Raw genomic sequence first — 53,780 nt, 5'->3', positions numbered from 1 at the left:
AACATGACGTTAGAAGACGAGGGCAAATATCAAGAGCCGTGAGATACACGGGAATCTTCGACATGAGTTGGTTGAACATTTGTGGGCGAGGCGACCCGATGATCTTGTATTAGATTAGTGTTATTATTAAGTATTATTGTTTGTTTAATTTTTAGTATGTTTTTTTTGTAATTTGAATTTTAGATATTAATGTGTTTTTTTTATTAATGTGTGTTTTTTAATAATTTATGAGTTTTTTTAATAATACGTTGTTTGAATATATTTATAAAAAAAAAAAAAAAATTTCGCTGGAGCCCCTCCACACCAGGGTCCAGGGCTCCAACGGGGGCTCCAACAACCCCCTTATCCAGTTTCTCTCTCTGCCACACGTCATAATATTATTGGTTGGAGCCCCCACTAAAGCCCCCATTAAAGCCCCCCACACCCCTCAGCCTAATAGTGTTGAATAAAGCAAATTGTACAACTGTAAGGGCATGCAACTTTATTAAAAGTTGGAGTGATTTACAAAATTCATTAGGATAAGGGTAGTGGGGCTTGATCAAAGCCCAAGTTATCCAATATATTTATGACACGTAGGCGGTGACGTGGCACAGGATCAAACCCCAGAGGGTGTAGTGGTCCAGGTGATCCGGGGCTTGATTGAATTTTTTTTATTTTTTTTAAATAATTTAAAATATTACATTAATAATAATATAAAACATTACATTAATAATAATTTAAAATATTAATAGTCTAATACAAGATTATCGGGTCTTCTATCCCATAAATGCTCAACCAACTCATGCTGAAGGTTGTCGTGTATCTCACGGCTCTTGATGATATTTAAGTTGTCAAGTCGTTGTTCATTGGTGATCGTCGATTCTTGTCTTGAAATATCACCTTGGTAGTTTTGACAAATAGCGTGACCCTCGTTTTCTAGTATCATGTTATGTAGGATTACACACGTGTAGACGACTTCCGTTATCTTCTCCCTTGTCCAAAATTTTATTGGATTCGCCAATATTGCCCATTTTTTTTAAGACTCCAAACGCCCTTTCAATATATTTTCTGGCCGATTCTTGTCTCTTCGTGAAGTACTTTCGTTTGTCAGAAAGTGGAGACGCATAAGCTTGAACTAGTGTCCCCCATTCACTGTAAATACCATCAACGAGGTAGTACCCGTACTTGAAGTGTTCTCCATTTACAAAAAAAGTCTGAGGGGGTTCAACCCCGTCGATAAGGTCATCAAATATCGGTGATTGATCGATAACATTGAGGTCATTATTTGACCCGGCAACCCCAAAGAACGCATGCCAAAACCAAAGTTCATGTGACGCCACCGCCTCAAGTACAATAGTAGGGCCGGGGTGATCACCTCGGTGGAATTGACCTCGCTAAGCAGTAGGACACATAGCCCAACCAACATGCATACAATCGAGACTACCGAGCATCCCGGAGAAACCATGCCTTTCACCGTGCACCTCGTATATGCGTTAGATATCATACATTGTTGGTTTACGTAAGTATCTCCGCTTGTATAGCGATATGACCCCTAAATATAATTATTTAAAATTATATAAATAAATATAAATAATAAACTTTTAAATAAAACTATATACCTTTACAAAAGTGGTTAAGCGAATCGCGTCCGGTATTTTTAGCCATTTGTAGATACTCGTCCAACATGTTCGAGCCAACACCATACGCTAGTTGCTGAAGAGCGGCGGTAATTTTCTAAGTAGACGTGAACCCGGGATGACCTCTAGCGTCATCCCTTTGTTGAAAATACTCAAAGTGCTCCGGCAAGTCATTTGCTAGACGCATGAATAATCGTCTAGTCATTCGAAAACAAGTTTTAAAACTTTCCTCACCATATGCGGGATCGGGGCTAAAATAGTGACGTATCAAAGTTTCATTAGCAGTCTTTCGATCACGAAGACGTGGTTGCCGGAATAATGGGGCTCGAGGGCGTCTTTGATCGATCAAAAAATTTATCGTCGTTTGAACCGCTTGACAAATGAGTTCGTCTTCTTCGGAAGACAAAGATGATGAAGACGATGCCATTTATAAAAATGGAGAGAAATATAGTTTTGGTAGAGAGAAAGTATGGGTTTTTAAGAGAATAAGAGAGAATGGGGTGAGTATTAATTAAAATGGAGTGTGTGAATTGGTATTTATATATAGGTTAAACAAAAAAAAAACTTTTTTTTAAAAAACCACCAACAGCTATATTTCCCATGCGGACGGCCTCGCGCCGGCCAACCGCGCCCCCATCCGCGCCAAGGTGGTAGCGGTGTTCCCGAGCCAGGTGGCTGCGCCCCCCATCCGCGCCCCACTACAGTTGTTGATGTGTATATCGATCGATCATAGAAGAAAACTTCTGCTTCATTTCGATTAAGCTTCCTTCCTATTAAGCCGGAAAGTCCCTTAGCCTTATTAAACCATCCATCAACACACACATATACACATGTTACAATCTGTATGGATATGGGAATGTTTTGTACTTCAGCTTATTTTGTTTGGCTTCAGTAGCATCATTAGTTATATGCTCTTTATGAATCATTTGACTTTTTAGGTCAAATGATTCTTGTGATCAATTCTAATATAATTGCAGTAGACCTCAAAAGTCAACTTTTTAACCAATAGCCTAAACTGGAATAGTAGACTAACCGATCAACCGGTACCATATTTTACTCATCCAAACAATCACTCAGTTTGACTCACCCAAAAGATAATGAGTTTTGACTTTTCAAGAAACAGGACCGAATATTGCACACGTTAGCCGCCAACATAATAAAAAAGCATTTTTGTTAAGGACAGGTGACACAGACATAGTTAAGTATGACTACAAACATTCCTAGTAATCCACATGAAAACTTAACCTTAATACAAATGAGTAAGCGTCCATCGCTTGTAAGCCAGCCTTCCTGTAACAACACAAAGCTAGCAATCAATTCTTTAAATCACATCATAAAGATCAACTTTAAAACATTGAAAACAAGGTTTAGTATATACCTGGTTAAGCATCTTCCTGAGGTTCTTGTTGCTGCTGTTGTGGCCACATAGGCTGAGCCATGTGTGGGCGAGGTTGCTGCCCATAAAGTGCTTGAGGATCCATTGGCCTACCCATAAACATCCCTGAACCACCAACCTGTGGTGGTGGCATATAGTAATACGGTACACCCTCGGTTGGGCCTCCAACTGGAACAGGCCCGGTTCTTGGGATTGTAGAAGCAATCACTTCATCTTTCAAATCTTCACGCGGTACTATATCTACCAAAAAGTCAAATATATCAGTCCTCGTGATTGCAGCAGCAATGTCGTTTTTCTGAAGGGTACGCCTTTTGTTTTCTTCAGTGTGGTTCCATGATCTTAAAGTCAACTCAAGAATGAACATTTCACAGGCACGGGCAAATATGACGGGTGCTTCAGCCGATATCATCCTCACATCTTCATCTGCTTTCATGATTTTCTTGATTCTAGCCAATGGGAGGCTATGGTTTTTGAAGTCAGTGGTTTGTTCAATTTCTTGGTACTGATTTGCCCAGAAGGTTTGAAGCTGTTGTTGCAGTTGTTGCTGCTGCTGCTGGTGGATGTGTTGGTAAGCAAGGTGCTGTTGGGCCAGTTGGGCTGGGGGAGAAGAGAGACCGGATGTTTGAGTTGGTGGGACCGTCCCACCTGGGACCATCATTTGATTTGGCGGGTAAGGCGCCATGCTGTAAGGCATTTGGGCAGAGCTACCCACAGCCCCCATGCTTGGAGCCTGCCCATGACCTTGTTGATCCATCTTCGCAGCTAAACAATTAGATGAACCCAACAATTAGTTCAATTGAATATTTATAAAAATAAATGCATATGAAACGCGCTACGATGAGTCGATGATCATATATTGCAATGCACTTTGTATGCCACATGAGTTTCGTAAGTACTTTATAAATCATCAATCCCTCATGACTGGATATACCTTATGTTATTTACAAGCATAATTTAACTCTGTATACTTGTATAGGCTAAGTAACGCTCTACAATTTTCAATTGACTCAACACAAACATAATTCATTCCATATTCCAATTTCAGATCTTTCTTTGCCTGGAGGACTGACAAATAAAATCTTAGGTTGCATAACACCGATTCAGAAAAAATACTATATAGCAAATATGAAAGGCATATCATAGAAAAAGCTCAAGCTGCGTCTTTTATACGGCTTAATAAGCTCTTCAGCATGCTGTCCTATTTGACTAGTAATCTATTATCTTCTACTACACTACTAGGAAACTCCAAGTACTTCCAACTTAGGGCCGTCCAAACCGCTTGCCGTTCGCTCGGAAACTGCCCGGAAAACGCTCGCTCGTTTTTTGCTCGATTGTAAACGAGCCGCTCTGCTCGGTTCGGTTTGTAAACGGGCCAAGCAACGAGCAAAGGTATGCTCGGTTCGGCTCGAATATTTTTAATTTATTTTATATATAATTATATATAAACAAATATATAAATATATAGACAACACACATAAAATATAAGTATACAATTTTTTAAACCCTTTTAAATTATTCCTATTCCGTCAATTTTATAGTTTTATTAGTTCGATTCAAGTTTTCAGAATACTAAAAGTCTATTTACATGTTCATTATATCTCACTTCAAACTTCTTTCTCCTAAAAATTTACAGCATGTTATACGTTTGTCCAAAAACTACTAATTTGTTTACAAAATATATTATTTGTAGTCTTCAAACTTGTTTCTTACTGAAAATTTTAAAGTGAAAAAGAAATAAAAAATGCTTGATTCGATTTTGGCTCGTTTCGAATTTCAGCCGTTCGGTTCGGTTGTAAACGAGCCAAGCAACGAGCAAGCCTTTGCTCGGTTCGGCTCGTGAATCCAACTCGATAATTCATAGATACAACCGTTACGTAACTCCTGAACACTCATTGGTGAGCAATAAAGGATGATTGATCCACATATGCTAACTACAACTTACACAGCAAAGTAAAATAGCAAATTACGAATGTTTCATTGATCTAATACTAAAATAAATAGAAGCAAGCAAGTCATTTAACTATCATCCAAATATCAAAAATAAAACACTTTAAAAACATATAATAATAATAATAATAATAATAATAATAATAACAAACTTAATACAGTCTAGCAACTAAACTTATAACATACCAAATCACCATCAGAAGCTCAATAGAAACACAAAAGCCTTAATAACACCAAAATTAGGGCATATATACCCACAAAACTAAACATATACCTCTGTGTACACCTTTTATTGACTTCGATCAAGCCTGGAGCAAAATACCTGTAATTAAAAGTAGATCGAGTTAAATTATAGATATATTATGTGATGAATTGAGTAGTTAAAGAGAATTAGAGATGAAACCTGTTGTTTATTGCTGGATTGAGTAGCCAAGGGTTCGAGAGTGTTGTTGATCGAAAAAAGTAATATTAATAATAATAACGACGACAATTGATACCTAATATTTGGGGGTATATTATAGTATATATACCACGGAAAAAGACGGGTTACTACAAAAGGCCCAAAAACACCATGAACCATTTGGCGTATTCATGTTATAATTTTTTTTATTATTATTTGACTATGGGCCGGGGGGTTGAGGATATTCGAAATATGAACCGAAACCAAAACTCGAATAATCTGATTCGAATTTTTATTTAGATTGGTCTGAATATTCCGAGTAACTAATTTGAATTCTGATGGGGGTTTCAAAAAAATTTAGATAGTTCGGATATCCGAATAAATAGCATGTGTTTAATTATTTGAAGTTTGGGTTTATTCGTGTACTGCTTTAATCTTTGGAATTATGATGGATTATGGATTTAATTAGACTTTTGTTTGATTTTTGGCTTTTGTTTGTGTAAGTTTTATTTTAATTTTTCGGTTTTGTATTTTTATCTAATTAGATGTTTATTTGAATGTTTGTTATACGGTTTATTTCGGGTTATTCGGATTATCCGAATCCATCCGAAATCAATTTGGATCATATAGAAGCACCCTTAATTCGAATCGGATTTCTCGTAGGGTCCTAAAAATTTCATATTTGAACAATCCAAACCGAATAACCCGTTAACCGATCCGATAAAAACACCTACTCAGGGTCGTCTTCAAGAATCACTTAAAATTTTGGGGCTTGGGACAAGTTACAAAATGGACCCCTAAAATTGCGTTCTTAGTTCATAATTACGTGATAGATAATTTGATAATTTTGTCAATATGGTTGCCTTTTAAAAACCCAAAATAGACCAAACCAAATAATAATAATAATATACAACTTACTAAAATGACTCATAATAAATACAAATTAAAGTTTTTTCCTATATAAAACAAAAAGACCACTTGTGGGAATTGAACTTGTGACTTTTGATTCTATAATCTAGCACTCTTTTCATTTAACGAATAAGTCATTTTGTCGACATTTGTTTTAAAACAAAGTTATATATAAAATATAAATATGTCTTTCTAACAGTCATCGGCCTCCCGAGATAGTGAGTCTAGGTCTATCGCCCCCTCGCCCTCCCTTTGGGTTGGGCCTGATTTGACTTATTTTTTTTATGAAATCAAGTTTAAAAACTAAAGATGGTAACTAGTTTGAATAGCGTCTTAATATCAGCTTATCAAGTTCGGTTCCCCCGAAATCATAAGGTATCGGGACTAGTCTCATTGCCATTGCTACTGTCTTTGAAAGTCTAGCTATTCTCTCTTTGTCATACTTAGTTATTCTGTATTGGTTGTTCTGATCTTGCTTTGTCCCCTCTTTCCTTCACTCACATAAAGTTCATTCCTTGCTCTTGGCCAGTTATAGGCTTAGATGAAAGAGCTCCATCATATATTCCATCTTTCTAGCATTTCATGTCTTTCTTCCTTCAACTCTAATTTATGAGTTACATAAAGTTTGTCGGTGTCGTAGCCACTCAGGAAAGTTCTATATATTGAGGGTATGATACAATTCGCTATAAAATTTATCGTGTGATAGTGAATGAAAACTTTCTTAAAGTAAGTGTGTATGTTGTATTTATAGAAAATCATAAACATAGTTAATTTTAGTGTGATATACATGTGAAGTTGATGTGGTCTTATTTATACATATTATTATATAAATATTTTCTATTTTGAAGTGCTTTTGAGCCAAGTTTTTTATTGAATGTTATTATTATTTGGTTAACTTGTGAGTTTAATGGTTTCTAGAGACTATGAGTTAAAATGGAACACTTTTACTAAACTTGAGACTGACGAATGATGAGTCAAGCATACGATATGTTATACTAATTATTACAGTTAATATAGTATTTTAAAATGAAAAAAAGAAAAAAAATTAAAATAAGAAAATAAAAATAAAAAAACAAAGCATACGTAGTGTCTTATAATAATAATAATAATAATAATAATAATAAGCTCATGACATAAATTTAGATTGGCTAAAAAAGAAAATAAGTCCTATTGGGCTTTTGTAGGAGCCGACCCTACAGAGAATTGGTTTTTGACTCAAAATTTGGAAACGACATTATGAGGACGGATATATTTATTTGGGAGGTCACGTTGGAAGGAGGGACAGGAAGCGAGCTGCCAGTAAGAGGTTTAGGATTATTTTCGTTGAATACAAGAAGACAAGGAAGGAGAAATATTATTTTGAAGGCAGCCGCAAGTCAGTTTCTTCGGAGGGGTTCGGGTTCACACCTACTCATTCAAATACGGTTCTCTTGCTTTTAATTTTATTATTTTTATTATGAACTTGAGTGTTGAACTTATTTATTATTTTCTTGTTTTGAATATGGTTATTGGCTAAACTCTTTTTAGTTACCTAGGTTTTGAATGAATATTTGTTGACTTTTGGTTTGCTTGTCGGTATTTGGTTATTGGTGTTGGACTAATATTATTGTAATAGACTTTTGATGCTTTTAAGATGAATATGCATACTTATTATTAATTTACTTTTATTCGATTGTTCCATATGTGTCTTTGTGAAAGTTTTTCATTGTGTAGACGCGTATTAGGTGTAACACCCCGACCGATGGCGGATTATACATCGGGGCGCTACGTATTGTTTCATTACTCGCGACACTATTTGGGTGTCAATATTTAATAAATACATTTCATTGCGCATGCGCATAACACACCATAAAGTAACATAAATCACATATCATAACTCATAATATTCAAATACATAAATTGTCTTGTTATATTTTAAACTAGGTCCAAAGTAAAAGAAAACATCCTACGTGTCCTCGAGTTTCCGAAAGCAGCTACAGCAAACCTGAACATGTGTTAAAATAAAACGTCAACACTTGCGTGTCGGTGAGAAATCAAGTTTAATAGATATAAATAGATTATAACAAGGCACTGCGCGCAACATGTGTATAACTGGTGTTCAACATAGTGTGTACACAGATTGTGATCAAGCCTAAATAGATCATAGCTCATAGTTCATAGCGTGCTCCAAATCGAGCAAAAACAAATAATCATTCGTGTATGTGCAAACAAACCAAGAAAATCGTAACAATAGGTCTCACGTGTTCATCTAATGGATCCATGAAAACTTCGGAATAGGCCGATCAAAGCGGTTAATGATCCACACATACAAATATACAACACTAGTAAACGTCCATAACACATGGGTTTTGCGCACATAATTTCATAAACAAGTTTAAGACTCAAGTTGTACGAACACATGAACATCCCAAAACGTTAAAAATAAAAAGGGATTAGGTACGAGATTACTCACTTGTAAAAGGTGCGTTGAAAGATAATGCAAGAACCAACTTTTAAACAAGCGAAAGTTAACCTATAAATAAGAGGTTATTGGTTTAACGATTGGTTTTTATGTCTTGAATATATGTAAGTCACTTAAACAAATTATTAAAAGAAAATTATATATTATTTATTTACCGAGATTTCTGGGCAGAAAAGAAGAGAAGACGGATAGCAAAGAGGGGAGTTGGAGGCGTCGCTGAGGATCTTCGGCAGAGAGTGAGGGAGAAAGATTTTGGGGAGTGATTAAGTGTTCAAGAAGTTAGTTTTATTTATAGGAAAACCCTAGGGAACACATCCCTTGAATTGGGGAAAAAGATCTTATCAAATCAAAGCAAAAGATATCAAAAGCAAAAGATATGGTGGCAGCTGCAGGGGATGGGGAAGGCTGACAGGTTACTGTTCATAGCATGGGAGGGGTCAGTCAAAGTACTGTTCAAGACATGGAAAAGAAGATTTTAAAAGATTATGCCAGTTACTTTTTCCAACAACCAAGAGGGTTGGTAAGCAAGCTGCGCCGAAAGTGACCTTTCGGACAGATGTCAGATCTGGCCTACTGTGCCCATACCTTGGCAGGTATAGCACAGAAGATAAGATATTTCAAAAGCATACAGGCTGGCTTAAACTGGAGAAAAGACTTAAGTGTCTAGCGCGAGAAGACTAGAGTGCGCGAGGGCGAAGGCAGACAGAACAATCCTTAGCGCCGCGGGAAGAACTACAATCCTTAGCGCGCCGCGGGAAGAACTACAATCCTTAGCGCGCCGCGGGAAGAACTACAATCCTTAGCGCGCCGCGGAAAGAACTACAATCCTTTGCGCGCCGCGGGAACAGTTCGCCTCGCGAATCGCAGGAACGGCTGGTCTTCACGCAGGCTTCCTTGTAAGGAGTCTGGCGCGTGGAGCTGCGCAGACATCCTTAGGTGGGAAGAACCAAAGGACAAGCAAAGAGTTAAGAGAAAAAGGGGTTCAAGGCTTAAGGGTTAAGCAGAAGGGCGGGACGGCGACAAGAGAGAAGAAGGGGCGGAACGGCGACAAGAGAGAAGAAGGGGCGGAACGGCGACAAGAGAGAAGAAGGGGCGGGACGGCGGAAAGGAATTATTATTATTAATATATATATTTGATAAATTTATAAGGATTATAAATCAAATTTTAAATCTTAAGATCGGATCCGAAAACGGGTACCTGGGTCGGGTCGGATTTGGGCAGATGTCACATTAGGTTACCTACTGTGTGTTCGTAACTAGTTTATGGTTTATAGTCGACATAATCCATAGGAACTATTGTTTGATGGTTTAGAGATTTTAAGTGTTCTACCTATCTTGAGACTGATAGGTAATAGATAGTTGGGGTTGTCTTATTCATTAGGTGGTTTGGGTATAGATTTCACGAGAGTGGATTTCCCCCTTATTGTCTTTTGATTTTTGCTATCCTAAGTCTTTTTGAGCATCTTTAGGTTACTCCTTACGTCCCTTACACTCCCGGATGTATTGTGATTAGTGAGACTGAGAGGTGATCTAGTCATTAGAGTACTTTAATATTGTTGGAGAGACCGAAAGGTAATCCAACCAACCGGTTTGCGTCATACGTCCCTTAGGTTTTCTTTTTTGGTGACACCCAGAGAATGATCAGGGATCCACTATGATATCTAGGGTGTCGTCTCTTTAGATCCCGGTTCCATCACAGTTTCCATAGCCGATAAGCGTCCAAGATTCACAAATAGGATTTCAAGCCTAAGTAACACCTTTCTCATTAGTGTTTTCGTCTAAGTGTTAAGAGTTTTTTTTAAAGTTTAATTTAGTTTAATTAATTATTAGTTTTAAAATAAAATAAATAAAAATCCAAAAATAATTAGTGTCGGTGTCAGTTTTAGTTTAAGTATTCTTTAGTTCATAGTTAATTAATAAAAAAAAAACAAATTCAATTAAATCTATTTATTTAAGTTATTAGTCAGAGTCTAGTTTAGGTGTCGCTAGTGTTCCTTGGGTTCGATATCCGGACTTCATTAGGCTTTGCTACAGTTGATAGGTACACTTGCCTGTCTAGTGGTCTAGCATCAGAAGAGTTTAGTTTTATAAATTTAAAACTAGAGTGTCTAGGTTAGGTTAGGTTTTTATAGACCGCTTTCAGCACATCAGAAGTTATCTAGGATAAAAGTCGCCACCATAGTCATGAAACACGTGATACGAATGCTTCATTTTCAATTTTGCTTGCGAAGCATCAAATTATTCACATTGATACGTTCGTAAATGCTTATAACTTTCTCACACTTTGGTAATATATGCATTATATGATTTTAACCGAATTATGTTCATTTGAATTCCATTGTTTTTCTTTTGAATGATTTTTTTTCCTCAAAAACTTGGACTTAAAGTTCTTAAACTTTGTGCATGTCAACTTTTTGTACGAGTTTGTAGTTATGGTTTTATCAACCAAATTTTTTTGGTAATTGACTAATGTTAACGCATATAGCATGGCCACAAAGGCACACAGTAAGATTATTACAATATAACTTATTAAATAAACAAATTAAGACGTTACATGTATTGAAATCAGTGCTGCAAAAATCCTGACTAGGCACCGATTAATCCTCGATTAATCGCTAGTCCCCACTTCACTAATTAATTTTGGGCTAGTCGGCTAATTAATCGGTTGACGGTCAAATCCGGCTATAAATCGGCGGTTTCTGGCAAGATTCCGACCAATATCAGCGGTTTCCGACGAGATTTCAGCAAAAACCGGCGATTTCCAGTGAAATTGCAGCCAATTTTCGGCCAAAATATGTTTGTGTATGTATAAAACTGAAAATTACATATAGAAATGTGTGTGTATGTGTAAGCATAAAATTGAAAAATATGAATTAAAGTCCGATCCGATTTATCCCGATTAGTCACTAGTCCTCACCTCACCGCCTGACTACCGACTAACGATTTTTACGACACTGATTGAAATAGTGTTTGGGTGATTTTCAACTCATCAAGACAAACATTAACTCAGACTATTAAAATAAAAAATAATAAAAATAAACTCAAATTATATGTATATATTAGATAAGGAAATTACATTAAGCTAACAATACTTCCATGATGTGTATGAAATGATAATATGCGGATTTTTTTAATTGTATAATTGGCTAATTGCACTTTAAATGAGCATGGCCCCCATTCTGATGCATGCATATTGGAAGTTGGCCCAATATTATTAAGCCTTGTAGGGCTTGGTATGATCTGCTAGAAGCCTTGAATGCACATAAATGAGTAATGACATACACATACTAAAGATGATAAAAAATAAAAATAAAAATACTTTGTAATCCAAATCTGGTATTAAGTCCAGTCGGATCTGATCTAGTAGTGAACCGGATTCAATGAAACTTGTCTGGTTGGGGTCCGATCCACCGGTTTATACCAGCTCTTGAATATTGGCTAAATCCGGTATAGGAGAAACCAGTTTGGATTATTTTTGAAATATAGTTGTTATATGCTAAAACCGGCAATTCTTGGAATAAAAAAAATAAAACAATGGTTTATGTATGGGGAGCTTGTTAAATACTTAACCATTGTCTTAATGTGCTCAAAATTAAACGACCTTGAAGTGAGAAACAAAATATTTTATGAACTAATAACACCGATGAAAGCGAAATTTACAAAACATTTTATACAATGTGAAATGTCGCTTGATACTTTTGTTGTCATTGTATTGAACCCTGCCATAAATGTTGGAGGAGTTGAAATTTCGCTTCTAAACACGTATTACAATTTGGGTTTACTCGACGAAGACATGAATTTTACAGCAAATGAAATATCTAAATTTAACAAAACAATTTGGTTGTACAGTCCTTTACGAAATAAGGCTACTAAACGAGTCGAACTATCACCCCAAGTAGTAAGCTCAGAAGGTATGTTGTAACAGATTTTAATAACCTCAAGAGTTTAAAATTTGGATATATTGGCTTTGTAAAAAGGCAAAGAAACCGATTTCCGAATGTAACCGCTATGGCTCATGATCCACTACCGTCTAAGCTTCTATGGTAGTTTTAAATTTGGTTTTAAAATAGACCGGTTTGTGCACATTTAATCCTTGCTATGATCTAACCTTTAGCTCGATAATCTAGTATTTACCCTTTTCCATGCTAAAGATGTCTTCCTACATGAGAATTAAACCGGTGATGAAACTGAGACGAATATTAGTAATTTCAGTCTCGTATCATATTTTAAATTCATATTCCATACCTATTGATCGTTAAGTATTGGGTATACAGTATACACGCCGATATCATGCATGTCCGTTAGTTTGTTACTATCCATTATAATTTCCTATATAAGTTTATCACCGGATGAAATTAGAAATATAAAAAAATAGAGAATTAGTAAATTATTCTAATATCCAAAGAATAACAAATTTTTTTTAAATATTTACGTTTTGAGCAACCGGAACAAGTATCACTATTAGTCTATAAGTCCATAACTCGTCACATATCCGAAAAAATCTTTTAAAACTAATATCATGCTCGGTTACATAGTAGAATAGTTCGGTTTTAAGTTTGTAAGCGAATCCGGGTTACTTTGCTCCCCTAAATCAAATTAAGTTTTGCAGGATTTGTAGATCCATGATCCATTATGCCACAATCATGTAACAAGTAACAACTAACAACACAAATAGATCACAACCATACATTATCCATTCATGTCTACAAACTTTATTACACAAACATGTCTGTCTCTATACACATACCAAAATACACTTTGAAACCTATATCCTAATAAAGGACTTGCTCACATGTTCTGGAAGTAGCCATTACTGTGTGGCTGAGATGATGGATGATGGACCTTCAACCTGATAAAACATCATTCACAAGTTTACTTGAAACATGTGAAAGTAACATATACCTAATACTTTCATATTATTCGTTGGGGCCACAGGATTTACTCTAGAAACCACTAAAATCAAACCAACAAAAATATGTGACAAGGGTTTATTGAATTTAATATTATGTAAACTTACCATGAATTTTGCACCCCATATCTCTTCCTCAGTTGCGGGAACGGCGGTGATTTTGTTCTTGGGATTTTCATAGCATCTCAGCTCTCCAATCGCGGTCGAGTAGAAGCACCCTGCGTCGGTTCAAATCACGTTATATAAAACGGGCCAAATGAGTCGAAATGTTTTATAAAATGGGTCAAATGGGTCAAACGATTTAGAAAATGGGTCAAATGAGTCAAACTCGTACATCTCAATCAGGTTTTTCAAGTGTTCCGCTAAAGTCACACAACTTTCATTATGTGTTTCAGTGTTGTTTATTTTAATATTAATGTCTAAACTTTATAAAATTAAGTGACATAAATGAAACGTATATGAATCGTAGTTATTATTTAGTCTGAGTTTTTTCAAATTAACTTCAAGTAGTGAGTGATCTGAACAAAAAAAACTCACTAATTAAATACTAAACAAGTTACATAATTGTTCAATTTAAGTCGAATTAGAAATAAATAATCCCTAAATAGTAAACAAGATTCATATATGTTTGTTTCATTAGCCTAAATTTGAAAATAAAAATAAATTTAACATTTATATAAAAAATTCACAAGATTGGAACACTAAATAAAAGCTAACTACTTTTGAAGAGAAAAAAAAAACGAGTAACTTTACGACACTTAAAAAACTTGGTTATTGTTGTATGAAGTTTATATTCAATGAATTAGCCATTTATTGAAAACCGACAAAAAGAATATTTTTAGGTCAACTAGATCTTCCTGGACATAAAGATGGATAGAATCAAGAATCGAACCTTGCGGGAAAGAAGCGAGTGACTTGCCACAAGCACCTTTGAGAAGATCAGCATCATTGGCAAATGCAACACACCCATCAGCTGTGATTCCCCAATACAAAGGAACCTTACCATGTTGATCCTGTCATTATAGTTACCAACACCACTCAACATTAATTAAACATATTATAAACATTACTTTAACAGTTTAATCATTCTTTAAGAAATATAATCATGACTTACCGTGGCCACAAATAAAGTAAAAGTCGTCTTGTCAAAGACAACAAAGGAAAATTTTCCAATAAGGTGGCCCACAACTTGGTTTATAGGATACGGGGCCCGGTCACGAAGAGTTTTGTAAGCCTCGATGACCAAAAGAACCTCGTTGGCCGACTTGGAAAGCCCGTATTGTTGCTTTAGGCTACCCAAGTTGTCGAGGGCTCCTTCGAACAAACAAAATATCTCGTCTTTGACCGCAAAAGATCTGCCATGATTATTATAGATTAATATTAAACCTTTTATTTTTAATACATGGGATGGTTAAAGAATTATGAAATATCACCAAATAAAGTGGTTAAAGGGATAAATCAAGAACCATTTAAGGTGAAGTGGATATGTACATGAAACTTTTTGTTTGTTTTGGAAAGTAACATTCAACTTTTATAATGGGACATAGTAGTCATAAGGTTACAAAATAATTGAAATAATAAAATGAAAAATAAGGTAATTTTTTTTTTTATGAAAAGTTTAAGCTTTCCTCCTACTATTTACATTAAACCGTCATTGCCAGGGATCGAACCCTGAACCTCTCACCCAAAGGCCATAGCCTTTACCATCCCACCAAAGTGGAGATGGCGAAAGATAAGGTAATTGAATAGTGATATAAAAAAAGATCAATTATTGACTAAGAATTATTGAATGCTTCTTTGAGTTTGGATAAAACCAAGTCACCAAAAAGTCCTGCTTTTTATCCTATGAAAAGACTAAAGTATACACCTTTCATCATTCCAATGATGAAAAGTAAAGATTGTTTATCAAGGTTGAATCCTAGCAAGGGCAAACATGACCCGTTTAACTAATTTATTAAAACGTGTCAAACGGGTTAACTATTTGGCGACCAGCAGTTAAGTTGTGAACGTGTTAATCTGGTTGGTGAATTGCAAACAATGAATTAAGCATGTCAGCAGACTGACCTGTTTAATAAAAAAGGTTAATTGTAAACCATGAAATTTAGGAAATGACTTTCTTCAAAGAAAAGGTTAAAAACTTCAAACTTATCTTATTATTGAATTTTAAACCAAAAAAAAAAACAAAAGATATAACAACAACAACAATAATAATAATACAAAGTGAATTGTCTTTGTCTAATTTCTTTTGAAATTTTCATATATGAATCATCAAGAAAACTATCTTCTTTCCTCCAATTATTCTTGTTTCTTACCAACTCTTGTCTATCCTCATTTATGTCAGTTATCTAATTATATATATATTGACTTTTATATATATGTTAAAAACCAAGTAGTTGTCATCAATAAGGTTTGAACATGTTATGTGAGTAAAGAAATAGTTCATGCATTTAGAAGCTTATATTTTCATGATTTTATTATTTTTATTATTTTATTATTCTATGTTTATAATTAATTTTTACTTAGATGTCTCGACATATTGATATTATTCATCTTTCAAATTTATTTCTACCTACATTTAGAAGCAACACACGAACAAACTTTATTAACCTAATGCATGATCATTAATGTCGTCACTGTGGCGCCGCAGATTTACATATATAAATGCTCGCTCCCGACACAGTGTGTGCAAACGTTTACTAGAACAAACTTTACATTTATTAACGTCCCAATTATGACGTGCAAGTTTACATGTATCAACGCCTCTGTCGCATCGCACGGGATCATTTACTAGTTAAATTGAAAACAAACCACTTATGACGTCACAATCACTACCCTTAATGTTATATATTTTTCTATTTCTATTAATTGTTATTTAAATCAAATGTTCAAAAATTATTATTTTCGTCCCTATAGTTTAATTTTCAATGCAATTTTCGTCCTTGTAGTTTGTTAAACTCTGTTACTTTAGTCCAAAATATGTTAGCAAGAAGGACGAAAGTTGCAACGAAAATGAAACCATATGGATGAAAATAACAAATTTTAAAATTTCGAACTGAAATAACAAATTTGCACAAACAACAGGAACGAAAACCACAATTCTCTCTTAATATAAAATATCTTATTAAAGAAAAGTTTAGATTACATCGAAACAGAAGGCAGGCGGGCAACAAGCTGCGTTGCAATTCTCTCTTAATATTAAATATCTCTTAATTAATCGTGTCGGATGAAAGTTTGAGAAGTTTCGCCTGAACGCCTAAGCAAAAGTATGATAATATGGATTACAATTTCCTTTTAGTTACCTGCCTATAAAAACTTACCTAAAGCATCTTATACGTCTCATTAATCATTAATTAACCGCGACGAAACGCCTAAGCGAAATTAGGCGCTAATTATAACAAACTCGCAACAGATTTCTAAATTCTAACATCAACACGCAACCGGAGAGCCGCCCAACATCATAAAAAAAATAAATAAAATAAAATAAAATAAATTAACACGCTAATTTAATTACACTACTTTATTTTTTATTCATACAGTTAACACGCTAATTTAATTTACATTGTACCTCGGTTGAGTAATCGACTCGTTCTGATGAGTATACGCTAACTGAACATCGTCTCCGATCTGCATCGACACCGCGGAGGAGTTGTTGCCGACGAACCGGTTAACAAGTGACTTGGCGGTGATCTTCGGCGACGGTGTCCGGCTGCCGGCAGCCACCAGCTCCTCCGGCGGTGAGACTATTGAGCTGCTGAACACGCCTAACATCGTAATTATCTCCCGAAGACAAATACGAATACGAAATTATAAACACGAAATGGTGAAATAATTATAAGACATGAGAGAGTGATGAACGGGAGGTGGTGAAATATATAGATAAACGGTGGGGGTAGTATTGTCATTTGACATTTAAGTTAAAATAATTTACGTAATAAAATGGGAATTTGACTATTTGATGGCATGTGGGTGGTGGGACCGGTTGTGGCGATGATCTCTTTGTTGCGTAATAGAGAGTGTGGGGCCCATTGTCCGCGTGGCACGGGAAAGTTTGGGAACGGTTTAGCGGGAAGTTTGTTTATGTTTGTAACGAATATGAATAAACAGTTTTGTTCGATTAACTAAATGAACGAATATGAATAGAGACCATGTTATTTTCATTTGTGTTTGTAAATGTTTGTTCATTAAAAGTTTATAATACTTTTTAGTTACATTTCTAATCTCATCACGTAGATTAAGCAAAGTTATAACCATAAAACAATAATATATATAAAGTTATATATTTAAAATTAACATATGAATATGAATGTTAAAATAAAGACACCAACACAAACTTTTGGTAGTAGGCTGAATTCTTGGCACTAATCATTTGCAGTTAGCTAAATCAAATAAAATATTGTTTGTGTTTATTTGTATGTATGTACTATTTATGAACAAATTCATTTTCTTAATAAACCAACAACAACAAGAAATTTGATCTAATTAGTTGTTTATGAACCGTTCGTTTGCTCGATAAAAGCTTCACGAATAAACCCTTGTTAGGTTCGTATATAACCCTAGCTATGTGTGGATTAGACTGATCTGATTTAGGTGTTGGATTTAAATGTCATCTACCTGATTCTCTTATTATATATCTCTTATTATAGAAGCGTTACAAGTAGTGATAATGAGATTTAATGTAGGAAATTAGTAACAAAGCATTTGAGACAAAGGTTGGAATATAATATGAAGATAAGGCTACGGAGTGTACTCTAACCCCTCTTAACTTCACATAAGCATCGTATTACTTATTTTTCTCTCTTTCACTCCATCTCACCCAAAGGAAATGATTTAATCCATAATTAATAACAAATAAATTAGTAATTAAAACATAATTAATACATATTGTTTATTTTAACCCGTTAAAAGCATTATCAATTGACTCTTTTAACTAACTTAACAGTAGTATGGAGTTGTTTAATGCATATTTAAAGTGTCATACCGTCTTAATTTATGTTGACGTTATAGTATACCCCATGACCTAATAGGACATGTTTATGGTTGTTTAATGTTTAGCATTGTTATTGTTGATGCTTTAATTGTTTACCGAAAAAGATTTGGAATTTTAATTTTCGCTTTACTTACAAAAGATTAAGCTATTTCGGTTTTGAGTAATGTGGTTTCTGTTAACCGTGGGTGATGACTGTGGGTTAGATTAATTCATTTTTAGTTGTGATTTCAATTAAATATTGGGTAAACCAAATAACATAGATCTGAATTTCACATGTAGATCTAAAATAACACTAACGAATAACTTTCACATATTTTATGGTACATTTTGTTATTATGACCCGTGGGCGAGCGAGATTGTTCGAATATTAAAATGGAGATTATATGCGATCCTCGTCATATTTGAAAATGAAACTGGACAGGATTCTTCAGATTCCATTAACAAGAATCTATCACACAATCTAATTTATCTAAATATAAAATGTTGATTACGCAATGTTACGACCATATATTAGTAGTTTAACAAAAAGTGAAATAAGTGGCACATTACCATCACGTAGACGAGAACTCTCAGTAACTTTTTCCTATAAGGTTTAACTTAAAGCACGATTATTTGATTGGGTGGGAAAAAATGTTGCCCTACATCCATCACGCTGGTTAACAGGGTAGCGTAGGAAGGGAGTCTGTCATTTCTTCCCAATGGTGAGGTGACTCGGGGGCGACATCTCACTACACAAAGTATTATTGTCGCTTAATTATCAAATCTTTTGGTACCAGGTATTCCATGTACCTTATATTATAATAATAATAATAATAATAGATGTTTTATATTAATACCATCACAATCATAAGTAAGTTATTTAGGATTTAAAAAGTTCAATGACAAATAACAAAAGACATGAATGGTTTAATCATGGGCCGATCTGGGATTGCTCAAGCAGGGAAGACACATTCACAAGAAAATAAAATGATAGGGTTTTTTTTTTAATTTCTTTTAATAAGTTAGCAGTACGCCCATGTCCTGACCAATTCTAAAATCCTCCAAACAAATGAGGCTAACAATTAAAACAAAAATTGCTGTAAAATCTAAAACATTGCAACCTATGAAAGGAAATTAGAATCTTGATGACTATTGTAAACATTTCAAATTTCAATAAAGAGCAAAAAAAATTGAAGGGATTAGCCTATGTGAAAGAAGATGAATATGTGGTTGAATAGAAGATGATTAACTGATTGCACAACTGAAATCATGAAGGTTGGTGTTAATATCCCAAAACAAAGTAAATAGTGTGACTCCGCATACTTGTACATAGCAACTGGTGTAAAATTACACCCGTTTATGTGTACTTTGTTTGAGACTTGCTCAAAATTCATGAAACTAGTAACCTTGGTTAAAGCTAGAAAAAGGTGTTACATGGGATCATTTTCATGGCATGTTGGTGCATTTGGAAGATAAGGAATGAAGTTATTTTATCTAATAAACCGGCTAGTTTCTGAAAAATAGTGGAAGACATAAATTTTGGGATACCTTTAGATCAAACACCGTTCATGTAGTAAAACTCTTGTGTGGAAAGTTGGTGTAATTTATCTTTGTGATAAGCTTGTTGGCTCGTTGTTTGTTTTTCTAGCATTTTACTAGTTGACTTGTTGTGTTAATGAAATTGGTCGTTCCAAAAGAAAAAGATGGCGTGACTGCAAATTTTAAATAAAAAAATGATGAATTTAATGGCATGGAACATCATGGGATTGAATGATATCTCAAATCAAGATTAAGTTATGGAAGTGATCAATAATAATGGTGTTGGCATTTGTTGTATACTTTTTTTTATCAACAACGAACAAAATCTTGCTACCTAGCAAAAGGCGATGCCATATGTCCGCGATCGCAGACAGCCATCATCTCCTGTTTCGGAGAAAATCCGCCGCCCAAAGACTCGCTACAATAAAACTTCGTTAAGATCGGATTTGAACTTTAACCTTGCATCCTCCAACCAAAATTTAACGTATGCTCTCAATGCCAGTGGAGCTAAAACTCACTAAAATTCATATAAGATAATTTACATTGCTTTTTACAATCTTTTTGTAATTTAGTTGAAATTTATTTTTATATGTAAAACATGTTTTTTAAGGGCTTTGTCTCCTTGACAGAGGTCCTTGATTTGGTTTATTAAAGTCTAGCCTTTAAAAAAAATCTCTATTTATTGTTTTTTCTGTTTCTTTCACTCACAAAATTATAGGAATATGATAAGCAATGAATAAACGCTCAATCCATATTCCTTATACATAGAGAATTGAAGCTGACTCCCTAAATTTCATCCCCGTTTGATGAAGTGTTAAATTATATGAAAACCTTACAAAGTTTCTCAAATCATGGGGTTGAGTTAATACGAGGAATAAAGATATTAATGCTCTATGTGTCCCTATATAAGTAAAATATATAGGTGACAGTGTTTAGAGGATGAGGATATGGATCTCTAACATACATGGCTCATTGTAATACCTGGATCCGATCATTGTTCGATGGGATCCAAGATCAAGGAACCTAATGAGTTATTTCCTTTATGCTCATTCCACTTTGATCCATATTTGACACATTTATAGCTTCTCACCTTTATAGTTTTTGCAACTCTTTGTACGATAACTTAACTCGAGTCCAATGTCACATAAATTTTGACCTTATGGTTGGCGCTAATCCCAAGTAACAATATAACAAGAACAATCTCAATTCAACTTATTTTCTTTCACTGAGGATGTCGTTTAACCCATTTTGATGACGTTGATGATAATGAGGACCACCACACCACAATAATTAAATAAAAAATAAATAGTGGGGTCCACCGCCACCACCACTTCCCCATCTCCACCGTCACACCACCTTCGATTACCACCACCATCTTCATCCTCTTCACCTAATTATCAGACATATTTATAGATATTTCTTTTTACTTGAACACATTTATAGATATTATGCTTAAGTAAACATTGCAACTTTTGTTTGGGACCTGACTTGTATCATTAAACACGTCTCTTTCTTGATTAAGTAAACATTTCGGTTTTCAACAATATTGATAAAAGAAACATTTGAATATGTGAATAACTCCAATTGGCTGATTGGTATCAATGTATTTGGAGCATGACATCCCCATGAGGGCAAGAAGCTTTTCCGTACTATACAAGTGAAATATCAAAATTCAAATTGAATTATTTTCCTCACCAAATTAGCGTTCGAACATAATCATCATTAAATGCATTTGGTTAAATGGTATCTTGGTGTGTCATAAGGTATTCCTTTCATTATAGGTCAAGAGTTCGAGTGATATAATGGATATCGATGTAGTATTATTATCAATATATTTTATTATCATCAAAAAAAGAATTTTAATACTTTGTTTATGAATATATTTTAATGTTTGACTGAGCAGACTCAGGATATTCAAACTATAATTTATATACAACATTTCACTTTTTATAAATAACATCATAACTTTATTGTTTATATATTACGTACATAAATACTACTTATTTTTTTTCTTCATTTATCTGTTGAATCAAACTTGATTCAAACTGAAGTCAAATTTTCGTATTTGAATTTGTTTTTCAATTCTTATGTCGAATTCATGTTATAAAGATTAAAATTATTGATAATCAAAAAGCCGATTTGAGAAACACCATAGACATCCAGGTTGGCATGGGACCGGATTTGTTTTCTTTGATGCTTGTATTTATTATGTAACCAGATGTTAAACATAAACTTAAATACCACAGAAAACAAAATTTCAATTTTATCAACATTATTTATTATTATTATTATTATTATTATTATTATGGGTTAGGTTCAAATACATATTTTTAAAAGTGCTCCGTTTCTAATAAAAATGTTATCGAAATATTAATAAAAATAAACTAAACAAGATTATGTTTTTAGATTTTTGAAATAAGTCAAATAATATAAATTATTAAATAAAACTCAAATTATATAAAAAACAAATTGTGGAAAGAAAAAAACAAAAGAATATTTAATTAAAATATGGGTTGTGGCCTAGGTTGGGATTGCAACCCGGGTTGTGGTGTGAACATGATTTAATCTTTTTATTTATTCCTCAAATAGTGTCATGACCTCCTAAGAGGTTGATATAAGGCTAAATATATATAAATCCCTTGTATATTTAATATAATATTTTATTAGTTTTCGTTCGATTTTTATTAGAATTTGTATATTACTAATTTATTTGAATATTTTAGGTTCCGGGTTTCAACCATGTCAAAAAGAGGGCGTAAACAAGCAAAATGGGAGAAGGCCCGTCGCGCGGCACTTTGGGCTCAGTTTTCTAGAATTTTCTACAAATATTAAGACTTTGGGCTCAGTTTTCTAGAATATTCTACAAATATTAAGTTTATGGGATTAGATTTACAGAATCTTCTACTAATTTTAAGTTTATGAGCCTTAAAAGTCTATATAAACACTCATAAACTTAACCTTAATCATAACCTGAAAGCCATAAACAAAATTTGGAGCTCAAGAGGTGATCTTTTGGAGGTTTTGAAGGCTTGGAATCATACGGTGGCGTGCTTATCATCCAATAAGACCACGGGTTTTATCGCCTTTAATCTTTCGTTTCTTTTGTTTTCCACCATGAATTCCTTTATTATTGTTTTGTTTTATTTTATGATGTTAGGCTAAAAATTATAGACTGCCTAGGCTTATGATGAACCTATTTTGACGTTGTGTTTTGATTTGGGATTTATTTATCGTTATGAGTTTTATGATTTAGTAAAAGGTTTAATCATATTAAATTGATGCATATGGATATTTAGGATTGTTTGATTAATTGTTATTATTCCATAGTTGCCTAGATTATTGTTTGTCATTATGATAGGTTACTATTAGGTCATCTACTTTGTGTTTTTGACTATTTTATGATTGATATGCATTAAGATCATAGGAATAATAATTATTAATTAATTAAACCTAAGTGTGCTGCTAACCTAAATCTGTAAGGTGCTAGGTTATTGATAGATCTTTATTATTTGATCTTGCTAGATTTAGTTCTTCGTAAGGAGTCCGTCTATGTTTGATTATTTAATTATTGTCTATTGAATCAATTCGATATATTAAACCGCCTTTGATTTCCGCGCTGTAAGGTAGGATTTTGTATAAAGGAACTAAATTATAAACAATTGGGTGACCGTAAGCGAACTTGATTTTTAATACTGGTGTGCGTTAAAACTTGTTAGAAATCCATAGGCTTTCTCTTGAGAAGGGTCAGGGGTCCTATTTGGTTTTTCTTTTAAGTGTCTATTTGACGATCCCAGTCCATAACTAAATATTTTCCCAAGTCAATTCATTACCAAAATTTAGGGGAGTCTAGCCTAGGTAGTTTTCTCATCATCATCTTATTTTCATAACAAACTTTGTTTTCGTTTAATTTATTTGTTTTCTTAAATAGTTTTAATTATAGTATTAATTTAGTATTTTAAATAAAAACCCCCTTAAACAAATATAAATAAGTCGTGTTTTGTAGTCGAGTCTAATTAGCTAGTAAACGTAATTTAAAGAGTCTCGTGGGTTCGATATCCGGACTTACTTAGTTGTACTAGAGTCGATTGGTTCACTTGCCGGTTAGTAGTTTAGTTAAGTTTAAGAGTCTAGAATTTATTACTTAGTGTCTAGATTAGCGTGTTTTTATATAACTACTTTTAGCACATCAAAGGTCATCAATAAAAATAGTCTTACATTAATTTCAAAAACTCACTTATATAAAACCCAATTACATCTTCACTCATCTCCTACAACCACCACCACTCCACCGCCCACCGCCACCACAACCGTCACCCACCGCCACCACCTCGTCGGAAAAGTCCGAAAAAACACAATGGAAAACACTATGAAAAACACAATGAAAAAAAACACTATAAAAAAAACACAATGATAAAAACACAATAAAAAACACAATTGTATGACACAATGGAAAAACACAATGGAAAAAAAACACAATGAAAAATACTATTGTATAACACAATTTTGTAAAACACAATTTGGTAAAAAACACAATTTGTAAAAAACCCGTTAATTTTTTTTTAATTTTTATATTACAATATGGTACTCATATAAAAGATAAAAAGACACTCGTTATTATGGTGAATTTGTTTTTCAATAAAAACGTCGTAAAAAAAGGTTATGGACGTTTAAAAATGATGGAGGGAATTTGACATGTGTCATGTGGAGAGAGAAAGTCAACAAATATGTTATTCCTTTTATGCCCTTTACCTTGTTTTCACACTTGATTCCCCGCTAAACTAATCTGAACCCTCTATGTTCAAAATCAATGGACAAGATTACTTTTTATCCTTCCTACAAAAACTATACTTCCTATTATAACCTAACCCCCCTTTTTCTTCTTCTTCTTATTATTATTATTATGTCGCTTTCGAAAATCAGAAAGGATGGGCCGATGAAAATTGTTAATTTTAGTGGGCCAGGGAATGGTTCAAGAAGTATTAAATCATGATAATCAATCATGGTTGGGTTTACAGTTTACCAATATACATTGGGCTGGCTAATTTTACTAGGGAAACCGAATCCCTTTCAATGTTAAACCCAACTACAAATTTAAGCAGTTGAGTTTTGAAAATAAAAAAGTTTTTTGGTAATTTGGAGAAAATTTAAGAGGCTGCTTTGTGGGATTTACTGAGTACGATGATGATTAAGATGATGATGATGATGATGAAAATTTGTGTTAGAGATGAAGAATCAAACTATCTTATAAGAATATATTGGACGGACCAGGAAGGAAAAATATAAATCTCATCTTCTTGAAACAAATTCATCTCAAATACGTCTTTCAAGACGAAATTAAAAAGGAACATTTTTCAAGATTTTGATTATTTGAACGAATCAGGTAGGAAACATAAAAAAAACCGTCTGGTGAGACTGCTTTTGAGAAGAAAATTAAGTCAGAAAAATTTGGACCGCCCCCTCAACATTTATAAAAATTTGTCCGTGCCCATCAACATTTTACACAAAGTTGGCCTGCTCCCTCAACATTTTTAAAAATTTGGCCGGCCTTGTGATATTAAGGATCTTTTCCGAATGTGTCGCCCCGGTTAATTTTATTTGGTGCATTTTGAGAATATTCAAGATTTTCGAGCTATTATACACTTTCTCTCTCTTAAATTGGGTTATATTGGGAACTTTCCATTATTATTTATTATTATTTTGAATGATGCTAGAAACCAAAAGCACACAAACCCCAAAAGGTCCAGATTTAAGAAACACGATCCAAATTAAATCCACAAAGTGATTTGATGCCTTTCTTTTTAAGCTTCCATTATTTAATTGAATCACTAGTGGTAATAATATTATTGCTTGATCAACAAAGAAACAATACAAACTTAATAAAGGAAATTTGGAAAATACTCCTAAACTGTAACACTATCAATAAACTAACTAATCCACACTATATATATAATATGCTTGAATTATTTTCAACAAGATCTTCTTGACACAAGCTTAACCACTACCCATGGTAAAGTTGAAGTTTGCACAAGATGTTTTCTTAAGCAACAACGACGAACTAAACCCAAAATTCGAGTTCTCTAAATCGAACAGCAGAAAGTTATCCTCAAACTGAAATGCCCCAATAACGATCGGATATTCCATTGCATCACCACCATCAATAAACGCTAGACACGCCACGTCTTGTGTTATTTGTAACATTGAGTTAGCAGTGGATATAGCCCACTTCTTCCCATCCTGGAGGACCAACTCAATATCAGGAACTCTTAAATTTATTTTGGTACCATTCGCAAACGTGCTAAAACAAAGGCCAAAAGGTGCTATCGAGTTTGCAGGAGCAAGTCGTTTTGTAACCATCGAAAACCTCCTCACCACACGGTTGTAAATGTCTGTTCTGAGAGTGGTGTAAGGTTCTATTGTACTAAGCTTGGTTGTGGTATTCCCTGGAATGTCGATAGAACGCGTTTTAATCACAATGGAGTTGACACCAATAAAGTATCCGAACGAATCCAGATGCTTTAGTAAAGGTGTATAAGAAAGAAAATTTTTTACATCAACTTTTTGTGGAAAAAGATAATAAGGACCATTTCCATAGAATAATATCCCAGTAGTAGAAGTGGTGCTAGGAAAACATAAGGAAAATATTCTTTTAAGTGGTGGTTGATCTAAAGAAACCGGAAACGCATAAGGGGACGACGAAAATGCTAAGACACCCATAAGATTTTCAGGGAATGATTCGAATAATGACGAAGGAGCACATGCAGCGTTTGAGAAAGCCGCATAGAAACCAGGAAGAGGGTTCCTACCATTACTAGTGTTCACAAAAAAGGTGTCATAGTTAAGTAAAACTTGACTACACGGCTCGTTTATCGGGTTCATTAAATTGACCGAGCATGTGCAATATCCTTCAAATGTGGTAGTATTTTTTACTTTAGGGCAATAAGGATTTTTATAAGAGTAAGAAGCTCGTACGTCTGTGCATTGATATTCGTCGCAAGAGACGGGAGATGTGCAAAGTGTGTTGTCAGGGCAACTGCCTTGATACATGTTCCATTGCACGATGCAATCGTGCCATGTTAAAGGAGCGTCGATGTCTATAAGGAAGTTTGAATGCATGAACTGCATGTTTGTGTAGGCTGTCATGATTTGAACACTGTAGAGAGGGTTAGCCGCGTCGATGTGCTTGTGTAGTGGAGCGAAAAAGGAAGTGTAGGGTGGTGGAGGTTGTGCTATGGCTTCATGAGGAATGAGGGATAGAACCATTAGAGTAATTAGTTGAAGGAGATGAAGCATTTTGGGATGTTTATGTGTTGTCAATTGTGTGATTTTGAAAGGAGATCAAGTTGCGGTTTTATAGATTTGTAATTTGTCAAATGTGCACATTCTAAGCATTACTAGTTATAGCTAAATTGGTGGTACGAGGCGTTGATTTGACTTTTGAAAAGTCAATATATAGGATGGGTTCTGTTTTTCTTTTGAGACTTTATGTTAATGTATTGGGAAAATCACGAAAATAATCGTTTTCACTGAGAAAGTTAATAAAATAGTCGTTGACTTTGTGAATTTATCAATCAATTATCAGAGCGTGACAAGTGTATTTTAACGTAATGGATCTCATATGGCGCAACAGATTCAACACACGCTAGCATATTCGATTATTTTGGCGTACCAGATCCATGCTAGAGGTCCCAAAAAAAAATGAATTCTTTAAAGTTAACATGGTGTGTAAGATTTCATCATGAACATGAGATTTCAGTGAGATTTCGGTTGAGGGTCTAATCCGTTAGTTATTGACGACATACGGAAATTTTGGAAGTTAAAAATAGAAAAGTAAAGCGGCTATTTTAGTAATTTCAAAAACTCAGGTTTATTTTGTTAATACCCTCGGTCAAATTGAGTATTTTTTTTTCCTAACGTGGTTATGATAATTAAAAAAATGTTTTAAGTTGGCACTTCTAACAAGTTTATAACCACTTCAAAACAATAGGAAGTCATACACTTTGATTTGTATCTTATGCTTTTAAAGGCAACTAGCTAGGGAAAAGCTGAGGAGACTTGAAGTATAAGCCATTGACCACATGCCCACAAGCTAAATGCGTGGATACGTATGTAATGAAAGAAGTCTTGCGTTGAACTTTAAAGGAAATGCTAAACTTTATGTATAAACAAATCAGGGAATCTGATACACATAAGCCTGCTTCTTAAGTAGGCATTATCCGCGAATTTAAAACCATAAATAAGAAAGAGTGTTACAAAATACTAGTGGTTAAGCCACCAATTAAGGACTTCAAAGACTAGAAATAAAATGCTTGTAGGTTAAGCCAGGTGACACCGCATCCCGATTGTGTCAAAATGTGGTGAAGCGGCAACCTAACACGTTGTAGATGCCGAAATTATAGCACAATTTTTAAGTGACACCGTGACTATGAATAACATATATGTATGTGAAGCATGACTTATCTCATGTACAATTCTAACCAAAGCACCACGTAAACTATAACGTGGTGCTTCTAAGGCGAGGATGAACATATGTAAACATCTAAAGAACGATGCAAACTCCGAAGCCTAAAGCGTGTGATCATAATTAAATAATGGGTGTTTTAAGGTTGTCCCAGAATCACATCCTTAGCCTCAAAACAATGATGTCGATAAGCACACTAGAGGGGTAAAAGTTTAAGATTGTTGAGAAAAATACATGAATGTATGTCTGAAGAAAAGCTAGCCTAAACTTATGTTTACCTAAATTACTTTGGAACAAAATAAGGGAACACTTACCCCACAGTTTGGTTTAGAGGTGCACAAAATACCCGGTTCAGGACTCGACCTGGTGTACCTGACCCGGAACCGGTTTCTACCCGTACCCTACCCGCGGGTAGGACCTGGTATAGGATTTCTCCTCAAATTCATACCCGGAACTGGAACCGACCCGGACCCGGTGGAACCGGAATCGGAAATACCCGGTCAAAACCCGACCCTACCTGAAACCCGAAAAATATCCGGTTGACTATACCCGAAACCAGTTCCTACCCGAACCTGGTTTTGACTTTTATTGACCATACCTAGAACTGTTTCCTGAAAATACCAGATTTGTGCTCGGTGCACCTCCTTGGTTCATGATTTATGAAGAAATGGTTGACGGCAAGACCCAAATTGGTGGTGAGGTCCAATATGTTTCCGTTGTTGTTAGGAGCCTATTATCAGCCCACTTTTGTTTTTAAAAAAATTAAACACGGCCCCAAACATTACAGCCCAAAATACAAGTCGCTAAAAGTTTTCAACCTCCCCGCCTACATGGCTACATATAGCATGGCCTAAAAGATTCAACAAAAACCAAATATTTGTTTTAATACATTTAACACCGGGTATACGGTATACCAGATTACCAGTAAAAGCAAAGCATGCATGAATGAACTTATCAAGTTTTCATTGAAATAGAATGCTGATGAATAGTCATTGACTTGTGGGAAATACTAGAAGATTGGGACCCACTATAGGACAAAGAACGCATTACAAAGGGAAAATTCTCAAAATAAGTATTTATAAAAACAAATTTCTAGATTTTGGTATCATTTGCAAAAAATTCCAGAAATAGGTATTATAAACTACTCGTGACGGGTAGTTTGTAGAACCAATTAAAAGTTGTCGCATGTCCTTAAACTAACCGTAACGAGCACGCTCACTACTCATTTACTCGTCACGACTAAATTAGTTTCATGCCTCGTAATCAACGCCCATGATTAATTCATAAGTCCTTTAGTTGCGACGACTAGTTTACCTGGTTTACATTCCCTACACGAGTAGTTTATTAGTAGTTAACTCGTCGCGACTAGTTTAACCTTATAATCTACTCGTCACGACTAAAGGACTTATGAATTGCTCGTGGGTGTTGATTGCGAGACATGAAACTTATTTAGTCGTGACGAGTGATTGATTAGTGAACGTGCTCGTTACGGTTAGTTTAAGGACACGTGCCAAGTTTTAATTGGTTTCTATAAACTACTCGTCATGACTAGTTTATAATACATATTTCTAGAATTTTTTGCAAATGGTACCTAAAACTAAAAATTTATTTTCATAAATGCTTATTTTGGGAATTTTCCCCATTACAAATGTATGATCATTAGGCTTCAACTTGGTTATTATATTCTACCTCTTAGAAAGAAAAAAAATGTTAAATCGTTAGAATTCGTTGTACGGATATACATTTATACAAAACTTATACCCTGAACAGCCACATTACATACACAACCGTAGACAATCAAGTGAAATCTAATCCACGAAATAATATGATGTATGGAAAACATCATTGTGGAAATAGTCATAACGGAAGCATAATAATTAGTTAATTACCACAAGGCCATTAATGGGGAGGGTCACGTTTCTTCTCTGTCTGTTTATTTATTGAAGTAGAGGAGCCAATATAAAGATGGTCGGGTCTTGTGACGGAGAGTGGTGAGCGAGTATCGCTGCTAGATGAGTAGGACTTGTGATTTTCATTCTCAACTGCATCACTCAGTTTTCGTTCTCAGGCAACCACCAAAGGAACATATATGGTCCCAAATACGACTCATATTCGACCCGACCCACTTGACTAGGTAATAACCCACCATACACCGGCCTAAAAGGGTGCGGCGTGACACATGCGAAATGTGAGCAAATAGAAACTAGCTAGTAAATACGTGGGTAATTTCTAATGTAATAAGTGTTAGCAATTGTTGTGTATCAAGAGAAATTTTATGAAATTTCTAATGTAATAAGAGTATGACAAGGCACTATATATTACATGAACAAACACAGTGTATTGCAATTATGTGAATACAAATTTTTGTCCTGCGGTGGCGGATTTAGATTTTTTTTTCATGTGGTGCACTACTTTTAGATGCTTTAATTTCATGGAATCGGATCTAAATATTTCGGGTCGGTTTGATGGTTCGGGTCGATTCATTACATAATAAAAGTACGATAAAATAATATAAAAGACACCATCATTCGAAATTAAAAAACACATAATATAAATACTATGTCTTTATGAATTAAAAAAAAATACTTATAGTTGTTCTCTATGAGTTTTCATCTTTTGAAATTGTTACATAATATAAATAGGATCGTTCGGCCGGATGCCCGGACTACAGGGGGAATGAGGGGTGCGTTTGCATAATCATGGTGGAGACGGGAGAGAGGCAGAGAACGGTGTTTAATTGTATATTGGTTTAAAATTTTGGTTTATAAAACCCTAAAAAGTTGCAGAGAAAAAAAAGTAAAAGAAAATAGTGTAAAACGGATTTGAACTATAAAAGGACACATAGAAAAAAAATTAAAAAAAGTAGTGTAAAACATATTTGAAGCTGTGGCCTTCAATTTACCAACTTAGAGGTTTATCCACCAGAGCAGTAGCTTATATTCAGATTAGGATGGTTCCTTTCTAATTTATAAAGTGGTTCACTGTATTATTTTCTATATACAAATACGCTATCATTTCGAAACTCGGGTGGTTCCTGGGAACCACCCCTTTACATGGTGGATCCGCATGTTTGTCCGTGATTTAATAGATAATTTTTTCATTGAAAAAGTCATTCTTACAAAGGTAAATCACAAAAACATCCATTTCAATCAAGAAAATTAACAAAATAGCATTGACTTTTTAAAGTTACAAATTAACTTGAGCGGGACAAATGTCTTTAGGTGTAACAAATTTCAATGTGGCGCAACATGTTCTCAATAATGCAGCATATTCGTGTTGGGTTCGTAGGCCTTGTTGGCCCGGTTTATTATATGAAGTCAAAAGAGGAGACGGGTGTGGGCGGTCGGGCCCAAGCCCGGCCCGGTTTAGATTTCTTGCATAATAATTTACTAACCCTAGTTCAGTCTCTATATAAACAACATTATGTACTTGTAATATTTGTCACTCAATAAAGATATACCTAGTTGCCATCCGTGGACGTAGGTCAGTTTAGACCGAACCACGTTAAATCCTCGTGTTCGTTTATTGCTTTCGTGTCGTGTTCGGTTTCGTGTGTGCGTTTAATCCTAACAAGTGGTTCAGAGCTTAGGTTCGGATCACGCGAAGAACACGTTGAACCAGCCGAGTCGCCGCCAAATCATCCAGCCGCCGCCACCCTACTGCGCTAGGGTTCCGCCGCTGCTACGGTTTTCCGATTGTCGTTAGGGTATACGCCGCCGCCGCCACCCTACTACGCTAGGGTTCCGCCGCCGCCGTCGCCGTACGACTCTCGCCGCTACAACAGCCGTTGTCGCGCTCGTTGTAGTTGTTGGGGTTTTTTTTTTGTTGCGCCAAAGAAAGAAAACCCACAGCCGATTCAATTTGCAATCTTAAACCAAAAAGTCAAACCCCACCTTTTGCAATTAATTGATCAAATATTATACTACAGACATCAAAATCGAGGAGTGGACAATTTTTTTTTTTTTGGTGTAATCTATATTAGTTCAAGGTTGCTATTTGGGATGGTTTGCTAAGAAACAAAAATAATATATTGGTTTTATATATTTTTTGTTTGGAGATCATATCTTGTAAAAGGCGCAGAACGAGCCAATCAAGATCCTATTTTTTGTTGAAGAACAGTTGAAGTCGTTTAAAGAAACGGAGAACCAGTGCCAACCGCGTTTGTCAGGTTTATCGTTTCAGTTTAAAGTTTCGGTTTCTGATTTACAGTTCGTATTTCCGTTGCGTATAAATAGGTTGATTTTTTAACAGAGTTCAGTAGAACAATCGTTAAGTTCAGGCTCGTGTTGCTGTGTCTGTCTCTGTTTTATCCAGTTTTTCGTTTTAGTCATTGCCATGGCAGAAGACGGAAAGGTTTCGATACAGAAGTTTGACGGACAGAAGTTCGGTTGGTGGAAGATGCAGATTGAGGCACTACTTTGTCAGAAATACTTGGATGTAGTGTTCGAGGATGAAAAACCAGAAAAGTTGTCAGAAGCAGATTGGAAGAAGTTAGACAAGAAAGCTAGGGCTTGTATTACATTATCGTTGTCGGAAGATGTGGCGTTTAACGTCATGAAAGAAACCACAGCCCGTGGTATGATGGACGCACTATCCAACATGTATGAGAAGCCTTCGGCAGCGAATAAGGTCTATCTTATCAGAGAGCTAGTGACAACTCGAATGAAAGAGGGTGGGTCAGTTACAACTCATATCAATAATCTTAATTCGATCTTGTCCCGCTTAGTGTCAGTTGACATTAAGTTTGATGATGAAGTTCAAGGCCTCTTGTTATTATCCTCTTTGCCCGACAGTTGGTCGCAAACAGTGACTGCAGTTTGTAGTTCGTCTACAAATATTACTTTCGATGGGATTCGAGATCTGATTCTGGGAGAAGATTCAAGACGCAGAAGTTCAGGTGAATCATCAGGCAATATGCTAGTCACAGAAGGTAGAGGTAGGGGAAAACAGCGAGGCAGTGGGAGCAGGAAGAGGAGTCAGTCTAAGACTCGTAAGGATATTGAATGTTGGGGTTGTAAAGAGAAAGGACACTTCAGGAATCAGTGTCCGAATGGTAAGAAAGAGGTGAACGTTACAGAAGACGACACAGATGACGGGGTCAGTAGTGATGAGGCTTTGGTTTGTAGTGTTGAGAGTAGCGTTGATGCTTGGGTGATGGATTCTGGTGCATCGTTTCATGCCACTCACTGTAGTGAAACGATGAAGAATCTTAAATTTGGGGATTTTGGAAAGGTTCGACTAGCGAATGATGATATTTTAGAGGTTACGGGTATGGGAGACGTTGATTTGATAACTTCAGCCGGTACTTCTTGGACTTTGAAAGACGTGAGGGTTATTCCAAGTTTGAAGAAACGTTTGATATCAGTTGGGCAGTTGGATGACCAAGGGCCGATGTTAAGTTCGGGAATGGGCAGTGGAAAGTAGTCAAAGGGAATCTCGTGGTTGCTCGTGGCAAGAAAATGGGTTCGTTGTATATGGTCGATATGTCATCGAAAGGAGTGGATCCAGTTTTGGTGAAAGACAAAATCCAGTTCACAGAATCTCGTGGGCAGAAGAAGATTCGTTTTGCAAGTAACAAACCCAGAGCCAAAGTGAAGATTCAGGATGAACGAGCTAGGAAGGTTAAATCAATAGGATGTTGTAACCAGTCAGTACTTCAATAGGATGACCATTGAAGTATCTATGGAGCTTGCGCGACGCGTGTGTTAGCGACAAAACTAACTTTTCCATGATGGAATAGCGCGTCTCAGGGTCTGTGAGCACCCGACTCACATAGTATATCGGCGTTTGTATCCCCTTGCGATCCACCAATAATACTGCGCCGATCGCGCGGTCTCCAGCTGACAGGTACAATGTAAGGGTCTCGCCAGGAAGTGGAGCTGTGAGCGCTGGCAATTTAATGAGACATTCTTTTATCTCAGTGAAAGCTTGCTCAGCCTCAGGCGTCCACTTGAATTGGCTCTTCTTCAAACAGTTCCTCAAGGTGTTAACGAATGGAGTAGATTTGCTGGCGTGGTTAGCTAGGAACCTGTTGATTGACACCAATCTACCACTCAGCTTCTGAACCTCTTTCATGGTGGCTGGTGAAGGCATGTCAAGGATGGCTTCCACCTTCTCAGGATTCACCTTGAAACCATCCTTAGTGACCATTACACCAAGAAATTTCCCCTCTTCCGCGCCGAAAGTACATTTGCTCGGGTTGAGCTTCATGTTAACTTCCGTTAGGCGCTGAAGAGTTTCCTCGATGTCGTTGAGCATTTGTCTCTCCTCCCTGCTCTTGATCACCAAATCATCAACGTAGACTTCTAGATTCCTTCCGATTTGTTCATTGAAAACAGAATCCATAAGTCTCTGATAGGTGGCGCCCGCATTCTTTAAACCAAAGGGCATTTTTGTGTAACAAAAAACACCCTTGTCGGTTCTGAAGGCCGTCTTGTCTTCATCCTGTGGTGCCATTTGAATCTGGTGATAGCCTTTGTAGGCATCCAAGAAACATTTGAGTTTGAATGGCGCCACGGAGTCCACCTTTGCGTCGATGTTTGGTAGTGGGTAACAGTCTTTCGGACATGCTTTGTTGAGGTCCTTGAAGTCAATACACATCCTCCATGACCCGTTGCTTTTCTTTACCATCACAGGATTGGCTACCCACGTCTGGTATCGGATCGGGCGGATAATGTTTGCGCGCAACAGGTCCTCAACTTGCTCATTCATGGCCTTCGCCTTTTCATCCCCCATGATTCTCTTCTTCTGAGCAATTGGCTCCACCGACTTGAACGTGTTAAGAGAATGTTGCGCCAAGTCTCGCGGTACTCCCGTCATATCGGAGTGTTGCCACGCGAAAACCGACGTGTATTTTGTGAGCAACTTTTTCATTTTCAATCTCGTTTCGTCTGAAATGGTAGCGCCAATTGTGACCGTTTGCTCTGGGAATTTTGGGTTTAAAATCCACTTCTCTGGCGCATTGTCAGCCATTGTAAGTTTCATTCTCCCTTCCCGCGGCGTGCTTGTCACTGCGCACAAATGATCGCGGTAAACAAATGCTACGCCTGTTGGTGTAGGGATCCCCAATGCGCCGTGCGCTGGCGACGGTACAGCATTAAATTGGGCAATCGTTCCCCTACCCAGGATCATATTGTGGCATGACGTGGTGGGCAAGACCAAGAAGTTGACAACTTCGGCTCGCTTGTGCTCATCATCCCCCATAGTTAGTTCAAATTGAATCTGGCCTAGGGGATGTATGATTTCATTTGAGACACCACAGATTGGTGCGTTCACAATTTCGAGCCGAGCTTGGTCTGCCGGGTCTAACTTTCTGAAACACTGCTCATACATAATGTCAGATTCGCTTCCAGTGTCCACCAGGACCTTTGACACTTCGTAATGAGCAATGTGTGTGGTAATAACGAGAGGACTGCTTATTGAAGGGCCTCCCCTGATTCTTGGGAAGATGACTTGCTGCTCGCGCCAATCTCCGTGAATTTGCGCGCTTCTCTTTCTTGACGTCTGCCCTTGTCGTCCCCCCTCAGCCACACAGATTCTTTTGTACTTCTTGCTGGCAGAGGCTCCCTCCGGTTGCTCATCTTCTATTCTTTGGTTTTTTACCAAGTGAGCCAGCCTGCCAGACTTTACATCCTTCTCGATCGCATCCTTTAAATGATGGCATGCGTCGGTGTTGTGGCCCGGGGACCTGTGAAATTCACAATATTTACCACTGTTTTGCGGCCCCTTGTAGTGTAGTTGCTTGGGAGGCTTGAATTGGACATTCTCAGTACTTAACACCTGTGAAGGTGTTTTAGTGAGGGGAGTCCATATTCTTGGCAGAGGTCTGCTAGGATCTCTGCCGCCCTCCCTCTTGTCACCCTCCCCGTGTTTACGAGCATCCTTTTGGGGCTGGGGTGAGCTTGGTTGCGCTTGTTTTTCCGCGGAAGAAAAACTTGTTGGCTGCAACCTGGACCATACAGAGTTCTGTTTGGCCCTCTTCTCTTTGCTGCGCGGTGATTCAGCCTGATGCGCTCTTTCTCTTGCCCTATCTTGGGCAATCTGTTTCTCATTTCTCGCGAAAACTCGCGATGCCTCCATTAACTTGGCCCACGTGGTGGGCATACCATCTTTGCTTACGAGAGCTCGTCGTAACTGATCACTGCGCGCGCCTTGTATAAAGGCCACGCGCAGGAGCTGCTCAGTTATGCCCCCGATTGCCAGGGACTCCTGATTGAAACGAGTGATGTAATCTTCAATCGTTTCATCATTCCTGCGGATGCAGTGCATGATGTCATCAGGATCGCGCGTGTGCCTGCGCTGCTGTACGAAGTGGGCCTGGAACTTTTCTAATAGTTCCTCGAACCCATCAATTTGCCCTGTCGGCAAGCTCTCGAACCATACTCGCGCTGCGCCCGTGAGGCAGCGGGCAAACATATGACACCATGTTGGCATCGTCCAGCTCTCTAGGTTTCCCGTGTTATAGAAACCTTGCAAAAAGTCATCTGGATCTGTCGTGCCATCATATTTCCCCAGACCACTTGGCATCTTGGTCTTGTGCTGGATGGGAGCCTGCGCGATGCGCGCAGTAAACTTTGAGTGTTTTACCAGGATGGCTGGTCTGTAGGGTGTGGTTACGTCCACTTGCCCTCTGACCGGTGGGCTGTATGGCATGTGCAGATCCGGATCTGCTCTGGCTCCTGGCGCCATGTTCACAGGCGCGCGGAGCTGCGAGCCTCCTGCATGAGTATCCCTTGTCTTTCTCATGCTATGCACCTCTTCATCACTGAACTCTGTGTGTGCAGTGTGAACAGAATGCCCTTCTTCCGGCGCGCGCGGCCTTTTTGTGGGCTGCTTCTCCATCGCTTGCCTTTGTGTTTGGTCGGCTAGCTTCTTCTGTTTGATCATTTCAGTGTACTTTTCCATCAGACGCCGCTGCTCATTTATGAGCCATTCATTCGGATCGTCTGCTTCATCTTCTGGACCCATTGGTCCCTTCAGCTTCGCGCCGGCCATATTTTGTAACGTGTGATCGTCTGGAGGAGTTTCAGTCTGGCCGTGAGGGGTTGTGACGAAGGGACGGTTGCTGGTGGTACGCGTAGAATCACGCGGAACCCTCAGAACCTGCTGTCCGTCGTTAACACCCTCACGTTCAATATCCTCCAGAGCTTGATCAACGTTACGAACTCCAGAAACCATGGTGATTGAATTTTTTAGATCTGGATGAGATCTGATTGCCGTTTGTAACAGTGGATGGCGCCAATGAAGAAACGTGGATCTACTCACTGGTAGCAGATCTACTTTCCTCGGGTGTGATTAAACTATTTCACCGATGGTTCTTCTGGATCCGAGTTCTTCCACCTACAAAATGAACAGCGCCGTTACTTACCCCTCAGAAAGGGACAGAGGGGTCCTCTTTGGGGTAACCCTCCGGCGTGAGAATCAGTATCTTTTGGAGAAGATAATAATGTTTGTAGGTAAGTCAATCTCCAGAGTATTGCTGAATCGCTGAATACCCTTGATGATGTGACTGTGTGTTTTTCTGTAACTGACTGTGAGTGAATATAATTCAATATGATTGAATGTGATATCACTGCTTGTAACTGTCAATGATTGAGTGTGAATGAATGTGTCATCAAAGTGGAGTTGATGCTGTATTTATAGTGCTAGGGTTTCCACTGATTGGGCTCAGCCTCGTTGGCCTCCTCCAATCGCACTGCGCCATGTGTCCTCTGGGACACCTGGCGCTTTCTCGTTGGTTGTAATCATGTGGTAGCACATGTGTCATGCTGAGTTGTCGACCTTTCATTTGGCAGCTGTCAACATCAGCATATTCTTACTCCTTAAAAAGATGCCTTCTAGAAGATTGTCTGACGTGCACAATCAAGGTTGCCCTAATCCTGATTTGGATAAGGACGAGGTTGATTATGTGCACGTGTGATATGCGCCCATCCTGAGGATGCGCGAAGTCTTCTTTTTATTCTCACGCGCAGATATTTCATGCGCAGGTGTGATATGCACGAGCGTGTGATATGCGCCACGCGCTGGTGCGCCACGCGCATATGTGACGCGCGAGCATATGTGATGTGCAAGAGCATGCGATATGCGCCGCGCGCATATGTGATGCGCGAGCATATGATGCCTGAGCATGTTTTGTATGCGCCATGCGCCTGGGTTTTGGCTTTGTGCCTTCATAATGTCTTTATCTTGTGGGTTGACCCGCCTTGCTTGGTGTTGAGGCGGGTACATACCTCTTCAAGCCCCCCCAGTCTAATGTGTGTCTTATGTCGCGCGAGCGCGGTAAGATAGATATTAGACTCACTGAATTGTCCTTTTGTAGGGGGTTTTGTCGTTTTCTTGGTTGTTTCCATCGTCGCGCGAAGTTCTATCCATTTGGTTGAAAACGAAAGGTCCGAACACGTGGTTGGTTGGTGATGACGTGCGCCGTAAACATGTCAGACGTTTCGTGTGCTCGAGGTGCTACAGTTGCCTTTCACGTCCCCTCACAGCTGTCTTGAACACGTGTCGCACTCGCATTGGTTAGTACCTGCGAGTGGGGGCGCGTGTCTGTTCCGTGGCAGGTCGGTTTGTCACCTCACACAGCTGTTAGGGACACGTGTCGCGCCTTCGTTGGGTTGCCCCTGCGAGTGGGGGCGCGTGGAATCCGATCAGCTGCCACTTTTCTCTCTCCTGGTCCTATAAAAGCAGGCCCTTAGGAAATTTTTATCTTCATCTTCATTGTTGCTAAAATTCAAATTTCTGCTTTCACATTCTGATTTGAGTGTTTTCATCGATTCGAATCCTCGATTATCGGCTATTACAGTTGTATGTCTGATAGTTCATACTCGTCTAGCCCTTCAATCACCTCCGTTGCCTCTCGAAGACGCCGTGTGAAATCTGTGGTGATGTCGACATTGAAGCAAAAAGGAAAGGGGAAGAAGGTTGTTGAAACCACATCGGAGGAAGTAGGGAGGACCAAGGCCACCAAAAGGTGGAATGAAATCCCCTGCAAATTGAAGCAGGCCGATCTCGACAACCTCATCGCCTCTCAGGGCTTTCCCACCCTGTTTGGCTGCATGTTGCCTAGGTCCGGGCAAACGGCGGCGGACCCGCCTGCCGGCTATATATCCCTATATAGCCACTTTTTCACCCACTGCAACCTTCGTCTCCCGATGACAAGGTTTGTGGGTGCACTGTTGAAGTTCTATGGGATTCACATATCCCAAGTCCATCCGTTTGGACTCGTGCGCGTGACTCACTTTGAGTTCATGTGCAAATCCCAGCGCGAGGAACCCACTCCTCGGCGCTTTCAATATTTTTATAAGGCCAAGATCCAAGACAATTGGATCTCTTTTATTCCTCGCAGTCAGAAGGTGAAGTGCTCCACTGTTTCATTCAAAAGCCTTCATGACTGGTCTGAGAGGTTTTTTTACATTAAGGCCGGTGTGATCCCCATCCGTATGACCATGCGCTCTATCACTTCTGCGCCTGCGGATGAGGATGTCCTCAAGAACCCAACTGGCGCGTGGGTTAAGAAACTGACCGCCGAACCATCCCCCGCGAAGAAAATTTGCGAGGAGGCACTGGTTGGGGTCGGCATGAGCAGGCTCTGGGCCGACAGCGCGCTTGAGCCCGTTATCCAAGTCGACGGGTTGTGTAAGTTTTTTTTTTTTTTTTTTTTTTTTTTTTTTTTTTTTGCGCGAACATCGTTCTTTTGCTGATATCATTTAACTTGTCTTTGCGCAGTCACCAAGGATTACATCCTTGCCGCTTATGATGAACATGTGGAGGGCGGCTCCGTCGAACTTGGCGTTGGGGAGGTTGGTTTCCCGGATCGCTTTGATGACATGTTCATCCCAGTGGATCTGGATTTTGATTTTGACGGTGACGCGCCTGGTAAGCCTTCGCACTCCTGGTCATTCCTTTAGAATACCCAAGTTTATTAACAGTTCTGTCGCTTGTTTTTGTAGATGCGCTTGAAAACTACGAGCTAGAGCTCGCGGAAGAGGAGGAGGAGGAGGAGGAGGTGCCTCTACTAAAGCGCAAAGCTAAGGGGAGATCTGGCGCAGGGGCCAGTAAGAAACAAAGGAAAGATGACACCCCTGTCGCTCATCCCCATGCTCAAACAAAGGGACCAAAGGAAACCCAGGTGTTTACCACCAAGGTCTCTTTATCTTCCCTCCCTGTGAAAGTGGGCAGGCCTCCTGTCCACTTGAGGTATGGTGCCGTCGCCTCCTCCGTTCGCGCTGCTGAAGAGAGAAGCCGCGGCGCGCCTGCAACAGGTATACTTTGCTTATCTTCATCTGATTGAGTTGTTATTAAACCGTTGGTTATTTGAATGTTTGCAGAGCAGGCGTCGGTAACAGATCAGCCGCAGGCGCCACAAGGTGCTACGGCTGCGCCGGGGACTCCATCGAAGTCCCCTGTTCTACCCTCTGAAAAGGGTAGAATGAATTTTATGGCGATGTTCGACGCGCGAACAGAGTTGCGCCAAGGTAAGTTTTGCACATTTGTCTTCTGAATTTTTCCTTTTGGACTTAGTCATAAACCATTTTTCCTTGTTTATTTGTTCATAGGAGTTGTAGCTGGCACAACAGTTGCTGGTGATACTCCTGGCGCCGCTGCCGGCGCCGCTGGTTCTGGTCCTGCTCCTGCTAGTGCTGAGTCTCCCCTTGTTGGGATAACCAAGGAGCAGGAAACCTTACTGCGCGCCGAACTTGCGGCGTCGAGACCTCCCTCGCCTCCTCCCGCGCGAAGCCCTCCCCGCGAGGCTGACTTGGAGCCTTTCAGGTCGCAGGAGAAGAGGCCTGTTGAAGAAGATGAGGGGGACGAGGGGGTTCAAGTTGAAGACTCCTTGGGAGATCGCGCCAGCCCTGCGATGCCGCAAGTGTTTGCAGCGCAGACCTCTGGTGGGGCTGGCGCAGACATTCCTGCTTCATCCCCGCAGGTATGTATTGATTTGTTAGTCCGCTGCGCGTATCTCCATATAAGTATGTTTTATGACTTAGAACTTTTCTTGTGTTTTTGCAGGAAGGTGACCACGTTTACCGCCCGAGATGGAATATTAATGAAGAAAGTTCCTTTCAATCCATGGGCGTATGCGAGGACTTCTGGGCTCATGCCGTGCCTCCTACTGAAAGGAGGTATCAAGAGGAGCGCACTCGCGCGGACTTGCTGAACGACCATGTTTTCGCTGGGTCGGCTTTTTTCGCTGCTTCCCAAGAGCTTCGTCGTGATTATATTAAAGTACGCGACGCTCTTGTGGAAGCCCAGCGAGAGGCTAAGGTGGCCGCCTGGAACCTGTCTGATGCTCGCGCGCGAGCTGAGAAACTCCAGGCGGAGCTCAGTGAAAACCGAGCAAGTGCCAACACCGCATACATCAAGCGCGGGCATGAGCTCCAAGCTGCGCGGGAGAAGCAGCAGTTAGCGGAGGCCGAAGTTGCCAAGTACGCGCGCAGAGTGCGTGTCTTGGAACAGCAGGCCGAGGCGCGTGACCAAGCTATCATCCAGAGTATTACTGAGAAATCATCTCTGGAGAGCGAGGTTGCGCGCCTGAAAAGGGATTTGGCGGCCGCGCAGGCCGATAGAGATGAGGCCTTGGCCACGGCGGCGTCTAGCCAGGAAGCACTTGGTGCTGCGCAGGCGGAAAAAGAAAAAATTTTGGCGGCAGCAGCGTCTGATAAGGAGGAACTAAAAAAGGCTAAGGAAACTGTTGAGTTATTAAACTCTCAGGTTCCTGCCCTCGAGACGTCTGTTGCTGGCCTCGCGCAGGATCGCCAATGGCTGGTGTCACAGGGCATGGCTCGCTGCGCTTTGGCGATGAAATATTCCGCCGAGTTTCAAGCCCTTGTGATGGACTGCAATGCCGCCGCGCGCTTGGTTGGCCGAGCTGAAGGGTTTACGGATGGGTATGAGTATGGCATGTTGAGGAAGAACCCATCCGAGTACCCTTACAAGAGCGATGCGGCCTGCGCGGACATGGCCACGGTGGGGGAAAAGTATATGAATACTCCCATCCCCATCCTTATGCAGGTACCTTGATCCTAATGAGTTTTACTTTACTAACTTTTCTAAGTGTTTTGTACTCATTACTTTTCTAATGATTTACAGATAGCTGCGCTTGCTGACCAGCCCGACCTCGGCGCACTAAAGAAGTTGCTTGATGATTGCGAGAGGGCTGGTGGCGATGATGGTGGCGCGGGGGATGTTGCCCCTGCCAGCGGCTCTGGCGCGGCGAAAGAATCTGCTCGTGACACCGTTGTGATCGAAGACTCCAATGAGGAGGAAGAACTTGACTATGGTCAGTTTGGAGATGAAGAGCAGACCGCGCCAGATGCTGCGCGAGATGATGAGGGTGATGAAGCGGCTGACGTCGACGTGGAGACTTGAGAAGCCCTTCATCAAATTTTGTATATTTATCTTTTATACTTGTAGTTTGTAACTCATCATACTTGTAAATTTCGATCCAATGAAATGAAACTTGTTATCGCCTTTTCGTATCTTGCGCATTTCCATTCATCTCTTCATGTTTGGTTGTATAGATATAAGATATGCTTGAACGTTAAAATAAGAACAAGGTTGTAAGGAAATTATTCACTTAACCTCTGTTCTATTTTGTTTGTGGTTCTCGCAGTATCTTGCTCTTGCTGACATGCGCGCTAATTTTTCGTTATTTCTTTTTCGCGCGTTGGTGTCACGCGGTATGGAAGTATGAGTTTAGCCATTACATGTCAGCTTGTGTTACTCAGATATCCACTATGGTTCCGCGCGCGGCCTCGACCTGAGACCTTAACATGATATGGCATGTACTTTGCCTTAGTTTTGTTTAAGGATTTTTATGATCAGGCTGCGCGGGGTGTAAGATGGATGTATGTGAGTGTTTTGAGCTAAGGCTCTTTGTTTTGGGCTAAGGCCCTGACGATTTTAGAGTTAAGACTCATTAACGTGTTTGAGCTAAGGCTCGTAATTTTGGGCTAAGGCCCTGACGTTTTAGAGTTAAGACTCGTTAACGCGTTTGAGCTAAGGCTCGCGCATGTATGTTTTACTTCGCTTTATTTTGTTTTGAAGTCAATATAGTGTTGTCATATTGTTCCAATTTAATAAAGGAAGTGTGAAACATGTATGCAAAGGTAATAGAACAAATATTGAAAGATAGCGCGACAAATATTGAAAGATAGCGCGAATCATCATTCATGATGGCTTGAAAGCCTTGATTACAAATTTGAACTTTTTACATGAAGCATTTTGTAAGTTGTGTCGCGTTCCACGCGCGCGGTATCTTTTTTCCCTTCAAATCTTTTAAAGCGTACGCGCCTTTCCCCAAATCTTCTGAAATTTGATAAGGTCCTTCCCAATTGGGAGACATTTTTCCTGGGGGTATTGCGCGACTAGCTTCATTGTTTCGAAGGACAAAATCATTTTTCTTGAAGTGGCACTCTTTAACGCGCTGATTATAATATTTTTCCAGCTTTTTCTTGTATCTGGCTTCATTAATGATAGCCGCTTCTCTGCGCCCTTCAAGCAAATTAAGGTCCAATCTTCTTTCGCGCGCGTTATCAGTTTTGCTCATCATGAGTACCCTATGGGATGGGCACCCAATTTCCGCTGGGATCATAGCCTCTGTCCCATAGGTTAGGCTGAACGGTGACTCGCCGTTGCTAGTTTTGCTTAATGTCCTGTGCGCCCACAGGACATTAGGTAACTCTTCGACCCAAGAATGGGATTCTCCCTCCAATCTTTTCTTCAGCCCATTTAGCAAACTTTGATTCGCGCGCTCCACTTGGCCATTCCCCTGAGGGTGGTAGACGGACGTGAAGATTTGGTTGATGTGCAATTCTTTGAGCCAGCTTGACATCTTCCTGTCAGTGAATTGTTTGCCATTGTCGCTCACAATTTCCATAGGAAGGCCAAAACGGCAAATGATGTGGCTCCAGATAAATTGCTTCATCGCCTCAGCTGTGATTTTTGCTAGTGGCTTGGCTTCAACCCATTTTGTGAAATAGTCTATCGCCACTACCAAAAATTTCACTCGCCCTTGCGCTTGCGGCAGGGGCCCCACAATATCAATGGCCCATTTGTGGAAAGGCCATGCGGAGGTGACTGGAATCAAGTTGTTCTTTGGACGCATGGTGTTTGGCGCGTGGCTCTGACATGCCTTGCATTTTTGGATTTCTTTTAGCGCATCCAAGTACATGCCTGGCCAATAGTAGCCTGAGCTCATCGCCTTGGCAACCACCATGCGCGGACCAGCGTGAATTCCACAGATTCCTTCATGAATCTCCCTAATCACATAGCTTGCTTCTTCCGCATCCAGGCATTTCATGAGCGGTCCAAGATAAGAGCGCCGATACACTGTACCATCAAGTAGTTCATAGTTCTGCGCCTTGTGTCTTATCTTTCTCGCCTGTGCGCGATCATCCGGTAACTTCCCCTCTTTCAGGAATTCCATTATTGGAGTTATCCAGGATGAAGGAGTTGTATGAATTACCAGGACCGATTGCGTTTGCACTGACGGGCTGCTCATTATTTCCACCCTGACATCTTTGCCAAAGTGATCAAAATTAGTTGATGGCATTTTACTCAACGCGTCTGCGGACTTGTTTTCGCTTCGCGAGATGTGTATGATTCTGAAGAAGTCAAACTGCTCAACGAGCTTTTTTGCCTGCTCTAGATACAGAGGCATTGTGTTCTCCTTGGCGTCATATAGGCCGTTGACCTGAGCAGCTACCAAGTAAGAATCAACATGCGCCTCTAGTCTTTTAACCCCAAACTTGCGCGCGATGCGCAGACCAGCCAGCAGGGCTTCATACTCAGCCTCATTGTTGGTACTCTTGAAGTCCAACCTGATAGCATAAGTATATTCATGATTATCAGGGTCCACCAGTTTGAGACCTGCGCCAGACCCTTCGCTGTTGGAGGCTCCATCAGTGAATAGCCTCCAAACATCTTCTTCATCATTTGGTCGCGGAGGGTCTACCTCGCGCTGAGCTTCTTCAATCTTTCCCTCTGGGATTTCCGTGATGAAATCCGCCAAAACTTGACCCTTTATTGCTGGACGGGGCTTATAAGTGATCGTGTGTTCACCTAATTCCAGCGCCCACTTTGTCAGCCTTCCGGAGAGCGCGGGACGTCGCAAGACTTGCTGGATGTTGTAACCAGTCAGTACTTCAATAGGATGACCATTGAAGTATCTATGGAGCTTGCGCGACGCGTGTGTTAGCGACAAAACTAACTTTTCCATGATGGAATAGCGCGTCTCAGGGTCTGTGAGCACCCGACTCACATAGTATATCGGCGTTTGTATCCCCTTGCGATCCACCAATAATACTGCGCCGATCGCGCGGTCTCCAGCTGACAGGTACAATGTAAGGGTCTCGCCAGGAAGTGGAGCTGTGAGCGCTGGCAATTTAATGAGACATTCTTTTATCTCAGTGAAAGCTTGCTCAGCCTCAGGCGTCCACTTGAATTGGCTCTTCTTCAAACAGTTCCTCAAGGTGTTAACGAATGGAGTAGATTTGCTGGCGTGGTTAGCTAGGAACCTGTTGATTGACACCAATCTACCACTCAGCTTCTGAACCTCTTTCATGGTGGCTGGTGAAGGCATGTCAAGGATGGCTTCCACCTTCTCAGGATTCACCTTGAAACCATCCTTAGTGACCATTACACCAAGAAATTTCCCCTCTTCCGCGCCGAAAGTACATTTGCTCGGGTTGAGCTTCATGTTAACTTCCGTTAGGCGCTGAAGAGTTTCCTCGATGTCGTTGAGCATTTGTCTCTCCTCCCTGCTCTTGATCACCAAATCATCAACGTAGACTTCTAGATTCCTTCCGATTTGTTCATTGAAAACAGAATCCATAAGTCTCTGATAGGTGGCGCCCGCATTCTTTAAACCAAAGGGCATTTTTGTGTAACAAAAAACACCCTTGTCGGTTCTGAAGGCCGTCTTGTCTTCATCCTGTGGTGCCATTTGAATCTGGTGATAGCCTTTGTAGGCATCCAAGAAACATTTGAGTTTGAATGGCGCCACGGAGTCCACCTTTGCGTCGATGTTTGGTAGTGGGTAACAGTCTTTCGGACATGCTTTGTTGAGGTCCTTGAAGTCAATACACATCCTCCATGACCCGTTGCTTTTCTTTACCATCACAGGATTGGCTACCCACGTCTGGTATCGGATCGGGCGGATAATGTTTGCGCGCAACAGGTCCTCAACTTGCTCATTCATGGCCTTCGCCTTTTCATCCCCCATGATTCTCTTCTTCTGAGCAATTGGCTCCACCGACTTGAACGTGTTAAGAGAATGTTGCGCCAAGTCTCGCGGTACTCCCGTCATATCGGAGTGTTGCCACGCGAAAACCGACGTGTATTTTGTGAGCAACTTTTTCATTTTCAATCTCGTTTCGTCTGAAATGGTAGCGCCAATTGTGACCGTTTGCTCTGGGAATTTTGGGTTTAAAATCCACTTCTCTGGCGCATTGTCAGCCATTGTAAGTTTCATTCTCCCTTCCCGCGGCGTGCTTGTCACTGCGCACAAATGATCGCGGTAAACAAATGCTACGCCTGTTGGTGTAGGGATCCCCAATGCGCCGTGCGCTGGCGACGGTACAGCATTAAATTGGGCAATCGTTCCCCTACCCAGGATCATATTGTGGCATGACGTGGTGGGCAAGACCAAGAAGTTGACAACTTCGGCTCGCTTGTGCTCATCATCCCCCATAGTTAGTTCAAATTGAATCTGGCCTAGGGGATGTATGATTTCATTTGAGACACCACAGATTGGTGCGTTCACAATTTCGAGCCGAGCTTGGTCTGCCGGGTCTAACTTTCTGAAACACTGCTCATACATAATGTCAGATTCGCTTCCAGTGTCCACCAGGACCTTTGACACTTCGTAATGAGCAATGTGTGTGGTAATAACGAGAGGACTGCTTATTGAAGGGCCTCCCCTGATTCTTGGGAAGATGACTTGCTGCTCGCGCCAATCTCCGTGAATTTGCGCGCTTCTCTTTCTTGACGTCTGCCCTTGTCGTCCCCCCTCAGCCACACAGATTCTTTTGTACTTCTTGCTGGCAGAGGCTCCCTCCGGTTGCTCATCTTCTATTCTTTGGTTTTTTACCAAGTGAGCCAGCCTGCCAGACTTTACATCCTTCTCGATCGCATCCTTTAAATGATGGCATGCGTCGGTGTTGTGGCCCGGGGACCTGTGAAATTCACAATATTTACCACTGTTTTGCGGCCCCTTGTAGTGTAGTTGCTTGGGAGGCTTGAATTGGACATTCTCAGTACTTAACACCTGTGAAGGTGTTTTAGTGAGGGGAGTCCATATTCTTGGCAGAGGTCTGCTAGGATCTCTGCCGCCCTCCCTCTTGTCACCCTCCCCGTGTTTACGAGCATCCTTTTGGGGCTGGGGTGAGCTTGGTTGCGCTTGTTTTTCCGCGGAAGAAAAACTTGTTGGCTGCAACCTGGACCATACAGAGTTCTGTTTGGCCCTCTTCTCTTTGCTGCGCGGTGATTCAGCCTGATGCGCTCTTTCTCTTGCCCTATCTTGGGCAATCTGTTTCTCATTTCTCGCGAAAACTCGCGATGCCTCCATTAACTTGGCCCACGTGGTGGGCATACCATCTTTGCTTACGAGAGCTCGTCGTAACTGATCACTGCGCGCGCCTTGTATAAAGGCCACGCGCAGGAGCTGCTCAGTTATGCCCCCGATTGCCAGGGACTCCTGATTGAAACGAGTGATGTAATCTTCAATCGTTTCATCATTCCTGCGGATGCAGTGCATGATGTCATCAGGATCGCGCGTGTGCCTGCGCTGCTGTACGAAGTGGGCCTGGAACTTTTCTAATAGTTCCTCGAACCCATCAATTTGCCCTGTCGGCAAGCTCTCGAACCATACTCGCGCTGCGCCCGTGAGGCAGCGGGCAAACATATGACACCATGTTGGCATCGTCCAGCTCTCTAGGTTTCCCGTGTTATAGAAACCTTGCAAAAAGTCATCTGGATCTGTCGTGCCATCATATTTCCCCAGACCACTTGGCATCTTGGTCTTGTGCTGGATGGGAGCCTGCGCGATGCGCGCAGTAAACTTTGAGTGTTTTACCAGGATGGCTGGTCTGTAGGGTGTGGTTACGTCCACTTGCCCTCTGACCGGTGGGCTGTATGGCATGTGCAGATCCGGATCTGCTCTGGCTCCTGGCGCCATGTTCACAGGCGCGCGGAGCTGCGAGCCTCCTGCATGAGTATCCCTTGTCTTTCTCATGCTATGCACCTCTTCATCACTGAACTCTGTGTGTGCAGTGTGAACAGAATGCCCTTCTTCCGGCGCGCGCGGCCTTTTTGTGGGCTGCTTCTCCATCGCTTGCCTTTGTGTTTGGTCGGCTAGCTTCTTCTGTTTGATCATTTCAGTGTACTTTTCCATCAGACGCCGCTGCTCATTTATGAGCCATTCATTCGGATCGTCTGCTTCATCTTCTGGACCCATTGGTCCCTTCAGCTTCGCGCCGGCCATATTTTGTAACGTGTGATCGTCTGGAGGAGTTTCAGTCTGGCCGTGAGGGGTTGTGACGAAGGGACGGTTGCTGGTGGTACGCGTAGAATCACGCGGAACCCTCAGAACCTGCTGTCCGTCGTTAACACCCTCACGTTCAATATCCTCCAGAGCTTGATCAACGTTACGAACTCCAGAAACCATGGTGATTGAATTTTTTAGATCTGGATGAGATCTGATTGCCGTTTGTAACAGTGGATGGCGCCAATGAAGAAACGTGGATCTACTCACTGGTAGCAGATCTACTTTCCTCGGGTGTGATTAAACTATTTCACCGATGGTTCTTCTGGATCCGAGTTCTTCCACCTACAAAATGAACAGCGCCGTTACTTACCCCTCAGAAAGGGACAGAGGGGTCCTCTTTGGGGTAACCCTCCGGCGTGAGAATCAGTATCTTTTGGAGAAGATAATAATGTTTGTAGGTAAGTCAATCTCCAGAGTATTGCTGAATCGCTGAATACCCTTGATGATGTGACTGTGTGTTTTTCTGTAACTGACTGTGAGTGAATATAATTCAATATGATTGAATGTGATATCACTGCTTGTAACTGTCAATGATTGAGTGTGAATGAATGTGTCATCAAAGTGGAGTTGATGCTGTATTTATAGTGCTAGGGTTTCCACTGATTGGGCTCAGCCTCGTTGGCCTCCTCCAATCGCACTGCGCCATGTGTCCTCTGGGACACCTGGCGCTTTCTCGTTGGTTGTAATCATGTGGTAGCACATGTGTCATGCTGAGTTGTCGACCTTTCATTTGGCAGCTGTCAACATCAGCATATTCTTACTCCTTAAAAAGATGCCTTCTAGAAGATTGTCTGACGTGCACAATCAAGGTTGCCCTAATCCTGATTTGGATAAGGACGAGGTTGATTATGTGCACGTGTGATATGCGCCCATCCTGAGGATGCGCGAAGTCTTCTTTTTATTCTCACGCGCAGATATTTCATGCGCAGGTGTGATATGCACGAGCGTGTGATATGCGCCACGCGCTGGTGCGCCACGCGCATATGTGACGCGCGAGCATATGTGATGTGCAAGAGCATGCGATATGCGCCGCGCGCATATGTGATGCGCGAGCATATGATGCCTGAGCATGTTTTGTATGCGCCATGCGCCTGGGTTTTGGCTTTGTGCCTTCATAATGTCTTTATCTTGTGGGTTGACTCGCCTTGCTTGGTGTTGAGGCGGGTACATACCTCTTCACTAACAATTCGATCATTTTTGGAGTGATAAATTCATTCTAGCATTGCCGATCCATGCAAATCCGCTACGCCAAAAAGCCCCCATGAATCTTAACAAACTGATTTTAAAAAATTAATAAAAAAACGTGATGCATGAGATTTACCCCGACATATGACACTTTAACCAAGCGTCTAATCTGTCAGTGATTAGTAACATCTGTCCGATGTGATTGATGGAAATTACTAGATATTACAAATAAAAAAGTCAAAAGATTTTTTTATGTAATTTTGTAGAAGATAAGTAAAGTATTTTGTTAATGTGGAAGCTTGGTATCGTAATTGGATAGGTTTAATATGAATTAATAAAATTATTTAATTCATTGAGTTGGAAATTGATTTACACATCAAGATAATTTTTAAAAAATCACTTACGTCTATAAAAGAAACTATCCCATACATCTCCCACTTAGATCCTCTGGCGACTTTATGGGCCGTAGAATGGTAGATTCATGTATTCAACTGCATGTGGCAATGCACTAATTAATGCTTATACCGCAAGTATATGGTCTTTCTTTTTCTAAGTTGATTGTGTGTCTTATTCATCTACAATTTAGGGTTGATTACATATATTAATCTCAACTTTTGATAACTTAGTTCTAATTCTACATTCAGTTCTAACACTTATAGATTTTCTTCACTAATTTTACACGTATTTAACTAAAAATTTAGTCGATAGCAAAAGTTTACGGTTAAAACCACAATTTAAGCAAAAGTGTTACGCTTAAAGCCATAGTTTAACAAACAGTTGATAAAAAAAAAAGAAAAACCTAGTTGATCAAAAAATTATAAAAATAGCCTTGCTTCACTAATTTTACACGTATTTAACTAAAAATTTAGGTGATAGCAAAAGTTTACGGCTAAAACCACAATTTAAGCAAAAGTGTTACATTTAAAGCCATAATTTAATAAACAGTTGATAAAAAAATTATAAAAATAGCCTTGCTTTTTTAAATAAGTTACCAAAATAACTTTGACTTTCTGTCTTGCGTCAATTCTTCATCTCATGCGCCTTCTGCTTATCTCTTGAGCCATTATTTTCTTTCTTCTACATCATAAGACACAACGCATCACCTCATGCATCAATATGTGTAGGTAATGAGACCACACCGGTGTAATCTCCAACGCTACCATTTTTCCTGCGCCAAATGGGTTAAGTTGTAATCTACCAAGTTTCATTTTTAATAATTTTTTAATCAAACGACTATTTTGGTCATCCTCATCCCCACCAAAAAAATGTTAACTAACCTTAACAAAAATAACTATCTCCCAATATTTAACTTTAAAATTTGTTTTTTACGTGCACCTGAATTTAATAACTCTTTTTCATAAAATAGAGCATTAAACAATTTGAAAAAAGTGATGATAATTTCAAGAATTTAAAGATGAAATCTTTTGCTTTGTCTGCCTTCCATTTCCGTGTCACTCTCAATCTCTTGACAATTTTCGATTAGATCAACTTTCTTTGAACCCATGCACATAGTTTATTCAATATTTCCTAATATTATATTAGAACTAACAAATATGACTTGCTGAGCTTCATATTCAAATACAAAATAACAAACTATATATAATAAAAAAAATCAATGATGTGTAACAGAAGTCTTACATGTATATCTGTGTTAACAAGTTCTCAAATATGACTTTTATTCTTCTAGTTATTAAAAAACATTCTTAGAGATGTAAGTTTGGTAAAGAAACAATATTTATTTAATAGTTAACACATCTATATATATCCATTTGATATCCTTAGAGAAAACACAAATATTCAAAAATGCATTTGCTTCTACACCTAATTATTGCTTTTCTAGCTTTCATTTCTCATGAACACAAATCCATAGCACAATATGTACCACCTTATACTTCCATAGTTGTTCCAGTCACCAAACATACCGATGCCGCAAAGCCTCTATATAGCATCGAAATCATGACAGCATACGTAAACTCGCTATACTTGCGTGCAAACTTCCTTATAGACATCGACGCTCCATTCATATGGCACGAATGCATCGTGCAATGGAACATATATCCAGGCAGTTGTCCAAGCAACACACTTTGCACATCTCCTGTTACTTGCGAAGAGTTTCAATGCACCGATGTGCGAACTACTTACTCTTATGATCATAATCCTTCTTGCCCTCCGGTAACCAACAGTTCGACGTTACCTGGTTGGGGATTTTGTACATGTCCGGTTAATGTTATAGAACCCATTACCGGATCATGTAGCGAAGCCTTGCTCAATTATGACGAGTTCACGGTTAGCACAAGCAATGGTAGAAACCCTTTCACTGGTTTATATGGTGCTTACCCTAATGCAGCATGTGTTAATTCTTCTTCACTTGAATCATTCCCTAAAAATGTTACTGGAGTCATGGCATTTTCGTCCTCACCATACGCGTTACCAGCTTATTTATTCGAACCACTTAAAAAATCATTAGCTCTATGTTTGCCAAGCACTTCGAATTCGTCCGCTCCTGGAGTTCTTTTCGTCGGGTCTGGTCCTTATTACCTTATTCCCAATTCGAATGTTGATGTTCGAAGTTTACTTTCGTATACTCCGTTACTAAAGCATCCAGACTCTTTTGGATACTATATTGGTGTCAAGGCCATTGTGATCAATAATAAACCTATTGACATCACTGGGGATTTCTCTACTAAGCTTAGTACACTTGAACCTTACACTATCCTTAGAACCGATATTTATAATCGTGTGATTAAGACGTTTTCGATCTTTGCAATAGAAATCCCTCTAGCAAGACCAGTCACTCCTTTTAGGCTTTGTTACAAGACTAGTAACTACTTAAAGTTTCCCAATATTGATTTAAGTCTCCAGGATGGGAAGAAGTGGACTATAGAGATGGCTAACTCCATAAAACAAGTGACAAAAGACGTGGCGTGCCTAGCGTTTGTTGACGGTGGTGCGACAACTGAACAAGCGGTGGTGATCGGGACATATCAGTTCGAGGATAACTTTCTGGTGTTTGATTTACAGAACTCGACTTTTGGTTTTAGTTCTTCGCTGTTGAAGCAGAAAACATCATGTTCGAATTTCAACTTTACTATTACTGATGGCAATTGAAGCTATATGTAAGCATTTGCTGGACATGCATATGTATCCATAAATAGTTTGCTTTCTTGTTAAATAAATTCCTGTTCTATACTTCTATATATGTATGCATCTTACCAAGAATCGAATATGCAAATTTATGGCCAAGCGATCAAGTTTAACATTCGTCTTCAAATTAGACAATACTTCCATTGAAACAAATTCTGATAACCGTTTTCGAAAGCGAAACAAGTAACAAGAATTAGTCTCTTAAGCTGGTCCATGAGAAAAATAATAGCAAAGAGTCTTAAGAGAAATGGGAGGTTATTAACTAAAGACCAAAAATTTAATAAACGGGAAAATGACCAAAATAG

At 39.3% G+C, this 53,780-nt stretch overlaps 3 protein-coding genes and 1 pseudogene across 3 annotated transcripts; 1 reads left to right on the top strand and 3 right to left on the bottom strand.

Moving 5' to 3' along the window:
- Window positions 1-2,965: 2,965 nt before the first annotated feature.
- Window positions 2,966-3,777, bottom strand: LOC143630880 (nuclear transcription factor Y subunit C-3 pseudogene; annotated as a pseudogene).
- A 9,662-nt stretch (window positions 3,778-13,439) lies between these two features.
- Window positions 13,440-17,443, bottom strand: LOC143630879 (stem-specific protein TSJT1-like). The gene is made up of 5 exons (XM_077099775.1): window positions 17,204-17,443; window positions 14,753-14,993; window positions 14,531-14,651; window positions 13,747-13,856; window positions 13,440-13,578 (listed from the first exon to the last, which is right to left on the bottom strand). Exons 1-5 carry the CDS (start codon window positions 17,404-17,406, stop codon window positions 13,540-13,542), a joined length of 714 nt encoding a protein of 237 aa, XP_076955890.1. The 5' UTR covers window positions 17,407-17,443; the 3' UTR covers window positions 13,440-13,539.
- Window positions 17,444-26,134: 8,691 nt separating this feature from the next.
- LOC143630930 (putative aspartic proteinase GIP2) lies at window positions 26,135-27,543 on the bottom strand. Its single transcript, XM_077099812.1, has one exon. The coding sequence runs from the start codon at window positions 27,431-27,433 to the stop codon at window positions 26,135-26,137; it is 1,299 nt and encodes a 432-aa protein (XP_076955927.1). The 5' UTR covers window positions 27,434-27,543.
- Window positions 27,544-52,134: 24,591 nt separating this feature from the next.
- Window positions 52,135-53,439, top strand: LOC143630877 (putative aspartic proteinase GIP2). Its single transcript, XM_077099773.1, has one exon. The coding sequence runs from the start codon at window positions 52,135-52,137 to the stop codon at window positions 53,437-53,439; it is 1,305 nt and encodes a 434-aa protein (XP_076955888.1).
- Window positions 53,440-53,780: the final 341 nt, after the last annotated feature.

This window comes from Bidens hawaiensis, unplaced genomic scaffold (assembly GCF_021521415.1).
Source record: "Bidens hawaiensis isolate Kalapana, Puna unplaced genomic scaffold, B.hawaiensis_p1.1 tig00005851_1, whole genome shotgun sequence".
Taxonomy (NCBI): Eukaryota; Viridiplantae; Streptophyta; class Magnoliopsida; order Asterales; family Asteraceae; genus Bidens; species Bidens hawaiensis.
This window is presented reverse-complemented; position numbering and strand designations above follow the sequence as displayed.

Bases quoted from the DNA above. Each gene is read 5' to 3' on its own strand.
- LOC143630877 (XM_077099773.1), top strand. From the start codon at position 52,135: ATGCATTTGCTTCTACACCTAATTATTGCTTTTCTAGCTTTCATTTCT.
- LOC143630879 (XM_077099775.1), bottom strand. From the start codon at position 17,406: ATGTTAGGCGTGTTCAGCAGCTCAATAGTCTCACCGCCGGAGGAGCTG. The intron at 13,857-14,530 runs GTTCGATTCTTG...GAACCGACGCAG, and splicing joins ACTCGCTTCTTTCCCGCAAG to GGTGCTTCTACTCGACCGCG. The intron at 13,579-13,746 runs GTAAGTTTACAT...ATGTTTTATCAG, and splicing joins TATGGGGTGCAAAATTCATG to GTTGAAGGTCCATCATCCAT.
- LOC143630930 (XM_077099812.1), bottom strand. From the start codon at position 27,433: ATGCTTCATCTCCTTCAACTAATTACTCTAATGGTTCTATCCCTCATT.